Genomic DNA, 53405 nt, shown 5'->3' on the forward strand with positions numbered 1-53405 from the left:
TACTCCACCAAACCCAGGGCTCCAGTATATAAAGGCCTCACCCCCCAGGGCGAGAAGAGGTGAAGGTAATATCAGCCCTCTAGCTCTCCCATTCTCTAATATCATCTTCAGCTCACAACTAAATGCTGACTTAGCCATCGGAGTGACCTTGCCAAGTAAACCCCCCCGAGTTCTCTGATTCATCTCTTGTAGGTTCCTTAGTTCCCGTCGTTGCTGGTAACCAGATCACCTCCATACTCAACCATTACAAACTAATATCAATTGTTACAAACCAATATATACATGCCTATTTCAAATTTGAACTACCCTATTAGCTAAAACTCTCTGAACTATTTCTATCGACCTTTTCTTATTAATATAACATTAACAAAAAATAAAAAAATAAAATAGTTAAATGATTGTAGAAATTAATAGTTATTCTTGATTTAAGCATTTTTTTAATTCTTCTACTATTTCCCAACGTTTCCTTGATGCATTCTGGTAGTCCACACTTCACATAACCTATTGAAACATATGTTTCTTATTTATAGTTATTCAAAACGAGGGCATTTATCAAAAAATAAAAAAAAAGAAAGAAAACTCAGGTTCAATTTTATTAATATAATTTTTAGGTTTGAGTTTCCCTAGGGTATATCCAAAACAAAGCTCAACATGTTTCTTAAATCCATCCTACTGATACTCTTTGCATTTCAGCTACTTTTGAACCTTGCCTAAGACAAATTTCCTAATATTATCTGACATTTTAAGAACAAAACAAGCAGTGCCAAATCAAATATACAAATACTTAAACTTCACAGAATGGAAAATTCCCTTCCAATCAGCTATATAGTTTCTACATCTTAAACTTCCAATCAGCTTGTAGAGGATTTCCATTGCCTTTGGCTTCAGATTCATGTTACTTCTCACGATAATATTAATACCCAATGAAGTCAATCCCTAGTTTCCACTTACATACCATTTCGTCTTGAATAATGCCCAACTTTACTTCCATTGCAATGAATCTAAAGCCTGTTGGTGAATCTTTTCATCTCCTGCTGCCACCACGTTAAAACCTAAGAGAAAAACAAGAGCAGAAGGCCAAAGCAAACTTACATATTAGAGCTTGTATAAGGCATGTCTATCATCGGTTCCCACTGCAATACATATGCAAATGAAGTGATTCGGAAATTAGAAAAGGACTTGGATAGCAATACTTGTTGCACGTGAATGAGTAGAGGCCTCCCAATAAAGATGATGTCCTTTCCAATCAGTTATTACTCCACCAGCGCCTTCGATGACGGGAACCAGTGAAAGGAAATCATATGGCTGAAAAAGCAAAATATTTACCATCTCAATAGATCTACTAGACTCAGAAGTATATCTTCCAGATGAACGGAAAATGAACAATCAAAACTAATACACATTGTGTACTGGAGGATCATCCAATTACAAGGTAGTATGAAGGCCAACCAGTGTCCAATTACATGGGTCTTTTCCATAAAACTGGATTGCAGCACCATTTTCCACTCCTTTCTGGTAAGCGCCAGGGCCCATGGCCACAAAATGTGGCCCCAAAGTTTTGACCATTTATGTGACCATCCATGCCTAACTCCTCAACCAGACAGACTCATAGAATCACAGTAAAGCCATATAACTAACAGAGACAGCTAGCTAGCTCTGAAAGCAAGCACACCCAGGAGAGTACTTTGTTTAATACGAGTAACAGAGATAATATGGCAAACATCTTACCTTGAGACCAGACTCAACAACAAGATCCACATAACCAGATGCCAAGAGAGCGTAGGCATAACAGTCACAGCCATACAGTGGCACTTTCACCTTTACACCATTACAAATGACACAGAAACATTATCAGTATAAGTAGGCACTTTTAATGTTGTAAGAATTCAGATAATTATAACATTCAGGATAGCAACCACATTACCACGATAATCACTGTGGACGGATTATCTATTTCAAACTAAGAAACTAACCTTGCTTCTAACACGAGCAAATGCCTCTTCAGCATCTCCAATGAACAGATGAGGACTTGTTGTGTACCTGAAAAGCAAAGCGAGGAGAGAGATGAACATCCTGTGGTCCTGGGACTTTGTATTTAACTGAAAAAATAGAGTACTTGCAGAAAAGCAGGTCACTTTTTCTATGATACAGGAAGCACAGAGAAGAAAACATACAAATAGGCTTGAGAAAGGTTTGCACAGGCACGTGTCGATATTTCTTGTCCATTCAGTGTAGTTCTCCTCCCGCTTATCCCAATCCACCTTTCTCTTAAAACAGGCTGATCAATAATGCCAACAATCTGAAAATAAATGATTGTTGGAATTAGACCATGTCCAAATACTCGGGCCGAAACCAACAATGGAATTTGTGTATCACTTAATACAGCTACCAATTTTAGTTGACATACAACTACTCAAAAGGCTGCATAAAGAATATACCTTGGTCCAATATAGATTTCTCATAACATATACATGGCATCAAAAGAAGAAAGACCACAAAAATGAACCTTTCTCTAAGATCCCCAGAACAGAAGGAGACGGAATGATAGAAAAGAGTTAGGCTTCCCCACCTACACTAAATTATCATTACTTAATTAATAATGTTATAAATTTCTGCTTCCGTACTTAAGTTTAATTATCTACAAGTCGGATGCTTGGTGCCTCAGAAGTGCAGCCATTATTAGTACAGTAATTTTGATCCTACTACCTCACTAACACCTGGTTCCCGCGTCTCAACCTTCTTGACGGGACATTACTTGATACTACTAAGAGATTTTTTTTTCCCTGCCAATCTTCTCCAAGAACATAATCACAGTAAACAAGGAATCTAAATTTGCAAGCATGTTAAATGATCAATGTTCTATGCTTTCAATCGAACATCGATATCTTAAATGAAACAAATACGGCCCTTCAATTTTAGTTTACAGAGACAAAAGCTTGTGATGGTGAAGCATACCGGTTTTCCCTTATGCACAAAAGCAATGAGAGTCCCAAATAAAGGTTTTCCTGGAAATAGTAGAACGATGGGAGTAACCTTATCTGATAATCTCCAAAATTCCATAAGACTATAACCCAGTTAAGCTAATTCAAAACAGAGTGGGAAGAAAAAAGAACCTGTAATGAAACTCTTTGTCCCATCTATCGGATCTAAGACCCAAACATAATCTGCAGTTTTCTCTTGACACCTCCAACCATTCTCCTCTCCGTAACTGCAATTCTATTCTTTACAAAGTTCAACATATGGATGTAATGCAAGATTCTACGTCTTCGTTAGGACGACCTACTTACATTGCATGAGATGGAAAGTTCTCTAAGATGATGGAAACCATGGATTCCTCGGCAGCTCGATCAGCAATCGTTACAGGACCTATTACAATTTCATTTCGGAGAAATACCAAACCATAACTTTTAGAAACGGGGGAAAACTTCAGAAGCGGAGAAAAACAAATCCTAGTTATGATGATTCAATCTCTATAACTTACTCAAGTCTTCCTTGTCGAGAACCTCGAAGCTCTTACGGAAATATCTCCGGATCACTTCTCCAGCGGCGTCAGCAACCTTATTGCCGACCTTGAGGAAGCGATCTATATCCTCCTCTTTAAACCCTAAGGGAACACTTTCTACCTGACTCGAGAGCTTCGAATTCAAGCTCATTTCGGTAGAAAATCTGTTCTGCCTAGATACGATAATATCTAGGGCAGAGTTCGAGAGATTCTTCGAGAATGGAAGGCCTCGACTGTTGGGGAAAAGTTTCGATGAACTCGAACAGAAAGGGAGAACCGTCGGGTTTTGAGTGAGAAAATGAGAATGCGTATACATTTGCAGTGGCGGCCGGCGAAGAAAGGGCCGAAAGGCTTTTAAATAGGCGGGAAAAAGAAAAGCAGAGAGATAAGAGGAGATGGCTTCAGGAGTACGGTGGATGTTGACTCCTTGCGCACTGTCACAGGCTCACGGTGATATATGCACCGGATTATGACTTTAGGCGTCACCATGTACGTACACGTGGCACAACTGCTTTGTCTAATTGGACCTCCAAGTTGTACTGTTGTAGGTCTCGTCTCGTGATACGATGTTGCAAAAAGAATCTCGTGTGAATCTGCCAGCTGGCGGTTGTAGGAGGAAGGGGTCGGTTATGATGGACTTATGGGTTGGGCTCCCCACGCTTATATAGCCCATGGACCCAGAAAAGAAAATACTTCTCTCGACTCTCGACTCTCGAGCTAGCTTTAAAGCATCTTATTTCCCAGTTTTGACGTATCAAATCAAGGTTTAAAATATTAGAAATGATAAATGTATTATAAAGTAATTTTAAAAGATGTATTGGGATATGTCTTAAATATGCATGTATATCGAAAAAAAATTAAGATACGTATAAAAATATTATAATCATAAAATACAACAATAACACTTAATATAAGAATATATTAAATTAATATATTTTAATAGTTTTTATGAAAAAATATATTATAGTTAATTATAATTTTATTAAAAAAATTAATGTTTATAAATTATAATTCTTAAGTTTTATAGGATGGCGAAGACCCAACTCTCTTATCCAACCATAAAATATACATTGGCACAATTTTTAAGTGAAAATATAATTAATAATTATTTTTTATTTTTTTTATTTTAAAAATATAAAAATAAATAATAAATAAACATTATATAATATATTCAAAATACAGTTATTAAAAAAAATTTCAATTGTTTTATGGATATGGTAGATCATCTATACACTTATAATATATTCAATCAAATGATAAAATATAATTAATTATTAATTATTTTTAATTTTTAAAAACAAAAAAATAAAAAATAATTATTAAAGAAAATATTTCAATTAATATGTGGATGTGATATCCATTGGTGATGATGCGCAATCTGGCTGGTCCTAGCTGTCAACGACCTTGCCTCTGAACGAAGCTACAGGGAGTCTGAAACAAAGAAGATGGGGAAGCTCCAAGGGGAACCCAGTATGAATGCTTCGAAGCTCAAGTTAGAATTCTTAGGCAAGATAAAACCAGATGGCGCAAAGTTCACGTACCTTGTTCTTGGGGGTAGGGAGCCTTTTATAGCCACCTCGTGCACTCACTCCTAAGCTTCTGTCAAGTCGGGTACGATTACCTCAGGTCTCCTGCCAATTCGGGTGTCATCCCCTCTGCTGGATAGAACCGCCATTGCACCCTTTTGTCGGAGCCGTCTCTGCGACTGGCGATGACGGTGGCAGGTGACCGTTGAAGTGCGGCTGTCAAGCGTCAGATCCCAAGTCAGTCAGGTGCGCCGCCCTTGGATACGGACCTCCTCGGTGTCAGGTATGGTACGTTTGTTCAGTTCGGCGTCTCGGAGGCGAAGTGCTGGAGTGGCGAACGAGGTGAAGTCTTGAGTTCGGATAGGGGAGTGTCCGGAACTGCCATGAGGCGGGCCAGTTCGGGTCACTGCCTTGTGTGGCTCGGGGCCTAAGGGAGAGTTCGGGCTCCTCGTAGGGAGGTCGGGCTCCTCGTAGGGAGTTTGAGCTCTTAGTAGGGAGGTCGGGCTCCTTGTAGGGAGGTCGGGCTCCTCGTAGGGAGTTCAGGCTCCTAGAAGGGAGTTCGGATTGTTGGTTTCTTCCCTTTGGTGCTTGCGCCATGGGTGCGCTGTTGTGCCAAGCTGTTTGCCTTTGCCACGTGGAGTGATTACGAGGTCGGGCCAAATCTTCCTTCATCAATTGCCCCCCACTCCTCGTGCTAAGGGTCTTGCCTTGGCACGGGGAGTTCGCAAGGTGGCAGGTGGATTTGTCCCGTACTTTGAATCTCGGTTGACTAATAGCGCGAGGTGCGTTGTCAGGGTTAGTTTCTTCGAGTGCCCAGAAGATGGAAGACGCGCCGACCTGCCTATAAATGCTGCCAGACGTGACAGCGCGTGCTTTATTTTAAAATCAAAAAGGCACGCCACTGGGAGACGTGACAGCAGGCGTCCTTTCAAATTTTGAAAACGTGTCACTGCCGCTTTTAATGTGAGGAGACGTGTGCTGTCGTTCTGTCAGTTTCAGAAAGACGTGCGCTGGCGCTTTGTCAGTTTCAGAAAGACGTGCGCCGGCGCTCGGTCTCAGGGGATGTGCGGTCAGCGCGACTGCGGGCCGTTGGATTGGTTTTAATCTATGTCGTTGCTTCTTGGTCACTGTGGGTATAAATAGTGGGGGACCCTAGTCGCTTTCACTTCTGTGCTGCCTCTTGAGCTCGCGTCCAAGTTTCAGCTCGCGCCCAGGCTTTCAGTTCGCATTTCCAGGTTTTCGCTCGTTCAAGTTCCCGGTCTTGTTGAAGCTTTTTTCCGGGTGAGTAACTCTCTGGAATCCACCTTCTCTCCTCGATGTCTAGCTCGGAATGCTCAGACGGTCATTCAAGTGGGTCAGATGCAGGTTCTACGAACTGAGTCGCATCCCCTGATAGTCCTAGCGAGCCGGAGGTGGAGATCGAGGAAGAGTTCGAACCCGTAGGTCGAGTCGCCTTGGGTAGTTTGGCGTCCACCTCTCGTCGGGGTCGGACATTAGACAAGTTTGGCCCCTCGACCATGACGCCTGAGGGACTCCAATCCCTTATTACCTATTACAATTTGCCTGGGGAGTACGCTTATTTTATACCTTCGGGTAGCTTTCCTTGGGAACACGGTCCTGATGAGATCGTGATATTCCGTGAGCAGTTCATTGCGGGGCTGCGATTGCCTTCCCATCCCCTCTTTGTCGAGGTTTTAAATCACTTCGGCGTTACGATTGGCTAGCTTCACCCGAACTCCATTCGTAATTTGGTGGGGACAATCTCCCTATTTAGCGAACATGGCTTTCCTTTAGACTTGGAGATCTTCTCTTCCATCTTAATGCTTAAGAAGCAAGCGGGTCTCCTCCCCGGGCGTAGGCGGGCGTATTACCTGTTTCCTCGCCCAGGTTTTAAGCTTTTACACGATCTTCCTAACAAGGTCCCGGCGTGGAAGCGGGACTACTTTGGGGTGCGAAGTGTGCTGGGTGGCCGTTTCAGACCGGGTGGGGGTGGCCGCCCCTGACTCTGGTGTTACGCTTGACAAAGAGACGGTGAAGGGCCTCTGGCAATGGGCGCGGCTTGGGCTAAAGTGCTAACAGTATCTGACGAAGGCCAAGCTCATTGCGGCCGGCCTGAGTTCGGGTAGGTTCCTTACTTGGAGGTCCTATTTTGCTCCGTCTGGCTTTTTTTTGAAGCCGAACTCTTTTTTTTTTTTTGCAGGTGTGATGGACTCAAGAGGGACTCATGGTGGGCGCTTGTTTCAAGGCATGAAGAGGAGGAAGCGAGTTGCCAAGCGAACTCGCGCCGAGCTGCCCCAGGATGCGGAGCCCGAGGTACCGGACTACCCGTTGGGGGATTCGCCCAGGGAGCCCGAGATGGCTCCTCCAATGCAAGAAGCGGCAGGGGGACCGTATGCTGAGACAACTTACACGGGGGCTCCCACCTACTCTGGTGCTCCTGCTTACTTTGGGTCTGCTCATACGCGAGCTGGGCCCTCGGGCTCGGGGGCCCCAGGGGAATTCAGGAGTGTGTTGTAGCCGACCTACGCTCTTCAGAAGAGTAAGGAGGCCATCTTCCCCGAGGAGGTCGCGGCGTGGACTGATCTCCCTCTGCACCAGGTGGCCTACCGTGCTGTTACTCATGACTTGGTGGTAAGTCAGACTTTTTATCGAGCTCTTTTGCTTTTATCCTTCTTGTCGTGTTGTTACTCACTCGTTCTTTTTGGTAGGTAAACTCTTCTATTCACGCCTTGGCGGCCTAGGTGGAAAGGAGCTCGAGGCAGGCGCGAGCTGCTGAAGAGGCTCTTCGTGCTACTGAGACGGCTTCCCGAGCTGCTGAGGCGGCTTCCCGAACTGCTGAGGCGGCTGCTCGTGCTGCAGAGGCCAGGCAGGCGAGGTCTCAGAGAGATGTTGAGGCCATGGGAGTCGTAGTGAAGCACATGGCGGACCTGAGGCTGGATTTGCAGCATCAGGTCGAATACCTTCAGGAGGACATTAAGGAGAGGACGCATATCTTTTCTCAAGGTATTGAAGATGCCAAGAAAAAGGCTGTCGATGAGTACATCGCCTCATCGAGCTTTGACGGCCTAATGGTGGATTCGTACCGAAGGGGTTTCAAGCTAAGCTAGTGGATGATCTGGAATACGTACCTCGAGCTCGATATTAGTGCCATATCCACTTCGCGCATAACTCAGGAGATGGCCAATGCTGCTGATGGTGAGCCAGACTCCGAGGGCGAGGCAGGGCCTTCGGGTATCATTGAAGTGCCTTCTGATAATGAAGAAGTAGCTCCGGGCTTGTAATTTTTTTTTTTAAAAAGTACTACCTTACATTGAAATGGAATGACTTTTCTTTTGGTTAAGTGTTGGTTGTTCTTTCTCCCGAACTGAACGTATTTGTCGAACTGACCATACGTCCGATCTGTTTCCTGCCCAGTTTACCGCACTCGCGCGGCCTGTTTTGGTGGTGATTTTATCCACTTCGCTTGGTGGTCTATAGGTAGTATCGCCTTAGGTTGACGATGTTCCATGCTCGGGGTACTTGCTTACCCTCTAAGGTTTCGAGCTCGTATGCCCCCCCGAGTGCTTTCTTTACTTTGTAGGGTCCTTCCCAATTTGGTCAGAGTTTGCCCACGCCGGGTTCGGGTACCATGATCTTACGGAGAACCAGGTCGCCGATGCGGAAGCTCCTCTTCTTTACTCTGGCGTTATAGTATCGAGTTACTTTTTGCTGGTAGTCCGCTGTTCGGATGGGCGCGGGGTCTCTTACCCCATCTAGTAGGTCGAGATTGGTGCGTAACTCGTCTCTGTTTGTCTGGTCGTCATATGCTTCTAGTCGCAGTGTAGGTATTTCGATTTCTACTGGGATTACCGCTTCAGTGCCGTAGGTGAGGTTAAAGGGGGTCTCTCTCGTGGTGGTTTTTTCTGTAGTTCGGTGAGCCCACAGAACACTTGGTAGCTCGTCCACCCACAACCCTTTAGCTCGGTCTAGTTGTGCTTTCAGTCTGCGGAGGATGGCTCTGTTCATTACTTCTGTCTGACTGTTTGCCTGCGGGTGTGCGACCAACGTGAAGTTCTGACGAATTCCCATATTTTGGCACCATTCTTGGAACTTGATATCCTCGAACTGTTTGCCATTGTCGGATATCAGTACCCGAGGTAGCCCGAAGCGACATACTATGTTCTTCCAAAAGAAGTTCTGTATGTTTTGGGATGTAACTGTTGCCAGAGGTTCAGCTTCTATCCACTTTAGTAATCTACTGCCACCACTAGGAGCTTTCTCCCACCTGTTGCTGGCGGGAATGGCCCCAGAAGGTCGATGCCCCATTGTGCAAAGGGCCATGGATTGGTGAGGTACTTGAGGTTGGCAACAGGCTGATGGTGGATATTGGCATGCTTCTGACACTTGTCGCATTTTCTGACGAGCTCGACGGCTTCTATCTTCATTGTTGGCCAGTAGTATCCTTGTCAAAGTGCCTTTTGGGCGAGGGCTCTGCCCCCCAGGCGTCCGCCGCACAGACCTTCATGAGTGTCGCGGAGTACGAGCTCGACTTTGGCAGGTCGCAAGCAACGCAGGTAGGGGAGCGTGTAGGATCGTCGGTACAACCGTTCGTCTATTATGACGTATTTGGCTGCCTGGCGCTGCACCCTCTTGGCTGCATTGCGGTTTGCAGGGAGGGTTCCATCTAGCAGGAAACTCGCGAGTGGGTCGATCCAGCTCGGGCCGCGTAGCACTATTCCAGCCCCGCTGCCCTGCTGGTTCGAGGAGCCATCTACGTGAAGGATTCAAGGCTCCTCATCACAGTTCGCGTTTGGCCTAACTAGGAGAGATGCTACACTGGCTGCTACTTCATGGGGTTCAGACTCTATCGGCTTGGGAGCTCCGAGCTCGCCCGAGCTGGGGATCTCGGGCTCGACCGGCTCAGGGGCTTCGAGGCTAAACGTGCAATCGACGATAAAATCTGCCAAGGCTTGGGCCTTAATAGCAGTTCTTGGCTTGTACTGGAGGTTGTACTCGCTGAGTTCGATGGCCCATTTCGTCAGTCAACCGGAAACCTCGGGCTTGAGTAAAACTTGCCTCAGAGGTTTGTCAGTCAGGACGATGACGGTGTGAGCCTGGAAGTACGGGCAGAGTTTCCGAGCTGTTATCACCAGTGCGTATGCTAGCTTTTCTATCTACAGGTACCTTGTCTCCGCTCCCTACAAAATTTTACTAACATAATAGATGGGTCGTTGGACCCGGTCTACTTCTTTTATTAGTACCGAACGGACCACCTCGTCGCTTGCCGAGAGGTACAGTTCTAAGACCTCGCCCTCCTCGGGCCGGGCTAAGGTTGGCACACTAGCGAGGTAGCTTTTTAGCTCGTCGAACGCGAGCTGGCAGTCTCGGGTCCACTCGAACCCTTTGCCCTTGACTGCTTTGAAGAAGGGCAGGCAGCGGTCTGCTGATTTGGACATGAAGCGGCTTAGAGCGGCTATGCGGCTGTTTAGCCTCTGAACTTCCTTTACTTTCCGGGGTGGTCTCATATCTAGGATGGCTTTTATCTTGTCCGGGTTGGCCTCAATACCGCGCCAGTTGACAATGTACCCTAGGAACTTGCCCAAAGTGACACCGAAGACACATTTGTTAGGGTTCAGTTTCATGCTAAATTGACGCAGGATTTGGAAGACAGAATCTAAGTCTTGTATTAATTCCTGTGAAAACTGCGTCTTGACGACCATGTCGTCAACATAACATTCTATCTTCGTGCCAATCAAGGGCCAAAACAACCTATTTACAAGTCTTTGGAAGGTTGCTCCGACATTTTTTAATCCGAAGGGCATGACCTTGTATCAGTACAGGCCGAACTCGGTTATGAAGCTGGTTTTTTCCTCATCGGACTGGTCCATCCTGATTTGGTTGTAGCCCGAATGGGCGTCCAGGAAGCTTAGCAACTCATGTCCCGAGGTCGCATCCACTTGGCGGTCAATTATGGGGAGGGGGAAGCAATCTTTTGGGCAAGCTCGGTTCAGGTCGGTGTAGTCGACGCACATGTGCCACTTGCCGTTTGCCTTTTTCACCAGCATTGGGTTGGCTACCCAGCTCGGGTAATGGACTTTCCTTATGAAATCTGCTGCGAGGAGCTTTTCGACCTCCTCATCGACCGCCCTCCAACGCTCTGGGGCTAAGTTGCGTTTCTTCTGTCTAACGGGTCTAACAGTTCGGTTCGTAGTGGTTCCTCGATGGAAGCACCGATCTGTAGTGTACGAGCTGAGTCTGTAGCCGAAGTCGGGACTGCAACTGTTTCCTCTATGGGCGAAGCTCGTTCCTCACCTTGCTCTGTAGGCCGTTCCAGTTCAAGGTCGTCAGCCACCTTGGTTTTTCCCTTCAGGGCGGCAACATAACACTTGCGGGACTCGAGCTGGTCGCCCCGCGCTACCCTCACACTGAAGTCTGTAGGGAACTTCATTGCCAAATAGTATGTGGAGACCACTGCTTGCAAGATATGCGTAATTGGCCGCCCTATTATGGCATTGTATGGGGAGGGGGTCGCGACCACCAGGAAACCATGGTTGAGTCTGACCGCACAAGGCCATGTGCCGACTTCCACAGGTACTGTTATTTTTTCGAGGGGCCTAACTTCCTCTCCGCTGAAACCCACCAGAGGAGTGTTCGCGGGCTTCAGCTCGCTCCTCTATAACTGTAGTTGGTCAAATGCTGACTTGAAGAGGATGTCCGCCGAGCTGCCCGAATCTACGAGTACGCGCCTGACCTCGAAGTCGCTGATCCTTAGTTTAATGACAAGCGCGTCATCGTGGGGGTAGTGGAGCCCTCGCGCATCGTCTTCCGTGAAGAAGATCGGCTCTTCAGTCTTTGGTCTTTTTGGGGGGTTCTGTTCCTCTTGGGCCGCTTCGCGAACTGACGTCCGGGCTGCTGCTGAAGTACACCCTGCTACCACCCAACCTCCCACAATTACACGGATGGTTCCCCAAACTGGCCTCTCTTCCAGAGGCTGTCGCTGCAACGGTTCGGCTGGTATGCTGCTAGATTTGGGGGCATCATTTCCATGCTCCCCTTGCCGACCTGCCTTATTGTTATTATTATCATGTTGTACAAAATTCCTTAAGTATCCGCGACGAATGAGTCCCTCTACCTCGTCCCGGAGATTATTACACTGTTCGGTACTATGACCGTGGTCTCTATGGAAACTACAGTACAAATTTTTATTTCTCTCGTTCGGATTTCCCTTTAGGCAAGGTGGCCACTTTACGTATGGGGCGTCCTTGATCATCATTTGGATGTCGGTCTGCCTCGTGTTTAATGGCGTGTAATCTGTCCGAACTGCTAAGGGAGCTCGGAACGACTGGTTCGGCTTTGGCTCCTGGCCCGGGTTTTTTCTGTTGACTGGGTTGGAGGGCTCGCCTTCCCTCTTTCTTTTCTCGTTCCCGCTTTCGGTTCGTTGGTTGATTTATTCCCCTGTTCTCATGAACTTATCCGCGAGCTTGAGGAATTCGGCCACGGTTGTGGGCTGGTTAGCTACCATGTGCCATTTGAACTCTTTGTGCATTACTCCTTTCTTGGCCGCCGCGAGCTGCACTGCGGGGTCTAACCGCGATATCTGTAAGCATGCTTCATTGAACCGCATGATGTAGCCCCGGATGGATTCTCCTTCTCTTTGGACTACTCCGAAGATGCTTTCTTCTATTCTGGGGCACCGCTTGCTGGTGACAAAGTGTGCGATGAAGATCTACACGAACTGGGCCCAACATCTTATCGACCCGGGGGCCAGGTTCCTGTACCAAGTGCAGGGTACCCCCCTGAAAGTGGTGGTGAAGGCCACGCACATGCACGATTTACTGGCCCTGGCGAGGTGCATTTGGGACTGAAAAGCGTCAATGTGGTCGTTGGGGTCGAAGGACCCATCATACTTGTCCAAAGGTGGGAGCTTGAAATCTCTGGGCAGGGGACCGCTAGGAGTTCTGATGCGAGGGGGGAAGGAACTGAGAGAATCGGGGCAGCTCTTACCTCGTCCGAGCTCGTCTCTTCCTTACCTCTGAGCTCAGGCAGGACACGGGTGGCAGTTCGGCGACTTCGCCGGTGCCTTCGCTGTTGAGTGGACCTGGTATTGGCGCTGCTGGCCTTTGTGTTGCCGAGCTCGATGGTCCCGAAATGCTGGTAGCCTGTTGCCAGGGCGCCGAATTGGTTTTCCGTGAGCGGGAACTCGGGCCTGGAGCGTCGAGGTGCTGACCTTGCGGGCGAGGTTCCTGACCCGCCTGCGAGCTGCGTGGCGGGGGTGATTTTTCTCTCTCTTCGGCTCGAGGACGAGGCCTGGCTGTTAGGGGGGTTCTGGGGCCGGGAGGCTTTTCCCTGGTGGGGGCGTCCATCCTGTGGGGAGGCCTTAACCGGCCTCGGAGCAGGGTGCCGAGGTGGAAGTAGTGGTTGGTTCAGCGGCAGTTGGGGAAACTGCTGTTGATAGTGATACTGGAAGATGTTGTGCAGTACTTGGTGCTGCTGGAGCTGGTGTTGTTGGAATTGTTGCATTTGGGCTTGCATTGCCCGTATGCATTGCATCAGGTCATCCAACCGGTTTTGGCTGGTTGCCAGGGGGACGACAGTTGGTTCAGTAAACGTTGTCTCGATAGGGAGAGAAAAGGGGATGCTCATGGCAGGAAGGTTTACGGGCGCCACTGCTTGTGGCGCATTCAAGCTGGGGATCCCATCCACCGAAAGGGGGATGGTGAACTGTCCGGCGCACACCACGGGGACTTGAAGTTGTTCCCCGGTGATGTTTGTCTCCGTGCGGCGTTGCTGGAAGAAGCCGTGAGTGTTTGGGTTTTTGAAGAAAAGAGGTTATGAGTGTTTAGAGGGAGGCTTTTAGAAGCGTTCCCACAGACAACACCAATTGATGGTGCACAATCCGACTGGTCTTAGCTGTCAACGACCTTGCCTCTGAACGGAGCTACAGGGAGCCTGAAACAGAGAAGATGGGGAAGCACCAGGAGGAACCCGGTATGAATGCTCCGAAGCTCAAGTTAGAATTCTTAGGCAAGATAAAACCAAATGGCGCAAAGTTCACGTACCTTGTTCTTGGGGGTAGGGAGCCTTTTATAGCCACCTCGTGCACTCACTCCTAAGCTTCTGTCAGATCGGGTATGATTACCTCTGGTCTCCTGCCAGTTCGGGTGTCATCCCCTCTACTGGACAGAACCACCACTACTCCCTTTTGTCGGAGCCATCTCTGCGACTGGCGATGATGGTGGCAGGTGGCGGTGGTAGGTGACCGTTGAAGTGCGGCTGTCAAGCGTCAGATCCCAAGTCAGTCAGGTGCGCCACTCTTGGATACGGACTTCTTCGGTGTCAGGTATGGTACGTTTGTTCAGTTCGGCGTCTCGGAGGCGAAGTGCTAGAGTGGCGAACGAGGTGAAGTCTTGAGTTCGGATATGGGAGTGTCCCAAACTGCCATGAGGCGGGCCAGTTTGGGTCACTGCCTTGTGTGACTCGGGGCCTAAGGGAAAGTTCAGGCTCCTCGTAGTTAGTAGGGAGGTCGGGCTCCTCGTAGGGAGTTCAGACTACTGGTTTCTTCCCTTTGGTGCTTGCGCCCTAGGTGTGCTGTTGTGCTGTGCTGTTTGCCTGGCCAAATCTTCCTTCATCAATTGGATTATAATATTATTCAATTGTTATAATCAAATGATAAAATATAATTAATTATTATTTATTTTTAAATTCTAAAAATCAAAAAGTCAAAAAACTTAAAAAAGAAATTTCATTTACTCTATAAATATAATAGTCTTTGTAAACAAGAAAAAATATTTTTATTTAAATTTTTTTTGTTAATTTATATTTTCCCCTATAAAAAAAATTATGATTTTAAATGTAAAAAATGTAGATCAATATGATATTATAAAAAATTAAAAAAACTACCTATTTTTTGCCATATTAGGTTTGAAGTTTTAAAATTATTGCATTTAAGGATGAAAAAAAGTTTATTTCAAAGAAAAAATATTTTCCCCCTTTATTTTTTTTTCCAATTTTTAACATCAATCGATACACCCAATATACCCCCTAGTACACCCTTCATACGCCCTCATGAAAAATACCTGACCTTTAAAGATACGATACATATCCAATCCAACTTATTTTGTTCTGTATATTTAAGATGTTCTTTTAGTCATAATAACTATTTTGTTTTGTATAATTAAGGTGTTCTTTTAGTCATAATAATTTGTATACTGTAACCAATCACAACTAGTAACTGACTAGAGCCAAGAACAAGAACAAATGGTATGATAGATAAAAGAGATAGAATGCTAATATTGGGGGAAAATCTATGACGCGGAAAAGACATGGTATAATATGAAAAACACTGAACGTGAAATTTTAAAATAGATAAGAGAGATAGAATGCGAATATTGGGGGAAAAATGATGGTATTGAAGAATGAAGCAAATAAACATTCAGAAGCGTCATTGTCGTGTAAAGGAAAACAATGGAGTTGATTCTCGGTTTTTGTTGATCGGTATCTTAAACGGGTTAATCTTTATTGTCAAAAATAAGTGTAAAAAAATGATTTTGAAAAATGAAAAAGAGATGTCATGGTGATTGAAATTTGTGCTGATTAGTGGTATTGTTTCTTCCCTTTTACTCTTGATTCATTTTAGAATTTAAATAAGGGAAGATAGTGAAACCATGATAAATCGTGATTTGTGTATTTTCCATCTGAAGAATTGATCTTGAGAAACAAGAATAAGATGAATGTCCCAAATGCATCTAGTGATTTTCTGGATGAGAATTCTTAGAATTCCTTCTAAAAATAAGAATTCTCAGAATTGATGCCAAACGGGACTAAGAACCCTATATTTCTCATTTTCATTCTAATAAGCATTTTTAGACAGTGTAAAATTAGACCCAAAGGCCAAAACCCAACTTGTGATCAGGTCTAACTACCGACTTAACCGATGGATGGCCGGTGGTCAATGCCCATCAGCATAAGTTTAACCACCGACTTTACCGATGGATGGAATACACCAATAAACATGTATAGTGGTAAATGGTAATTTTAAAGACCTCACCTAAGACAGCAACCGGCACTTCCATGCATATGACAAACCAAACAGGCCTAACTGCCCCGGTCTGGAGAGTTTAACCACGTAACCAGATGAGAAAATGCCGAATTGAATGTTCTTGTTGCTGTTTCCTTTCATCCATTTTTTATGGGTTGAAAGATGGATGTCTCCAATCCATGATGTTGATTTCTACAACATCCAAGTATGAAGTATTCACTTGGGCTGATCCCCATCAATATTGTCCTCAATCCTCATGGCTAATTAGTTAGTTATAGCATGATAATGGGCCGGTATTACCCACGCAACCCAGATTTAAGCCAGTCGCGAGGACTCAACCCGGTGAGGATTGTCAGCCCGGCCGGTCCTCCAAACCAGTCCGGTTTATTAAAACTTTTAGTGACTACTGACTTGTCCACAACTCAGGTATGTACGTAGTAGTAGTAGCAGCAGAGTGCTAGAAAAATTAAAAAAGAGAAAAAAGTACAGTATTCCTTCATCCATCTTTTTCTATATATAAATATATATAATTTGTACTGATAAGAACAATAACAAGCAAGAAGTCAACGACAGTCCGGTTTATTACTTACATATACAGTCACAGACACACGTAGACATCATATGTAGTATAGGCTTTAAAAGTCTTTTGGTGATAATAAGACTAAACAGCAAACGCCGAGCTTCAGCTACGAGCCTACCACTACTAACAACAAAGTAGAAAGTAGGAAAAGGCAGCCTAAGCCCACACCGGCCCATTCCATAGTCTCTATCGCCATCTAGCGGTTGCCGCCGGGTAGCTTCTCCTTGATCTTGTCCATCATTCCCTTCTTCTCCTGGGTCTGCTGCCCCGTCCCTGCGTCGTGCCGCTGCTCTTCCTTGCGCCCTCCCGGCAACTTCTCCTTTATTTTATCCTTCAATCCTTTCTTCCTCCTTCCACCTTGTCCATCATCCTCCGACTGCATCCATCCATCCATCGTAATAATTAAGATTCATATATAACAAATTACAGTTATCCACAAAATCAGCAGTAATTAATAAACTAAGAAACTACATTCAGTGGAGACGTCATCGGGATCAGGGTGGTCACTTACCGAACTAGAGCTCGAGCTGCCGGAGCGATGAAGCTGCTTCTGCCCACCACCGATGCCGGCTTGGGCACCCATCCCGTGGCCCGTGCCATAGGCACCCCCAGTGCCCATCCCGGAGCCAGTGTCATGATGAGCGCCCCCTGTGCCCATCCCGTGGCCCGTGCCATAGGCACCCCCAGTGCCCATCCCGGAGCCAGTGTCATGATGAGCGCCCCCTGTGCCCGATTGGTGAACGGGATTGCCGTACTGGTCTCGCAAATCCGCCATTTTTTCTTTTACAGAGAAGGACGTAAACTAGAACACTGAATACCACCGTGAAGGAGGTAGCTGGAGAAACTGTGAATGTGAATTAAAAGCAACAGAAACAGTTTGACTGATCAATGTTTGGTTTCCCTGACAGACGGGTTGTCGTTTAAATAGGCAAAGAGGTCGTGTAGGAATGTGTAGAGAATGCCATGGGGATTGATACACGTGCCTTGTTAACAAAATATGGGCTAAAGATGATGCCACGCAAGGATTAATTGCAGGGTACGTGGCGACGAACAAAAGTAAAACGTGACCCCTGTTGTCGGTTTAAGATAAGAAGAAAACTTCAGTATTCAGCTCCATGTACGTACAGACATGCCACGCAAGGATTAATTGCAGGGTACGTGGCGACGAACAAAAGTAAAACGTGTCCCCTGTTGTCGGTTTAAGATAAGAAGAAAACTTCAGTATTCAGCTCCATGTACGTACAGACATGCCACGCAAGGATTAATTGCAGGGTAGGTGGCGACGAACAAAAGTAAAACGTGTCCCCTGTTGTCGGTTTAAGATAAGAAGAAAACTTCAGTATTCAGCTCCATGTACGTACAGACATGCCACCTAGGGAAACTGGAGCTAATAGCCACGTTTCAAAGATACATTCAATTGAGGAAGCTGAATTAAACGAATGAAGTGATTTTATAATTTCGAAGTAAGTATAGTCGGTCGGATTTATGTCTCTGGTTGTGTGCGTGGCCGTGTGGGTCGGTGTGGCACTGGCACACCTCAACCGCTCAACGTAATGATCTCAGCTCGACCCTAAAGTCATAAAGGGGAAAATTCTCGATTAGTATTGTAATTTGAGTCAGTGCCATTTTAGTTTTGAATTTTAAAATATTATAATTTAGTATTTAAATTTCATTTAAATTTTTTTATCAATCATTCAAACATTCACATAAAATTAATAGTCTTAGATCCTTGTCTCTTTTATTTAAAAAAGATTAGGTCATCAAAATATTCATTCAAACGTGATTCTAACTTTCTTGAATGGAAGTGATAAAGATTTTTTATTGTTAATTTTTTGTCAACATTTAGATGGTTTATAAAGAAAAATTAAATCACACTTGAAGGATATTTGTATTTTTTTCAATTGTCATTTAACAACAAATTAACATTTGATTAATAGTAGGTACTAGATTATCAATATTTGAAAGTTTGGATAATAAATTGTCGCATTTTAAAATTCGATGACCAAAGTGTCACTAGGCCCAAAGTATAGGATATTTATTGGGAATTTTCCATCCCACAAAATTTGTCCTAACACCCATTTGGCCCTTTTTGAAGTTGTGTATTAAAAATATCTTCATAAATAAAAAGAGTAAAATATAAAAACCTTAAGTTTCTGACCATCATAAAAATCTCTCTTATAGTTTTACTTTAATAAATACATTTTCTGAATTTTTGAGAAATTTGACAAAAACCTCTCTTGTCACCTTTCTATACGAAAAATGTTAAATTGATGACCAGTTTTTTAAATACCCATTCCACCCCTTTATAAATTACTTTACATGCAAAATAACTAAAATAACCCTATTTTAACTTGATAAAAACATTTGAAGATAACTGTTAAAGGAGGTTTTTGTTAAAATAAAATATGGTTATTTTAGTAATTTTGTATATAAAATAATTAATAAAAGGGTAGAATGGGCATTTAGAAAAAAATGGTGTATCAGTTTAACATTTCCCATTTGGGAAGGTGATAGAAGGAAGGTTTTTGTCAAGTTTCTCAAAAGTTCATGGGAGGTATTTATTAAAATGAAATTATAGATGAGGTTTTTATGATTGTTAGAAATTATAGGAGAGGTTTTTGTATTTTACCCTTAGGCCCCGTTCGCTTTTTGATAAGTTACTTACTCAGGTAAATACACTTACCCTACTCATGTTCTTTTATTTTCCATATAAATAAGGCAAAGACTATTTTAATCATAAAAATCCATTATTACAAGAGGCATTTTTGTCCTATTCAAGTGTTGGCAACTTCCCCCAAGGTGAGAAAGTTATTTACCCACATAGGAGATAAGAGTAAGTGATACTAAGAAAAATAAATTTTTCCTAATCCTCACATTAACCTGAAAAAAGAATATGGGGTTCTTGGTCAATGTGAATTAAAATCCCATTGACCAATTTACCCCCTCTCAAAATCTAGAAAAAAATGCCCCCAATAAAAACATGAATAAAGATATTGTTGATGTACAGTTACAAAAATTGTAAGATTGATTTGAGGACCCACTTTTTGAGAAATAAATCCAAATTCCAACATTTTATGTTTGAACTAGTTCCACCAATGCCAAGTGAGTAGCTGAAAATTATAACAAAAAGAAAGAGAAAGAAAAAGAAAGCCAAAAGGTCCTAAACCATAATAGACAGGGCATGAGCTAGAGTATTGATGGATATGAAATAATACAAAGATTGCAGATATAGAAGACCAAGTCCATAATATCGTCAAGTATAGAAAGACTATCGACGGTTTACATCACCATTGAATTAACTGTGAATCAACCTTGACTTTCTACTAAGACTCTGTCTCGTTTGAAGGAAAAAGTAGAGAAAAGAATGAAGGGGAAAGTTTTCCCACCTTTTCCTTCCTTTCTTTTATCTTTTCCTTCAAATCAAACATAACATAAAAGAATGGACAAGGGCAGCATCCAAATAAATAACATGGTGAATTATGCCTGCATCACATCTGCGTCCTACAGAGGGCGCTCGACATATACATCTCAGCGTGTATTAAAAATATCTTCTAAAATTTGTCAGTGAGAGATGTTCTCAATACACAATTAAGATATACTGTGGGGCACCCTTTATAGGGCACAGATGTGATAACAGATTAGAGCAATATTTGGCTGGAAGATTTCTAAATCGTCTAGATGTCTTTCTCCAATCTCCCTAACAACGAATGGAGTAATTTCCATTTGCGCTTTCCGACATGAGAAAGAGAAGTGCCTTTCGTTCTCTTGTCTGCGTTAAACATTGTTTTCCATCATAAAATTTCCACAAAATAGACTAGTACTGTGTCATCCATGGATAAGGGTTGTTTGTATTACCTGTAGATATCAATCTGAACCGCCCAAACAACTAATTAATCAATCTGGAAATCCTCTTTGAATACGATTTCAACCATCGAATCGGCATATCTGTTTAAAAGCAACTTTCATCTTCACCTTATCTATGTCGACCGAAAAAAAAAAGAGAAATCCAATTTGATCGTGGTTAAGGTTTATCCACTTGGATAATTTGGATTTACATCTAATATAAGCAAAACCCAGGAAACTGCCATTGTCATATTTATAGGGGTGTCAATTGGTGATGCGGTCCAACAACACGAGTCCATTACAGATGAACCAGGTAATCTAATCCTATGAATATTTTGGAGAATTTTGGACCACTCAAATCTAATGTCTGAACCATCCAATCTATTTCAAATTAGCTTTAGTGTAGATCAGTTTCAATTCAAACCTGGTCCATTGATATCTATATTTTTATCTTCTATCAATGGATTAGATATTGGTTCAATCCGATCCAATCCAATATAAATCCATGTCCAATCCAATGTATTAAATACTTTGGACCATTAAGTCTGGACTAATCCAATTCAATATGTCTGATTTATCTGTCCAAATTAATTTTGATTTAAAATGGGGTTCAACCCAAAATGGATCCGTTGACACTCCTGATTGCTACTACTTAGGTTGTGTTTAGTATCATTGCCAATTCTACTTGCAATGTTTTGTTTAGGCCAATACAAATTTTTAAGAAATTGTCTTGTCACATTACATCAAACAATTAATTCTACTGAAAAAATATAAGCATTGGATTAGGTGTTGACATTTATATTAGCAACACCAAATTTAATGTTTCTTAAAAAAGCAACAATGGTACCCAATGTTGTGTTTGATAACTCAAAGCATTTGTGGTAGAAAAAAATCTAAGTAGGTGCTGGAACATCGCACCGTTTTCTTATAAAAATGGTGTTGGGCATGTAGAGTTGTAAGCACCGTTTTTTGAGAAAATAGTGCTTATTTTTTGTTTGGAACCAGTGCTGCCACATAGGTTGTCTTCTAAGAAAACACCAATGATTTTGTTTGATACCAGTGGTGACAATAATGTTTTCAATATCCAATGTCCAAGATGATATCACATTGATGCCACATCATTGCACTATTGACAACAATGCATCGTTTTATCAGAAAACATTGAATCTAGCATTACTCTAGACCACACTTTCCCGATTTTCAAGGCATGGCCTAGAGCAATATTTTTTTCTGTAAAAATGGTACCAAGCGAGAGGGTATTATTTGAAGCACCGCTTTCTCTAATATGATACCTATGTGACGCCTTTTTCTCATAAAATGATATCAATGCCAAATATAACCTAAGTCAACAATGGAAATAACAAAATTTGCCTATGAAAACATTAACATGTTAGGTACTATGGATTGCTTAGTTTTAACTTTTGAAACACACAATACTCATAGACATCATCTATCGATGGTTTTAAAACATAAAATATCACAATTTCTTTTTTACATCAAAATCTCAGGAATTGATCCACGTTACGGTAAATTAAATGATTATCGTAATAAATAATTGAAATATTAAATTTTATTAACAATACATCCACACAATAGTGCAGAATACTTTATGGAATGTGGTGTGGTTGAATCCATTTTACGTTCAACAACACCACTAGGAGTGTAATTTGGGTAGACTTGACCCAAAACACTCGGGGCCGCCTCTGTACACCACACCTTTTAGATTTCACACTACCAAACATCTCCCTAAGAATCTATTCATTGGTTTCACATCTCTGCCCCACAAGGGGCCGCCCCACAACACCTCCACAGCACATCCCCACCATGTATTTAGAACATCTCTCGATAATGACATTATAAGTTTCGGTATTATCATCGGGAGATATTTTCAATACAAGGCGGGAGATGTGCTGTGGGGCAGAAATGTGAACTATTTATTTGTTGATAAGTTGGAGGCATTGTTTTGCTGGAAAGTTTAGGCCCATAGGAAGTAAATTTTTCTTTCCAGTGAAATTTTGGATCAATTTCTTGGGCAAGTTTTATTTTCTCCGGTGGAAAATTACTTACCCATAAAGGGAGAAAATGGATAAACCATGTAACAATGTTTTCAAAATCGGATTAGACCAGAAAAACCGGGAACCTACCACCTGACTGGTTCCATTTTATCCCAAAACCGTTTTTTGGCCAAAAACCATTGATTTGGTCAACAAACTATTGACCCGGGTGGTCGAACCGTTCAAACAGTTTTTAGTCGTTTTTTTAATTTTTTAGTTTTTGTCACAAAAAATGGGCCATTCATTTGGTTCAAACAGCCAGACCATTCAACCCAAGAACTAGACCCCTGAACAGTTCGTTTTTAAAAACCTTGCCATGTGGAGTAAAATGCCTCTACCAACACACAAAAGTTAAAGGTCTTTTGAAAATTTGTCTCACTTATATAACTAACGTTTCTTAATAAAATTAACATTTCTTAATAGAAATAACACAGGTAATATATTTATTGAGGTAATACTTCTCAAATAAATACAAAAGAACCAATGGGTAAGTGAAATTGACATATCAATTATCATTAGTGCAAACATGAGATTTATGGCTTGGTACTTGACAAAGTGAAGAAAAATGTATGATTTTATTGGTAGGTAGTGGCTAAGATAATCCATTATATTAACTAATAAAAAGAGATAAAGAATTAAAGTTTAAGGTAAATTACATACTCCATGTCAACATGTATTTAGGACTTAGGAGGTGGTAAAGCGTACCGGATCTCTTATCCTAACTTACCCACAAGACATTACAGCTGCTGAGAACATCTCCCATGCATGCTAATATGTAAATATGTGTAAATGCGAAGATATTTTCAATATACAGCTGTAATGTCTTGTGGATAGGATTGTGTAAAAGAGATCCGACCTCAAGCGTAGCAATCTAAGCATTGATTTTCAACCAAGACCCCTTGAACTTCTAGAAATTAAAATTTGATTAATTATAAAATGCCACCTTATACTTAGGAAGTGGGAACACTTAGCAGGCTAGCACCATAACTTTGTTTTGTGACAAAGACTCATAGAACTTCTGGATTTCAGCACTTTGCCCTTTATGTTATTAGTAGGATTGATAATAAAAGTAAAATTATTAAATTGCCCATTTAAGATTCAATGAGCTAAGAGAAAAAATATCAAAATGACAAAAACGGGCATGCTAAAGCACAACAGGTCTTTTGGGCTGGGCTAGCTACTGTTTCCAAACCCATGCTAGAAAAGAAATAGAGGCCATGCTTCCAAGATAAAATTCCAATAAGATGAGAAAAGTGGCAGAATAGGTAAGGGATAGGACTTTTAGAAAACAAACTAAGTTAAAAAAGGCAAAATAGTACCATAAAATAACACAGGCAATTTAGAGTTTTAGAAATGTATAAAAACAGGCATGGACAGTCACGTAGGAATGTTAAGGGTGCAACTTGGGGCAGGTTAGTTTAAGCCCAATCCTAACCCAACCCGAAGTAAAGTCAGGTTGGACTGAGTCGTGTTGATGCTCGGGTTAGGTTAGGGTTGACCCCTTGGGCAACCCAACCCAACCCAATTGAAAATACTAAAACCTTGATAACATGAATTATTCTGTCTCCTGTCTGTTGTTTGTCACCCATAGCTTGCTATCCATAAAAGATCTATTATAAATCATCATAATAAGCTATAGTCATTTCAAACATTTTTTTTCTAAATTTTTTACTTAACGAACCAATAAAAACATCAACAAGCAAATACTAATAAAACTATGATTAATATATGTAACGAAAGTTGAGTTAAGATTTAAGATTAAGAAGTTCTACGAGATTTTAAGGGATGGGAAGAAGGTTGGGTTGGGCCCAACTTTGGGTTGGGTTAGGGTTGAAGGAATTTAGTTAGGGTTGGGCTAGGGTTAGCCTCAATCTGACCTAACCCAGCCCGACTTGCAGCCCTAGGGAATCTTCTATAAAATTTTACTAGTAGGGGCAAAGTGCTAGAATCAAGGTGTAGGGGGTCTCTGTCAAAAAAAGAAGTTTAGGGGGCAACCCCCCAAGTTCAGGGCGCCTGCCTGTAAACCCTGAAAGTTAAAATGGAGGACTTATTGAACCTGTTTGGAAAGGCGAAAACTTGGGTTGATCTGCTTTCATTCAAGGCCCGTTTGGGGTAGCTGAATCTTTAGTTGAATTGCTTTAACGAGCTGTTTTGGAGAGGCCACTAGAAGAAGATTTAATGGAAAGCTATATTTTAGGCTTTAACTTTAAGATGGTTATTTTAGGCTTTCCATGATTTTCACGAGTTCAAATCAGCCCCCCACGAGACTGCCCCCCACAACGTCCCACACCACATCCCCGCCATATATTGGGAACATCTCCTGATGATGATACCAAGAATGATGATGCCATCATCGGAAGATGTTCCCAATACATGAAAGGGATGTGGTGTGAGATGTTGTGGGGGGCTGATTCGGTCTCGATTTTCACTAAACATGGCTTATAGATTGTCTAGATGGGGCTCACTAACCTTGCAAAGCTAATGCCGCTGCATAAAATCCCTCCCAAGTCCCAAATGGGCACTCAGTTGCTTTGGAGAAACTATGAAAAGGAACTTCATGAAAAAGGCTTTTTCTTTTTTCTGTTCTTTTTTTTTTTTGGGGGGGGGGGGGGGGGGGGGGGGGGGGGGCGGGGGGTTGGGTGTTAAAAGATATCAATTTTGGAATTTACGGCATTTTCACCAAACATTGATTAAAGGCTGTCTCCAACGGGTATTTAATGGTAATAAAAAATGGAGTTTCACTTCCAAATGTCAGGGGGGATTGCAAAATCTGGGGACCATGCATAATGATGCACCATTGGGTACCCAGCCTCCCTGAATACAATCAGGTGAGGTCGGGTATAGAGACTGCTCTGGTGGGGATGGGAACGGGGAGAGCCGTTTCTAATGAGGAGTATTGTCCCGATCCATTGCCATTTCTAATGAGGAGAGCCGGAGAGCTAAAGAAAAATGGAAATAAGACGGTAATAAAAGTGAAACACCAGACACCTCAACCACGAAAAAGCTCACCAAAGTGTCATTTGCTATTGCCATAGAAGACCACAAGCTGACAAGCTGATTAAAAAGAAAAGACCACAAGCTCAAGAAGATTGCTTATCTCAGAGCTCTGGCTCAAATGACATTATGCTAATGGTAGATATGGAGTTCATATCTCCGCCCCACATCACATCCTCGCCATGTATTAGGAACTCTTGGATATGATGTGGGGTGAAGATGTAAACTCTTGGATATGACCGTGCTTGATGGATATTAGTATCGAAAATACATCATCAGAAGATGTTTCTAATACACAGCAGGGATGTACTGTAGGGCGTTGTGGGGCGGAGATGTGAACTGTTGGATATGACCTTGCTTGATGGATACTAGCATCGGAAAAGATTTGATTTTATATATTACTTGGAGTATACAAAACAAACAACAATCATTTTAGAAATCATACTTGATATGGCAAATCTTATCCACATCAACCCACGTCTGACACGTGGTTACATTGGAGGGTAATCTCATTAGAGGATATTTCCAATATTTCACCCCAGCCTTAATGACAGGGCCTGTGCTAAGGCACAAACACTCGAGCTCAAACCCACATGCTTGGTCATGTGGTCTGACTGGTCTCAATCTTAATGAAGTCTGCCATCAACGTGACCCAACGTGCAAAGTTGTTACAAGTTGACCATAAGAGACCACTAATATCTCTTATGCACTTTTGCTCTTTTTTCTCTCACCTAGTTCACCTCAGCACTTGGCTTTCTCATCACCTCGCTAACCTAATCCTCAGAGAGTCAGAGTCACCATTGCCGGGCCTCTGACATCCTTCTCTACTTGCAGGTGGGACCATTGGCCAGGACACCTCGGAAATTCCTCAAGTCACCCTTGCTACCATCAATGGTAACATCAGTACTGTATCTCACATTTCTACAATTGCTCGTTTTAACGGTCTGTTGCAAGAGTTAGCAGAGATTGAAGCCTTAGCCATCAATCACCAACGATCACCTGATCCTCAAAGAAAAGATATATTTTTGTGCGCCCCAACATAGGTTTTGCAAGAGATAGAATTTAGAACAGAAGGTAAAGTTATCAAAAATTTGAAAACAGGATATGAGGTGCTTCTAGTTGATTCACATGTCTCTTCTTTTGACTGCCATTTCTAAATCTGATGTTCCCAGGTGGGTTTGAAGCCTTGGGGGTTTTGTTTAGCTTGAGACTTGCAAAATCCTAAAACCTGGATTTCATTTGTGTTTGATTGTGACCACCTTTTTTGTTTCCTTTTCTTTCTTTTTAATTTGTTTTGAGAATCGCCATGGTACACCTCAGAGCAATGTTTAGTTCTTATTTGAATACATACACACTGAGCTCTCTGGTTTTGCCAGCATGCTACGACATCAGTGAATGTTAACACCACCTTGGTAGTCCTGCTTACTGTAATGGGAATGGCATTTCCATTTAGAAATTGTACATGGTAACTGCCTGAAAGGACTCCACTGTTCCGTTTTTATTTGAGAAATGATTTTACATTGTTTACCAAAACACAAATTCCAGGTGGGTCAGGACATTTTTACCAAACAAACGCTCAAGTCTCACCAAGAAATTACAACATTTTTTATCTCTGTAAATCCTTTCAAGCAGCAACTTTGCAGTATGTAAATAGAACTCACAATGTACGGACTCATCTTCTAACACACAGGGCCTGTATCCAAGGAATATAATGTAAAATACCATACTGAATATATCCAGCATAGGAACTATTGATGTATTTATCTTTCAGTTAATAAATCTTATTTACCTACCCCATAAAATAAGGTCTCACCAAGAAACTCGTCAGAACCTCTTGGTCGGTCGGGCTGCCACACCACTTTATTGGGACCTCCAATAAAACAAGGACACGCAGTGTTGGCCTTAAATTCCAAATATTCAAAATAGTGGACTACTTATGTGATAGGTAGCGTGGTCGTGTCCTATTGAGAGTTGAAACACAAATTCAGACCCCCCCCTCCTATTGTTGCTTCATTGATTTCTCGGTAAACATCCATATCTTATGTCTTGAATCCCGTTTAAGTCCGCCCGCCAGAGTTGACTCGAGGAGCTCCTAACCCCTTTGTTCGGTCTGAGCGCTTAAAACAGTCCAAATGAGTATTCCACTGCAGCTTCAAGTCAATCCCCATGGATGGATGATTAGATTTTTTTATCAGTCGCATTTTTTTTGTCCAAATGCGTGGAGATAAACCATAGTCTCTTCTCTTGTCGGTCCATAGGAGCATAGCAAAAGAGAAATGCACTCTAAGGTTTTCATTTCCATTGACCTCCACATTTCACAAACCAATCCACTCCTGTCTGATATTTCACAAGTGTGAATTAATGCGGCCCTACTTGAATGTCGAACGAGAGGGTAGAGAAACCACATGATTGTCGAAATATGCAGAGATTCTCTGGTGAGTCCAAAGGAGTGAAATGAACTACGAGACGTGGGATATGGTGCATACCCAATAGGTGTGGTAGTAAGCAACGGTTTTACTTTGTCTTGCAGCTGTGAGGAGTAACTCCAGATCCAAACCATTCACAGGAGAAGATAATTGCAACAAGGGATGAAAAATACTGAATTTATTTGGCAATGGAAAAGAAGGAAGAATTTTCCAATAACACTAGTATCAACAAAAAAGCAACATATATAGAAAATGAAGCTGCTAACTTTACCGGTGGGGAGAGCTTACTCCTTGCGGTATCTTGCCCAGAACCCCTTCTTTCTTGCAGAATCGCTTTCTGATAAGGATCTACTTGTTTTTGACCCAAGTGTAAAGTGTCGCCTGAGGAAAGGCCTGCCGAAGGAGCTCTTCATGCTGGAACTGGTTCCCATTTTGGGACCTTTTCCCTCCCGCCTGCCACTTTTCCTTTGGTCAGACACAATGGAATCATCATCTAAATCACTATCCACCACTTGGTTCCTAGATATCTTGTAGCTTTTTGATTTCAAATCCGCTTCCCTCCTCAATGCTTTTCTAGCCATCTTCAAGATCTGCTTCTCCCCAACAGTACAACATTCAGGGCAAGAAGGGTCATACTTATCAGTTTCAGGTGTAATGCTCTCCAAACACTCTGCGTGGTACACATGTCCACAGACAAGAACAGCAACCACAGAGATCTCATTTGTGGCTATGATTTTCTGGGTGCTCAATGAAGATCTCTCCGCCAAAAGCTTCGAGCATACCCCACATGTTTGCAGATCAATGGAAGGAGAAGCAGATAGCTGGCTGTTGGATCTAGTTATCCTACCACGGCCAGACATCAAGGTCTCACTGTCGAAAGACCATCTTTCTCTTTGGGAAGAGGCCACGAGTTCTGAAAAGGTGCGCATAGACCAACCATCTGAAGACCCACCATAGGAACCCATAGTTAGGTCATTGCTGCACATTGAGAACACAAATGATTGTCTTCCTTCAGAAACTGAGTTGTTTGGTGACTTCAATCCTAGGATTCGGCTATCAGAAACCTGCCTAAAAAGCTGATGCCCTGGTGATCGGCGGGCTCGCCTTAACCGCATTGACTCAGCATGGCTCTGAGACACCAGATCCCCTTTAGTTGAAGAGGAAGTTGAAGGTACAGAAAATGAAAGCTTAGGCGGTGAAGGATCATCAGCTGCTGACAATTCTCTAGAATGTTTTACCTATTAACAAGCACGAAAATGCAAGATGTCAGAAAACTCGAAAAACAGATGAGATGAATGACATACCAGAAATACCCTTCCATTATTCCCAACTTTTTCTCACTAACCTCAGTAGACAAATTGCTTCCCACGGATAAATCTGTTCCAAACATAAATGAAGGCATCAGATGCAACAGAAAAACATGGCATTTTACAAAACATTGCAAGTTGCAATGCAAAATATTACCAACAGAGTACAAAGTAGATTATGCAGGAAGGACGTTGACTAACATAACTAGAGTAGATCACATTCATAGTATAACCACTATTTTGAGTTTCAGAAGAAAATGCAAGCCAAAACATTGACCATTCTCAGAAAAGTTAGAGCAAAATGTTCCTGACAAAGAACAAAGTAGATTATGCAAGAAAGGAGGGATGTTACGTAACATGACTAGTGCTCATTTATGGTATAATCAATATTTTGAGTTTCAGATGATGATGCAAACCAACTAATGTAAACCCACCAATAGAACTGATAATGCAGCAAAGGCAGTCTATCTATATTTGTGAATGAACACCTGTGTGCACATGTGTACAAAAAAATGTGGCCATTAGACCTTTTCTTCAGTTGAAAATGATATTATTTCCTCTTTTGATAGGCACCTAAATGTTGCCTTCCAAACATTGAAATATGCATGCATAAGAGTTGTTTGCATGCATCTATTGTTTTTTCACTAAAATCTGCCAATGGTTTTGGAATGCTAAGATTTTTATAGCAACCACCACAGGAATATTTTTAAGGTTTCATCAGTTAGCTCCTTTGCTTGAAGGAGCTAACTATATTGGTGAATGAATACCTGTGTGCACACATGTGTACAAAGATATGTGGCCATTAAACCTTTTCTTCAGTTGAAAATGAGGTTATTTCCTCTACCAATAGGCACCTAAATGTTGCCTGCCAAATCATGAGAGGATACCAAAACGAGAAATATGCATGCATAAAAGTTGTTTGCATGCATCTATTGCTTTTTCACTAAAATCTGCGTATGGTTTAGGAATGCTAATATTTTTATAGCAACCTCCACAGGAATATTTTTCAGCTTTCATCAGTTAGCTCCTTTGCTTGAAGGATACTAAATAACTTAGGGGAGTAATCTATGAACATCCAACTTTTTATGAAGGGGATACATCCCTAATCATTACTCAGGGTACATATCTTAAAAGACAAAAATGACCCCATGTTTTGACTTAAGTAGCCTTTTCATCAGGGATGTGCTCTAATCTCTCCCAAATAACTTATCCAGAGTGAATATGCATGTGATCTCAAGGAAAGTGCCATATTCTCTTCCACTGCAATCACATAATGATGTAAGGAGAAGAGGCACATTTACCAGATATTTCTGTTATTTTGATCAGGATGCCTGAGGCTTCAAGGTGAAGCCATCAGCAAGTTGGGGTAAACCTTTCCAAAGATGCACTCATAGAAAATAGGATACCTAGTGACTCCCACATTAAAATCTATCTTTAAAACATGATAAATGCTTAGTCAAAAAATGTTAGAGAATTGAAGATAAGGAGTTTATTGAATTGGGGGAAAACCCAAATAAGATTAAAAGGAGTTAAGATTTCTTTTCTGCTTTACTGGTTGTCTTCCTAGTGCCATTGGTTGGTGTAGTGGTAAAATTTTGGGCTGCCAAGCATGAGAATGCAGGTTCAAGTCTGAGAACTGCCACTTTGTGCAAAAAAAAGCCAAAGGTAAGGCCTATATCCAGTGCAGCCCTCCCAGGACCCTAGATAGCAGGGACCAGGGTAGTGGCATTTTTTCGGTCGTCTTGTTTTATTTGAGAAGTCCTAATTAATGAACAAAATTTATAAAATTTGACAAAAGGAGATGCTGTCAAATTATGGAAAGAAGTTTTTAATTATTCTTGTGTATACGAAGTGCTAACCTTTTCTTATCCCTATTGACAAAATGAGATAGTCTTGTTTTTTTTTTTATTCTTAAGTATACTTGAGAATTAACACACTAGATAAGTACCTAGTGAGAAGTCCAATGGGAGATAAACACTTGAATTAATTGATCATGGAGCTATTTACCATCACAAGACATACAAAGAAAAATCATATACCAAATTGTCAAAATAAGCAGAAAAAGTGGAAAGAAAAAGACTAGCCTAATGGAGGGGAACTGATATTAATATCTACCCAAAAGACAGCTGCTTAACATTTCAATTATAGTAACAAATTAACAAAATAATCTGAAATACATGGAACAGACTAACATCTTGTGGACATCTACAATAATAGAGATGACAAAGCTAACCAGTAAGAAACTACAACATATTAAAAAGTTCCACCATTAAACCAAACAGGACAGGAGAAATATACAAAGAATTACACATTTCATCCTCATAAAAGAAGAGAGAATATGGCTTAGTGGAAAGAGAGAATGAAAGGCTAAAAGATAAATCTTTGCAAACACACATTTTGCCAGATATATTATTTTAGATTTTAGAGTAACATTATTACTCAACCCCTTTTAAACACATCCTCACCAATGTTTAATGATCAGCATTAATTTATATACTCTTGATAATATAAGACCATCCAATGAGAGAAATATGAGAAATTAATTGAGTGCAGCACACCTTAGCATTGTATAACTCACATGGCAACTACTTGCAAAATGAATATAATACTGTAACATTTATTTGTACTTTTGGAAACTAAGTTCTTGTGCCCAAGAGCTCACTTTGAAAAATAAGGAGAATCCAACTAAAGGCTTGAACAATGAGAATAAAAGGTTGTCCTCTAATACTTTAGCATCTAAATAAAATGTACAAAGCATGGATAAATGAAATTACTTTCAAGAAACAGCTAAGCCCATCTTTTTACAATAAATCATTGATCTTACGTCCAAAATATAAAGAAAAAGAAAAGGATAATCAGTTGATCCTACAAAAAATCATTGATCTTATGTCCAAAAATAAAAGGGAAAAAAAGGATAATCAATTGAACCTACAGCATAAACAATGAATGGATGTAATTAAGTTTTAGGAGAAGATATTTTAAGTTAGAAGTAAGCAAAGGAGAAATCAATATAGTGTAAGGAAACAAAATGTTCACCTGAAGTAGGAGTCCTCAAACTTCCAAAAGTTCCTTCATGGACTGGGGACTTTTGCCACATGGGTGTTTGAAAGTTCTCAGCTGGACTTCCACCACCAGAAACGTATTCTGTTTCCACATGTCTTTGCTCCTTAAACTCCAAGCCCAAATTCCCATGAACTCCATGGGAAAACTGATTTACAGGATTTTCCACTTCACCTGCTACACGCCCTCGACTATCCCATCGAAAGCTCCATGATGGTGAATACCTAATATTATTATGCAAAGCTTCACTACCAGTTCTGTTTGATAGGGTTCTATCCCTTGCAGCAACACAGCAGGCCGATCCCATTCTCAGTCATATATGAAAATCTACACAGATGTTTTGAAATCCACAAGAAGACAAGATTGCATGATTCTCTTAAAAAACCTCGCTTAAGAAGTTTAGGAAGGGATTAAAACCCCACTTGTTCTTTTTTGTGATAAGAATGCCAATTTTCCCTGTAAAAAGCGAAAGTAAACTATATTACCAGAGCAGTCAATCATTTAAGTGTAAAATACCGAAAAACAGTTCTATGCATGAATTACTTAATTGTTCACAGAAAAAAAAAAGAAATATAAAGGATGAAAATGGAACCCTAGTAATCGAAATCGAGGAAGAGACCTATTGAACTTATATTAAGTAAAAACAACAAAGATTTAACCAAATAAACAATCAAACATCTCATGTGAAATTGGAAAAGCAATAAAATGCAGCAAAAGGACCAAAATCATGAGATGATAAAAAATAACAAATTTCGACTCGCTTCAAATACGAGGAAATTCGTCTACTTGGCAAAATATCTCTTAGAGTTTTGGGATCTAAACTTCAAAATCCTAAATAGAATAATCAGGGCAACTATGCCTCACCCAATAAGTGAGTCTGGGGATTCTAATGCGGTTCTGATTTATAAAAGAACACCTCCAAAGCATATAAAAAAAATATTCCAAAATTAGAGATAAAAGTAACGAAACCAATTGCTAATATTAGTAAAGAAACCAAAACACAACGAAATCAGTTCTTAAAAAGAAGCTTCTCGATGGATGAGAAACTATTATTAGCTTCCGAAAACAAAAAGGGAAACCTGTTTGTAGGTCGAATTTCATCCGCGCATGTTTGTCAGCTGCATAATTTCGTCGTAGCGAACCCAATTAGAAACGAAAAAGCCAAAATATTGACAATTAAAATAACGAGCCTAGGTCAAAAACACTAACAATAGTCAAATAAGCCATTACAGTTCACAAAGCCAGGTCGATGAATTGCACTGAAGATTCTGTGATACCAAAACTCATTAAGAGAAAGTTGAATAAAGAATAAGATTACCAATATCAGCAACTGAATCATTAAATCTCTTCCATCGTCAACGTACGTAGAACAGTCCAACAAAAGAATAAACAAATGGAACACCGATCAACTGTTTACAAAATCAGAGCAAGAACAAAATCGAAGAGCTTTATCTAAACTCTAATTTCGTCAGTTACTTCTCAAAGATCTTAAAGTGAGTTTCAATCAAAACCCCCAAAAATGAAGAATTTTACTAGTCTTGGGTCAACACCAAACAAAATTCGTGGCAAAAAACACCGCAAATAATAGTCAAATCAGACAAAAAAACGAAGACTTTCAAATTCGATAGTCGAATTTCTGCCTGGTTTGCATTTTGCAACACTCCGAAAGAAAATTGCGTAAAGTACATAACCAGACTCCTATACTACAAAGAAAACCCGATAATTGAAGTGAGCATGTCGTACATCTTAGTGTTTCCAAATTCCGAACGAGCAAGCTACAGGCTGAGAGATAGACTGATAGATGCCGTTCTTCTTCTTCTTCTTCGTCGTCGTCGTGGTGCGGAGGGGAGGAGGGAAAGAGGAGAGAGAGAGAGGGAGTGAAGGAGTTTTAAACGGAGCAACAACTCCGTCAGAGACTGTTCATTTCCACTCAGTCCGGGTACTGTTAGTTTTGACGGAGTTGAGGAGCCGTGCGTGGCACGCTTGGAGAATTTTCCACGTCGGATATTCTGCTCCCTAGTCCTTTCTACCATGCGTTTTTTTTACTTTTTTTTTTTGGATGGATGGAATAGGAGTAGGAAACAGTAAAAACTAAAAAGGGAAATCAAAAGTGCTGCCTTCTGCAACACGCGGAGTGCGTATTACGCATTCGCTCCTTTTGGCGCTGTTCTTTCCCGGGATCCCCTTCTTGCGAGCTGAGACTGAAGAGAAGCAGTGAAAAGTGAAAAAAAAAAACTGCAAAGAGACCGGCGGTGCCCACCAACTCGCCAAGACTCTCTCTCTCTCCCTCCATCTTCCACGTCACCAGTTCGCCACTTGAGTCAGTTGAGTGGGCCCTAACAAGAGAAATACGCCACGAAATTCGTGTAAGGAGAGCACGTTCTTCGGCAAATAAATATCAAGGTCCAGTTACGTTGTGTACGCGACACGTGGTATGCAAAATTAACAGTTGTGGGGGCCACCCTTGATGTCCTGTTCAGCCGATGAAATTCTAATCTCGTAGACTGTGCTATATTTAGGTCTTTACCAAACCTAACCTGATGTCTATGTTCACATTAATCCGATCTACATCCAAGACAAATGTACGGCTTCCCAAAGTCATACGGAGATTCATGTGACGCGATAAGCAGGATGAGGCCCGTCATTCCCGCTCCAAGCCTCCAACTGTGGACATCCGTTGTATGCACTGATCATCCACCGTCTCCATGATATTCGACACAAATTCGCTGTTCGTTTCGAGACCGGATCTGCTCCTCACACCTGGCGCCTCACAGGCGATTTACACGCACATCCTATATACATTGAAAATATCTCCCGTATTTATTAATTATTACTCATGGGAGATATTTTCAATGCACGATGGATGTGCTGTGAGACGCCCATTTGTGAGAAGCAGACTCCGCTTCGTTCGTTCCTGGGTAAAGTTCCGACTCGGAAGATGTCCAAGGTGCGGGAGATTACAGGGTGCGTTGTGTACGAGGACGTAGAAGAGCCATTTGCAACCCACCAGAGGGACAGACAATAGTCACGATTCAAGTCTTTTTCATTTCGTCTGATGCTTAGCCTGTTTACCAAAATATTAATATAAAAAGACAGAAAGAAGAGATCTAAGGATTTCGCCATTGTAAAACTAGTGAGGTAATATAATAACGTCAGTAGGTCGCGAGAAGGGCAAGAAGAGAGAAAGAAACAAGGACGGTGGTAGTGCTGTTAGGCTGATATTGTTAGCATCCAAAGTAAATGATTGTAAGCAAATTATGGTTGAAATGAGTAGATGACTTGCAAACCACAAGACATTGATTGTATGTTTTTAAAAGAATGGTTGTAGCATCATTCATCCCAAGGAAAATGGTTGTTGAGATAATTTGCAGACTTGAAGACACCAGAGTGGACCTTGTATTATTAAGCAATCTTTATGAGCTCACAGTATTTGACCAATATAAAATCCACTTTTCTGGATCTCTCTATCTGGTCTCTAGCTAACACAACCTTTTTGTTTTGTTCCGTGTAAGCCTAAGTTAGAGCATATATTATTTGAGGGTCATTTTTCCGTGTATTAAAACCTTAATTCAAATTTCAAAGTAGGTGAGTCTGCAGTTCTTCCATTTTGTGTTTTTTTTTTTTCTCATTTAACTAGGTATCTTCAAAATGACTTCTCATGATTTGACTTAAAACTTACATGGTTCATGCCAAAATGCCTAAGAAAGATTGCTTTTGATATTTCAAGTAGTAAACCACGAGTTTCTATACAACTCGATCTGAGGAATTTAACCATAGATATGGTATGACCCGTTGTGAGACGCGCTAAAAAGTTGGATATTTCTTTTCATGGATCTCACCTTACCCGTAAGGTTCAAAATATCGATATAGGGAGATATGTCGATTGGGTGTATTGGCCTGTATTGATATGGCGTATTATCACGTTTCGGTATTATTTTTTATTTTATTTTTCGAAACTGGTTCAGAGTGAACCACTTGTCGACCCGAAACATCTTTTGTAGGGACATATGAAGAAGACTCTAATATAATACGTATCAGCCAATATGATCTGTTTGAAGAAAATGTATGAAGTTTCTACACCAAATCAAATGTGTATGGAATTTACGATAGCTGTATTTTATACTATATTGATATTGGGGTCATTGCTAGTTTACACGCCCTCACTCCTCACCAGTTTTCCACATTATCAGGGTAGAGGTCAGATTTCTGTTTTTCTAGGATAAAATTTGATGTATAAGCACCACAAAAAAGTTTATTTTTGTTATGAAAATCATGGCCTAAAATGTATTTGCAATGGCCCACCAAAAAGTCATTTCATCTAATTTAAGGTGGGATTATGACAATACATCAAAGGTTTTGATTTAGTTGTTTTGGAGCAGCCCAACAACACTGTCATAGCAAATGTTAGTGAAATTTACATCACAAATCGTCAAAACCAATGCCGACCCCCTTGGTGCTCTGTGTAATTTATGGGATTGAATACGCATGAAAATCGAATTAAAACAGCAAACGATTTACGAATCGTTGAGTTATATAGGCTCACTTTGGAAAGAGTATAAATACAGATATGTACAGTATAAATATATACAAAATGATATAAAATACAAGATTTTGAACTCTATTTTTACTCCTTCCAAAGAGAACCATATGTGAGTGAAATAACTAAGTTAATTCGGTTCAAATGTTTCAGACAAACAGAAATCATCTGGCCTTCACTCTTCTCATTTTTGACATCCTGTATTTGACATACAAATTCCAAAGTTGTAATCATTCAGGAATAAGTCGAGTTTTCTGGAAAGAAGAAAGTGCTATATGATGGAACCAGGAGTGAGTAGATGCGTGACGGTTTTATCCTTCACAATTTGTTTGTTAATTTTCCAAGTTTGCTGCCCGCACCATAACATCATCTATGTGAATACAGATTACAAATCAAGGTTAGAAAAGTAAATTTAATTTTTACAAATCAAATCAATGCAATCGTTATCAATTCAAGAAACTAGTTTTAATTTATTTCTCCTAACATGTCCAATGGTTTCTCTTTCGTGTATGTCATAATAAGTATTATCATTTTTGGACAGTCCTCAAATACGACATCTTGGCCGATGACGGATCAGTTGAAATGGTCATTTGGCAGGAACCCCTAATGATAGAAGGCGATCATCATTCTTTAATTTTCTGATACAGTTGCATTAGACCCTCTCAGTTACAATATTTATTTTCCAAATTTTTTCTTCATACTTATTTTCCAACTTTTTTCTTCGTGATTGTATCAATCACTATCCCAAGCGTCTCCAACCTTTTTTTCAAAATTGATTTGTTTTTCAAAATTCAAATTTGCCTTTCGTATCAATTGCTCAAAGATAAAATTACAACTCTAAATTCTTTATTTTTTTTTACGTTTATAAAGTTTATATTATTTTTTCTGTAAAAATCAACGTCATTAATAACTTTACAGATATTTTGGACATTTTCATTTCTCTTATTAGAGGATTTTAACAGGGGGTCTAATTGCAACTATGTCAGAAAGTTTAGGAGAGGTGATTGTGATTGCAATTACCAAACTTTAAGGAAAGTCTCAGCAACGGTCAAAAACTTTATGGGAGGTTTCAGAAAATTTACCCTAAAAATTGTATCACATCTTCATATGCATATCTTTCTATTTTTCCTATTCTTCAAAATAGTTAGCATATACCAATCTTTCATTAAAATAACACTCTGGCTATCGTTTCTTTTTTACTTTAAGGAGCAGTTTGGAAGGAGTACAAATGCAAATGTGTAGAGTGCAAAACTTTCTATTTTGTATTTAGGGGTGTCAATAGCATTCCAAAATCCAATTTTGAATTCGAGATTCGACATAATCGAATCAAATTTGAATATGACCTTATTAGATTCAATAAATATTCAAATTTCACCGGTTATCTGATTCTTATATATAATACATGAAACATTTACTTCTATATATAATAATTAAATTATATAAATAACTTATATATTTATATACTTAGATAAATAAAATAATTATTTCATAAATTTATTAATTACCTAAAATAATTAATTAGTCAAATTCAAATCAAATTGAATATTTGAATATTTAATCGAATTCAAACATTGGTTTTCAATATCCAATATCGAATCGAATTTGGATATTGAATTTTCTAATCAGATTTAAATTCAAATACTACCTAATTCAATTCGAATTCAATCCGTTTATACCCCTATTTGTGTTATTTTGTATATATTTGTACTTTACATATTTATATTTGTACTCTTTTTGAGCAGAGTCTTAGGCTCAATTTGAAAGGAGTACAAATACAAATATTTAAAGTGCAAAGCCTTGTATTTTGTATTATTTTGTATATATTTACATTGTACATATTTGTATTTTATATTATTTTGTATATATTTGTACTGTACATATTTGTATTTGTATTCTTTCCAAACGGAGCCTTTGAATAAGTTTGAAAGTAGTACAAATATAAATATGTAGATTGCAAAACCCTGTATTTTGTATCGTTTTACATGCATTTGAACTGTACATATTTATATTTGTATTATTTCCAAACTGAGCCTTGATGTTTAATGACGTTGGGTGAAAATGGTTATATTTAAATATAGATAAGCATCTAATAGTACAAATCAAGGATTTATAGATTTAAACAAAACACACATCACTTTGTAAGGAAAACAAAATGCAACAAAAAAGTTTGTATTTGTACCTTAAAAAGGAATAACTGTTAGTCATGACTCAGAATTTATTACGTTGTATCCACATTCATACTCATAAAACACCACCATTGTATTGAGAACATCTCCCTATAAATGATACGATGTATGAAATGATTTGAGGGCTATATATGACACTAAATACAACAAAATAAAATAGAATTTATGTAGCGGATCTATTGAGTTGAGTATAAAGTTCAGATAAGACGAAATGATTTCATTGTCGTTTTCCTTTAATCAAACTCAACCATCTAAAATTTATCCAAATTGTATAACAAAATATTGGGATGAGGTTGCTTTTAACAACCAAAGAAGGCGATGTCATTCTTGCATCTAAATGCAGGGATTACTTTGGGGATAGTGGTTCTTTTTAGGGTATAGACTTTGGGAAAGTGTTTGGAATCTTTATATTTTCGACACAAGTTTATGATGGTGTGACGCGTGAGAGATTGGAGCCAAGTTGTAGCTATTATACCTTCAGTCACAAGGTTTTTAAAATCAAACCGGATAGGGTACTGTTATGGGTTCGTTTCTGGGTTGAATGGTCTGAAAGGATAGTTTGTTTTGACAGAAAAATAAAAAATAAAAAATGGCCAAAAACCATTGTTCGGGTCAATGTTCTAAATATCGATACATCCGATACGTTAGTAGGGCTGATGAGGGGTGATTTGGCCCGACCAGCTAAACAGTGGACACGTGGATGCGACATGCTGATTGGACCGTGACTTAGCATCTTCTGCCACATCAGCATTCCCTGTCACTTCGGTGAGTTAGGCCACCTCGGGTGTCCTGGGCACCTCGGCAAGGATCGAGGTCTGAGTAGCTCAGGATGGTCCGACCGACTAAGGAGACACGTAGTAGACTTCCAGAAGCATGCCAACTGTCTCCAAGCTCTACGAGATCACGCCACATGATCGTAGGCCTTATCCTCATTCTGCCCAGATCGAACGGACCTGATAAGCCTTATCGGCTAGCACGTTATCCACCTCCCAGGGCAGAATGGACTCCTAACGGTGCGGGCCGAAAATCTCGAAGGTGTTTTCGTGAGACCCACAGCAATTCATCAAGGGCACCAACTCCTGAGACCCAAGTACATGCGATTTAGTGCATTCTAACTCTCCTATTGTCAAATTATTAGCTAGCAACATCATAGTTACTAACTTACTAACTTAAGCATTGGAGTGACCACGCCGGGTTAACCACCCCGGGCTCTCTGATCCTACTTCTCTTGCAGTTCGACTAGCCACCTGAGCAACCGACGTCCGAGCTGCCATCCAGCTAGGAGCTCTACCAGATCGCATACCATTCAGCTAGGAGCTTTATTTTTTTACATTTTTTTTTCAAATCCGGTTCAGGGGGCCGGTTTAAGGTTCCTCCACTCCCTAAATCGGTCAAAACCCCAATACAGCTTTCGTAAGGGCGTATCAGGGTGCTCTTGATACGATATGTATCGACCAATACATAATGATTTTTTGAAACTTGATCCAGGTTGATGGTTCGACCACTCAAGTCAGTAGTTCATTGACCAAATCAATGATTTTTGACCAAAAAGTGATTTTAGGGTAAAATAAAACTAGTCAGATGACCGGCTCCCAATTTTTTCAGTCTGTTATGAAAACCATGATCAGTCATGCTTTGGGAAATCTGGGTGCAGAGATATTGAAGAACTTTTGAGGGAGGGCCATTACCGCTAGCCAAGTTATTCTCAAAATTGAACTATGGATTCATGATTTTAATGGGTCTTCTCGTTTTGAAGATTAGAACAGAAGATGGGCTATTAAGTTTCAAAAAATTCCTAAATCTATTGCTTCAAGGTGAGTCAATGGTTGCCACTGAAACAAGGGGCGCAAGCCGCTTAACTCGAATTGACTCGAGTTAACATGTTACATTATTTCGGGCTCAGACTTTTGGGCCAGGTCTATTCAAATGTTCAAAATCCCAACCTAACCCGCTCAACTTGCATCCCCTGCTGACCATGGAGTTTGTCAAATTAAACATGGAGGGCAACCCAAGTCTGGTGGGTGGAGGTGCATGGTTTTAGTAGAGACTCCAATGGTGTTTTTGTAGCTAGCTTTTCAAATTATGGAACCACCACGTCCATTAATGAAGCTGAATTTCTTAAGATTATGTTTGGTTTGAAGGAAAAGATAGGGAAAAGAAGATAAAGATAACGAATAATCTTTGTATAGGTTTTTTTACCTTTTCCTTCATTTCGCTGCTTTTTCTTTTAAACCAAACACAGCATAAAAGTTCATGATGGTATTGAAGTCCAACCATGTATGAACGATATATATCATAGTTAAGAGTGACAACCAAGTGTTTGTTGAAGTCATGAATGGCAACTTCCCCTCGTCCTAGATTGTCCATTATTTTTTTTTTATTAGAGACTAGAGATTAACGACCTTTGTAGCTCCCTAAATATCACATTTACTCATACATTCAGGGAAGTTAATAGACTAGCTGATTCCTTGCAAAAGTTGGCGTAGAGGAAGGAATTATGCATATCCATAATAATCAGTCTGAGCTGATGGATTACACTAAACAATATTGGTTAGGCTTGCTTGGTATTAGAATAAGATGGTAATAAGAAAGGTTGAAAGTATCGATACATTTGATATACAAAATGTGTGTAAGACAAATCAGTTATCCTGAAATATAATATCATACACCTTATATTTAAGTATGGTATCAATATTTTGAACCTTGGTAATGAGTTTTTTTTTTTTCTCTTTGTTTATTTTCTGGTCTATAATGGATTGGGCTGAGTTTGAAAGGGTGATATTTCATATTAGTATCTCATGGATTTAGGATAAAGATGGCTATGTCCTCTTCCCTTATCTTCTTTCTCCCTTTTCATAATGATTAATACAATTTCTAAGTGCCCCTTACGCCTAGGGAAAAGTTTGAGATTAAAAGAAAAACAAAATAAAGGTTACCACACCTTAGATTTGTATTTTATGCAGAATAAACTCCAAATATTCTTAGTTCTTTCCACTCCACATCTCCTACCCACAATCTGTTCCCACATCTATCCCCACTAAACACTACTGTGGTGCATTGAAAACACCTCCTTATGAAATGACAAGGGAGCTTTTGCCACTGGACCCCTTTAGTATTATGTGGGTATGGATGTGAGAATAATTTGTGGGTAAGAGATCCAAACTTAGTTTTTTCTAGCATCTGAATGGCACATAAATACATACAAATAGATAACTGATTATCCATAAATTTGGACCTTCCCCGTCCTTCCATGCTAGTAAGGATTTCTCTTATCATCATCATCTAGGCTTTGTCCCAACTATATGGAATCGGTTGTATGAATTCTATTTTGCTATTTCAATCTTTTCTGCATCACAAAGAATCTGTTTGGTACAAAAACTAATAAACCGTAGGTCGGTAGGTGTACTTCTTTGCTACTGAATTAACAAGATTAATTTTCAAGTTTAAGTTGTTTAACAATGTGCAGTATTGGTAAATATGGAAATTAATCTCGTTGCATCATTGTATTGTATGTAGCTTTGTGATTAGTTGAATGAAAGCAACATTAGGGCCTTATGAAAATGTGGTTGATGTGTTTACTTTTGAAATTAAGTATCTATTTTTCGGGCATCACTTTATTTCACTGAACAAAATGTTGAAGATAAAGCTTGAATGTTTGAAAAAGAAAAAAAAAAACGTTTTTAAGTTTCATGTGCATACTATAGCATTGGGAGTAGGTTAAGACTTAAGAAGGTAAATAAAGAACTAATGGAGAAAACTTTGGCCGTTGAGAACTTCTTAGCCTGCGGTTTTAGGACTGCCGGCTTTAACCGTTTTTTTCTAATAGTGCCTGCTTGTCTTAAAAGTTAAAAGAATGTTGAGGTAATTACTCTTTTACCCCACACCCATGGTTATGTCACGTCTATAAACATTTGCAACAGTCTAGTCCATGGTTTTCAAAACAGGACCAGACTGGATGGTCGGACCGGAAAACCGGGAATTAGTCACCTGACCGGTTCAGTTTCCCAAAAAACTGGATTTCCCCCTAAAATCATTGATTTTGGTCAGCGAACTGCTGAACCGAGCGGGTAACCATTCAAACGGTTTTGACCATTTTTTTTTAAATTTTTTTATTTTTCTGTCAGAACGGGTCGAGTGTTCTGTTTGAATGATCGGACCGTTCAACTCAGTAACCGGACCCCTGACCGGTTTGGTTTTAAAAACCATGGTCTAGTCTATTGACTCCCATCAACCAAAGCTTTTCCAAACGAAGGGGGTGGGGGAATTGGGATCTCCTCCCAACAAAACTGTCCCAGCATGCTTCCAACATAATCTGTTGCTTCATATCACATCATGTATGAAATGTGTGGACACAAATCATGTTAGAATGTGTTGGAGCATGTTTTTGTTGGGAGGATACCTGGATTCCTGATGAGGCGATGCATCAAGTGCAGGAAGCTTCAAAACACACTCAGGCTGTTTCATTTTCCAAATAGCAAAACTTATCTTGAATGTTGTAGACTTGTAGCGAATCGTGATTGACTGGTGTTGGTTGTTTGCTAGGTTGGGCCAAGCATGAGCCAGTGTATTAGGGTATCTTGGCAGGCCGGGGTCCATTTACATTTTGTACCCAGATAAATGGAATCTGGATTTCCCCCTCACACACCACCTCACACCGGACTGAGAACATCTCTAACAAAACAGAATTTATATCCACTCGCTCTCTAATAATGCTTCACATCTACTTAAAGGTCTTATTTATTTTGGGGATTTTGAAGGGGAAAAGTTGGTCAATGGGAATCACATTCCCCACCAACTTAGGCATGTTCTTATTTTAGAAACATGTTGTGGATCCACGGTAAAATTGATTTTCCAGGTATAACTACCCAGGTAAGTGATACCCTTCTTATACTTGGGTAAGTTGAGTTTTCCAATTAGAGGGTAAATGAAAAAAATAAATAAAATGGTTAAAACTGCCCCCACAAGATACATTTACCGGGATAAATTAAACAAAAGAACATGGATAATAACACTTATCTGGACAAGTTTTTTTCTGGGTAAATAGGTTCCCAGAAAACGAACAGAGCCTAAAAATTAATTGATAGTTATAGTGAAAGGTATAAAAAAATAGCAAAAATCCTATCCAAATAGATGGGTGAATGGAAAAACAACACTACTTATAGTTAACTGCATGAATATATATAAACATACATATACACACACATATATGTGCAATATCTGAAACTCCTGAACACGCAAGTCAGTTCATGTATTTCATTATTATATCAACATTGTATCATTCATTCTCCATGAGATATCAATACATACATACAAATTGCTTATTATAATAAGAGTGTGATCACACTCGTACTTTCACTACTTATTAGTAATATATATGTATAGGCATGCAATATATATATATATATAACATATTTATAAGCTTAATTATTATTTCGTTATAATATGAAAGTCAGTTGGGTATGGATTTAAAGGGAGGCTTAACAAGGGATGGTGCAGGATCATATATGCCATAGTCTCTGGTGTTAACTCGAAGAATCCTCTCATGAACGTCAGCTGCTGCTTCCTATCAAGCACACCAAGGAAATTTTGTATTAAAAAGAGATGTAACTAGAGAGGAAAATAGAAACCTTATATATATAAAAACTCTGCAAATATTTATATTTATGGAGGAGCTCTAGATCATTCCATTCTCTGATGTTAATTTGCTCTGAGATATAGAATGGTTGGTAATTATTTAGGGTGTACAAAACTTGATAAGGATGATGATAGTGGGATGAGAATAAGATGGAAATGGTATCTGCAATTCATCTTAATAGTACTACAGTATAAAGCTAAGTTAAAAAGGTATTCTTGTTTTTAATACCGAGTGTTATTTGATAGAAATTAATTTTTATGTTAGTTACTATATACAAGAAAAAGAAATATAAATCAAAATTAGCTATATCTTGCTCTTGTCTCCTTGGAGTCGAGCACACCTTATTACTTGCATTCACTTCGGCAATAGGTTTACCCATTAACTGTCGACCTGCAACAATCAAACCAGCGCACAAATGAAAAGTTTCAGAAACATCCCTCAGAAGGTTCAGCTTTGGATAATATATATGATTCATTAGTTATATATACTTAACCAATAAAAGAAAAACGAAAGATTCAATGCTACTAAGAAAACATCTCCCAATGAGTGAATCAGTGAAATGGAGGAATTTTGTTCTATACTAATTAAGGTGCATGCAAGAGATTCAGACAAACCAACCTGCAAATGCAACTGAAAGAAGTGATGCCGAGACAAGGAGGAAGAGGAAAGCAAACTTCTTGAGAAGCATGATACCCATATTAAGTGATTTGGAATCAAAGAGAGGTAGAGTTAAAGAGAAGATGGTATTTATTCTGGAAGGACAGTCTTAGAAATTGAATTGAAAATTGTTGGTAGTTTATGAGAAACGATCGATGCAATCGTCAATATTGCTTTATAGTTTAAAATTCAAAATGGAAAGGTGAATGAGAGCACTTCTCCTTTTGTTGGGGCACTAGGTCCAAGTTAGTGGATTGATATACATATTTAACTAAATTAACACTTTAACTGGCCGGCTTACTCCTCGTGTCGATCCTGGTAGAAATTATGCAACTACCCCCTAGGGTTTTTCTTAGGGCTGCAAACGGTATCCAAGGAATTCAAATTCGACCTGATCCGAATTCGATGCGTTTGTAATTGGATCCAATATGGATCCACCCTATCCTATCCAATACAATTTTGTATCTATTACTAAAATTTATTTGAATATTGTGTTTTTATTAAATTTTCATAAGTTGAAGTTTTATATAAATAATTTTTAAGTAATTTTGTTCATAAAATATAATATCAAAATTATTTTTAATTCATTACATTAATATTATATACTATTAGTGTTTTATATGGCATCGATAGAATCCAACTCAAATTTGAATACAAACGAATTAAACTTGATCGATCCACTTATATCCAAAATCTGATCCCATCCGTTTGGAACTAGCCCTCAGTTTTCTTCAGTTCAGATCTTCTACCTATAAGAATCCTACCCATTCCTAGACGACATTTAGCAAGTTATGGGCGTTTTTATCCTTCATTTATAAGGGCCTAATAACTAAAAGGTGGAACTTCCAAACCATCACTTCATTTCGACTCAGAGTTATAGGATCATAACTTGAGACTGCAAGTGGAACTCCAACTGAAGCAAGCTGAACTGGATTACTGTTCCAGGTTTCCATATCAATTCCAGCTTGAGTTTGGCTAAAGACAGTATCTTCAGACGTGACTTGCACCCCTACAAATAGCTAGATATTCAGTAGCTTAGTTCGACTCGAATTCACTCGTAATTATACCTGACCAACGTTATTTTCCCCCAGTCAGTTTCACTGAGTTTGCTATTGGGTTATAGACAAATTCGTTCCCAGGATACAACAGAGCCTTGGGCGAGAATCTGCAATCAGCAAAGTTGAAGAGTCTCCAGAGAAACCTTCTGTGAGACTGTAGCAGACCGGACTGAGAGAGAGAGAGAGAGAATTTCGAAATTGTGTGATTTGGAGTCTGATTCATGCTCCTTAAATAATTTGTGAAGAGGTATGAAGAAAAGGTAGGTGCTGGTTTAGAGAAGGCACCTTGAACAGTCACAATTTTAAACATTGTGGCTGTTTAAAAAGTAGTTAATAGTTGGTGACTGTTAACTTTGAATTGTGCCTCTTGATCACACCCGATCGAATCGTGACCGTTGATCTCATCAATGGTGATCAACGGTCATCAATGCACCAAAACCAAAGCCGTCCATCGCGAGCCACGCGGGTGCGAGCAAAGTGCGCCTCTAAAGCGCCTCATTGCACATGCACACACGCGTGCGCGCGCGTTGCGCGGTATCGAATCCCCATACTCTCCTCTACTAATTCTAAGAAGTGTAAATCAGCTCTTCTTGAAATATTGAAAACAAAACTTATAATTTTTCAATGTGGGACAAATTCAAAACTGGGTTTTTTGTAAGAGAAAAACTAATTTTTCATCCAAGTGTGCAGGTGCAATTTCTCATGTAATTGACCAATCAAACCCATTGGATTTAATCTCTTATGAGATTAAAATCCAACAAGGCTTAGGCTTCGGATTGGGCCTATTGAAATTTTGACAAAATCTCAACTCTAACCAGGAAATGTTGCACTCCTAGTTATTTGAGTTCAACTCTCACAAGAATACTGAGGCTCAAGCTCGATTGTGAGCTAAATTTCCTATAAAAATAAAAAGTAATACATATAAATTTTTTATTTTATATATAAAAAATTAAGAATCATAAAAACTAGTTATTATTATAATACATATAAAAAATAAAAATATTATATATTGGGCTCATGAGCCTCATGAACTGAGTATTATTAGGCTCGAGCTCAGCTCGATTAGCAAATGAATCTATACATTGGGCTCGAGTTTGGCTCAAAACTCAATTAAGAATGCACTGAATTGAATTTTTTATGAACCGAACTCGAATAACTCGTGAAAAGCTCAACTCATATCCACCCCTAAGTACAATGCAAGCAACCCAGTTGAAACCTACCTGCGTACGTAATTCTTTATATCATGGTTTTAAAAATTGGACTGAACAGTTGGACCAATTGACATGGGAACTGGTCATGGCTCCAGATCTAGTTTTGGACCCAAAAATTAATTGTTTGATAAAATTTGGATCGAAAAGTCGAACCATTTGACCCAATAACCAATGGTTAAAGTGGTTCCATTGCTGATCCGATTTTCAAAACCATGCTTTATATGCTTTAACTACAGAGCCTGGCCATGGAACTAGGGTTTCATAGATTAAACTCTGTTGGTTCTCTTGTTAGCAAGGTTGTCATGATCCTTTATATATTGCCTTCCTCAAGTCTAGCTAAAATGGGTTGATATGCTGAGGGAAAGAAAAAGACGGTTGAGATTAATCAAAACTAATCCAAAAATTTTGGTCTGGTTAATTTACGTTATTCTGAACTAGAAGGAAAAAGAAAATGTTGGACCAGGAGCCAGAATAGTCAATAAAACCTAGAAAAAAGATGGACCAGTTGGTTGGTAATTTGGTGTAGGGGTGTCCATGGTTCGATGGCCCTTTTTGTAAACCGAACCAGTGGTACCAGTTTTTTCATTTTGCCAAATTGAAACCGAACTAGTATTATTGGTTTCGGTTTTTGACCAGTTCCGTTCTTCTGTTTTTTAGTTTTTTATATTTATAATATATATTATATAAATATATGTACAATATTATATTATAAATAATAAATGATATATAATATATTATAAATATTTTAAAAATATATAATATATATAAAATATACATATAAATATATATACCGATTGATTCGATTAACAGTCGATTTTTTTGTAGGTTAACTAAAAATCGAATCAATCCTTTGATTTTTCAAAAATTCCAAACTGAAATCAAACCGATTGATTCAATTAACCACAATTCGATGTTCTCGATTCAATTCAGTTTTTCGGTTTTTCATGAACAGCCCTAATTTGGTGTACTTAACAGTAGCAGTCTCACGTAAACCGATTACACTAACCATTAAAAGGTTATTGACCTTCTCAAATATTCTAAATACCAAAGAAATAAATTAAACTAGCTAGACAGTAGACAACGTACGCGGATCCAGATAGGCCTCGCTGATTTAGGAATTAGGAGACACATAGATGACATGACAGGACAGGAAAAGGTTTGTTTGGTCATTGCACTGAACTGTAGAAGTATAGAGTGACTCTTCTTATATAATAGAGACTAGTTTTATACTTTAGGGTCTTTACCTACTTAGCTTTGCCGTGTCAACCATATATATATAGAGAGAGAGGGAGAGAAGCTAAAAAGTAAAAAGTGGTGGTATAATAGCATGCATGACAGATGACACGTTAAAAAAATAAAAGATATTGAGATGGAGCGCATGGTTAGTGAATCGGGCATTTGTTCAAGCTTATAGTTATAGATAATTTTGATAGGCAAAAAATAAAAAAAAAAAAGGATTTCAGATGGGTAGTGGCGTAGTGCTTCCAATTATCCATAAAGACAAGGCCAACGCACCAAACACCACTGAAAAGACAGTGGTGGAGAATAAAGAGAGACAGTCACTACCAGGTTTACGGTTTAAACAACTCAATTTTGTTGCCCGTCTCCTATTTAAATTAATATGGTTTGAGAGTTGAGACAGCCCCCCTGATGTAGGTAATGACTGTAATTTTACAGAATCCAATGGTCAGTTGGTATATATGATTTTCGAAAATGGCCTATTGGATTGGATGTAGGTATGCAAATGGAATTAGTTTTTTTTTTTTTTTTACACTGCATTTGGATATCTATTTGGATATTAAGACAAAGATATGATCTAATTGTACTCGTGGGCCTGAGCTTAGAAACTGATAGGTGGAGCTACTGACTTGTTGAGTTGAGTGTGGTCGGTGCTTTTCGTTCTGATTGGTGCTTATATATTTTTCAATAACAATATTGTGGAGTGTACTTTGAAACTAATAGTTGAGATCATTTGACGTCGGTTTGGCGTTGGATGCCAATAAAGCTATGGCAAAAAAGCCAAAAACATTGTAAGGAGTTCTGCATTTTTTTTTTAATGTTATTGCCAAACATGAATGAATAGAATATTGCCAGTTTACAGGAATAAGACGTCTCTCATACCAGCCACTGGACAACACCAGATTGAAGTCTTTGCGTGATTGCAGACCCCCCTCGATCTCGACAAGGAGAGATCGAAATCTGGTTTCTAAACTTCAAGCTCAAAAGAAAAAAATTCTTATAAATTAGATTATTGAGATTGTGTGTCAACATCCATTTTCCAAAAGGCTTAAGAGGGTGACGTATGGCGATTTGTTTCCGGATCTACTTCTCACATTGGCCTCACAGTATGAAACATCTCTCGTACAAATTATCATTCATGGGAGATATTCCCATTACACTGGGATATGGGCCCAAGGGGTGTCAATTGGACTGGATTTGGTCCAATCTGATTCAGTCCAATGTGAGTCTATTATAAATGGACCAAGTCTAATCTAATTCAGTTAATGTTTTAGACCAATTTGGATTGGTCCAATTCAATGTTTGGACCATCCAATCTGTTTAAATTCATTTTGATTTAGATTGATTTCAATCCAAACCCGATTCATTGACACATATATTTTTATCTTATATCAATGAATCAGATATTGACTTAATCTAGCCCGACCCAATATAAATTTATTACAGACACACTAGGTCCAATCTAATCTAATATATATTTTGGACCAAATTAATCCAATCCAATATGTCTTGTTGGTCCGTTCAATCCATCCAAATTGATTTTGGACTGGACGAGGCCAATCCAAAACCAGTCCATTGACACCCTTAGATATGGCTGTGAGGTCGATGTGAAAAGCGCTCTATGAGAAGTGAAGAGTAATCTCACTGCACATCTGAAGTACCTAAACTGAATTGACTGATGAATAAGCTATTAAATCTGTTGTGAGTTCCTTAATGGCTAAACTGCATGTTGGGTTGATTATTATACCCCTGTACATTATTTTCTTTATATCATCTATAAAAAGACAAAAGCAATAATTCATCCAATTCAGCAGGTCACTTCAACTGTTATAAAATAGAACAGCCCCTTGGAATCTGATTGCCCAGAAATCCTAGAATTAGAGCAGATTATATAATTGCTTTATAGAATCAACCAATAAATAGAAAATCCGAACCAAATGTATTGGACTACTACAATTTGATATTCAACATTGTTAAAAATCTAGGGTGATGTATGTTCAAATACAGAGAGGATTATAGTCACTGAAACGAATTGAGAAATCCTGATACCATAGTTTTTGTCCATCCTATTCCTATGTACAAAACCCGATGCATCTTATCAAATTACAATCACATCTCTTGAACTTTTTTGATACAGTTGCAAGTGGATTCTTTTTGTTAAAATCTTCTAATAAGAGCTATAAAAATGTCCAAAATATCCATGCAATTACTATTGAGATTGATTTATATAAAAAAAAACAGTACAAATTTTATGAACAACAAAAAAGAGAGAATTTAAAGTTGCAGTTTTACCTTTGAGCCATTGATATGAAGGGCAAGTTTGGAAAATAAATCAATTTCAAAAAATAGATTAGAAAGATTTGGGGTAGTGATTCATATGAAGAGATCATTTAGAAAATAAACAATTGTTTTGTCAAAATTAACTGCATGAATATTTTATATATTTTCATGCCTCTTTTTAAAAGATTCTAATGTAGGGGTCTACTTGGTAAAATTGTCATCAATTGGAGTTCTAATTGGTGATCTGTCCACTTTGAATGAGACACCAAAATTATTAGTACTTATCTTGATCTACTCCTCACAAAATAATTCAGTCCTCACACCAACATCACAGCATGTTTCATTCACACATTAAGAACGTTTATCATATTTGTATGTTATCATTCATACGAGACATTCCTAATGCATGGCTACAATGCTTCTGAGGTTGGTGTGTGCGGAGAACTCTGTGTAGGAACAAATCTCGATTCACTGCGGCTGTGGAGTGCCTGTAGATCGCAAGCCTCCATGAAGTGGTACTTGATGTATCTATTATTGTTAGAATAGTTGAGTTAGTTATCTGATAGCTGTCTACTGGCCACATGCACATTTATGTTATAAATAATATAAACCTGTAACTATACGTGTGTGTGTGTTAAGTTAGCACACAACTTTTCTTACTTCTATTAATAGATATATTTGTCTTGATGGTATCAGAGCGGTGATCCACTATTTTGTTCTATTGTATGTTCTTCGAGTTTCTCGCCGAAGAACCAATTTCTGTTTACTCTAAGAGCATTCTTCTTCAAGTCTTTCCTCGGAGATCTTGGTCGTTCGAATGGAGATCAGAGCAAATTCTCCATACTTCTTGTATCCGTTCAAATAGCCTAGGAGTAGACCTGGCAAAAAGTTGATCCAATCCGCAAACACAACCTGACCTGACCCAACTCAAAAAAATAGGGTTAGGGTCTCATATTTAGCTACCTGAATGCGAGAATGACCCGACCCAACCCGGAAAAAACTGGATTGGGTTGGGTTTGAGTCATGGGTCAACCCGCTGACTCGATTGTTAGAAATTTTCACTTTTTAATTTTTTTTTATTTAGCATTTACTCTTTATTATTTGCTCTTTAAATTGTTAAATGTTCAAGTCTTTTTATTTTATATTTAAAATTTTAAGGTTAATTCTTTTAACTTTGGCATTTTTCATGTAGTTTTTTTTTTTAATTTCAATTATTTTTTGGGATGACCCAAATTGCTCATGAGTCAGTTCTAACCCAAACATTTAAGGTTAAGGTCTAACATTTGACAATCCAACCCAAAATTCAACCCGACTCAAAATCAATCCGAAGGGTCTTGACCCAACCTGAACCCAAACCACCCAACCCAATTGCCAGGTCTACCCAGGAGTAGTGTTGGTCTCATGTCTATTCACTGGTGACAATTTTCTATTGTGGGAGCGTGGTATGATGATCTGATCTCCATTGGAACGACCAAGATCTCTGAGGAAATACTCGAATAAGAATATGCTTGCGGTAAACAAAAGCTGGATCTCCGGGGTGGGGAGCATAAAAAAGAACACGCAGCGGAAGCAAAGCAAGAACGGGTTAACTTTGGCTGTTGGGGCCAACAGTCTTTCCTGTTGAGAATTTCTGGGTTGGGCACGTTACCATTAGTAGTGGTGCCCAACCCAGAAACTCTCTGTTAGCCCCCAACAGCCAAAGTTTTTCCCGTATTAGTTATAACAGAAATGCACACGTGGCATGTAGACAGCTGCCAGATAATTGAGTTAATTATCTGGTAGCTGTCTACTTGCCATATGTACATTTCTGTTATAACTGATTCGAGTCTGTAACCATACGCACGTGTTTCTCCAAAGTTAAAGCAGCGCCTGGGTCAACAGATTCTGGATCCAATAATAGTTTTGGTCCAATTCAAGTCGTGAAGTTTTTTAAGACCGCATAAGAATTGAGTCCAACTCTAGACCCGCCTAGCACTTTAGACTTACAGTTCGAGTCTTACAAATAAATGACCAAAAAAAAACACGTCATATGAACCCTAAAAATGAAAAAAAAAAGAAAACGAAAAAAAAAAAACAAGGATTTCTTAGCCTCAGACCTTGCACTCATATAACATCCAAAACAACTTAGCTTCCATCTCGTTTTTCTTAGGCTATGTTGGGACTATGTTTGGTTTGATAGAAAAATAAGAGAAATAGAAAGTTGAGGGAGAACTTTCTGTTCACAATTTCCTTTCAAGAACTTTTCCTACTTTCTCTTTCTCTCTTATCTTTTTGTGAAACTAACCACAGCCTC

At 39.6% G+C, this 53405-nt stretch overlaps 4 protein-coding genes and 1 long non-coding RNA gene across 10 annotated transcripts; all 5 read right to left on the reverse strand.

The window, feature by feature from the left end:
• Positions 1–560: 560 nt before the first annotated feature.
• On the reverse strand, positions 561–3926 carry IMPL2 (inositol monophosphatase family protein). The gene is made up of 9 exons (XM_010256410.3): positions 3482–3926; positions 3288–3366; positions 3114–3208; positions 2956–3005; positions 2175–2299; positions 1974–2040; positions 1729–1818; positions 1194–1305; positions 561–1052 (listed from the first exon to the last, which is right to left on the reverse strand). Exons 1-9 carry the CDS (start codon positions 3816–3818, stop codon positions 982–984), a joined length of 1026 nt encoding a protein of 341 aa, XP_010254712.1. The 5' UTR covers positions 3819–3926; the 3' UTR covers positions 561–981.
• A 4427-nt stretch (positions 3927–8353) lies between these two features.
• On the reverse strand, positions 8354–14616 carry LOC148791272 (uncharacterized). The gene is made up of 2 exons (XR_016076741.1): positions 14067–14616; positions 8354–13956 (listed from the first exon to the last, which is right to left on the reverse strand). It is a non-coding gene; the product is annotated as an uncharacterized LOC148791272 (long non-coding RNA).
• A 1899-nt stretch (positions 14617–16515) lies between these two features.
• Positions 16516–17530, reverse strand: LOC104595614 (dehydrin DHN4-like). Its single transcript, XM_010256411.3, has 2 exons — positions 17137–17530; positions 16516–17001 (listed from the first exon to the last, which is right to left on the reverse strand). Exons 1-2 carry the CDS (start codon positions 17398–17400, stop codon positions 16822–16824), a joined length of 444 nt encoding a protein of 147 aa, XP_010254713.1. The 5' UTR covers positions 17401–17530; the 3' UTR covers positions 16516–16821.
• A 10575-nt stretch (positions 17531–28105) lies between these two features.
• Positions 28106–34234, reverse strand: LOC104595615 (uncharacterized). Of its 6 annotated transcripts, XM_010256415.2 has the most exons (6): positions 34053–34208; positions 33519–33577; positions 33389–33427; positions 32286–32765; positions 29288–29319; positions 28106–29180 (listed from the first exon to the last, which is right to left on the reverse strand). In XM_010256415.2, the coding sequence occupies exons 4-6, from the start codon at positions 32614–32616 to the stop codon at positions 28227–28229; spliced, it is 1317 nt and encodes a 438-aa protein (XP_010254717.1). In that variant the 5' UTR covers positions 32617–32765; positions 33389–33427; positions 33519–33577; positions 34053–34208; the 3' UTR covers positions 28106–28226. The 6 variants fall into 6 exon arrangements, with proteins under 6 accessions (XP_010254717.1, XP_010254719.1, XP_010254716.1 ...); XM_010256417.3 differs by lacking the exons at positions 33389–33427; positions 33519–33577 and having other exon boundaries at positions 28106–28920; positions 29011–29180; positions 34053–34229; XM_010256414.2 differs by lacking the exon at positions 33519–33577.
• Positions 34235–44259: 10025 nt separating this feature from the next.
• LOC104595617 (protein CASPARIAN STRIP INTEGRITY FACTOR 1-like) lies at positions 44260–45462 on the reverse strand. Its single transcript, XM_010256418.3, has 3 exons — positions 45286–45462; positions 45008–45057; positions 44260–44595 (listed from the first exon to the last, which is right to left on the reverse strand). The coding sequence occupies exons 1-3, from the start codon at positions 45362–45364 to the stop codon at positions 44482–44484; spliced, it is 243 nt and encodes an 80-aa protein (XP_010254720.1). The 5' UTR covers positions 45365–45462; the 3' UTR covers positions 44260–44481.
• Between the last annotated feature and the right edge of the window lie 7943 nt (positions 45463–53405).

The sequence above is a fragment of the Nelumbo nucifera genome, chromosome 5 (genome assembly GCF_055504915.1).
Source record: "Nelumbo nucifera cultivar China Antique chromosome 5, China Antique-T2T, whole genome shotgun sequence".
Lineage (NCBI taxonomy): Eukaryota > Viridiplantae > Streptophyta > Magnoliopsida > Proteales > Nelumbonaceae > Nelumbo > Nelumbo nucifera.

Excerpts from the sequence above, each read along its gene's own strand:
- IMPL2 (XM_010256410.3), bottom strand. The coding sequence starts at position 3,818 with ATGTATACGCATTCTCATTTTCTCACTCAAAACCCGACGGTTCTCCCT. Across the intron at positions 3,006-3,113 it reads GACAAAGAGTTTCATTACAG|GAAAACCTTTATTTGGGACT; the intron begins GTTCTTTTTTCT and ends TACTATTTCCAG. Across the intron at positions 1,306-1,728 it reads TTGTTGAGTCTGGTCTCAAG|CCATATGATTTCCTTTCACT; the intron begins GTAAGATGTTTG and ends TTGCTTTTTCAG.
- LOC104595614 (XM_010256411.3), bottom strand. The coding sequence starts at position 17,400 with ATGGCGGATTTGCGAGACCAGTACGGCAATCCCGTTCACCAATCGGGC. Across the intron at positions 17,002-17,136 it reads GCAGCTCGAGCTCTAGTTCG|TCGGAGGATGATGGACAAGG; the intron begins GTAAGTGACCAC and ends GGATGGATGCAG.
- LOC104595615 (XM_010256413.3), bottom strand. The coding sequence starts at position 32,616 with ATGGGATCGGCCTGCTGTGTTGCTGCAAGGGATAGAACCCTATCAAAC. Across the intron at positions 29,320-32,285 it reads TTTGAGGACTCCTACTTCAG|ATTTATCCGTGGGAAGCAAT; the intron begins GTGAACATTTTG and ends TGTTTGGAACAG. Across the intron at positions 29,181-29,287 it reads GAAGCAATTTGTCTACTGAG|GTAAAACATTCTAGAGAATT; the intron begins GTTAGTGAGAAA and ends GCTTGTTAATAG.
- LOC104595617 (XM_010256418.3), bottom strand. The coding sequence starts at position 45,364 with ATGGGTATCATGCTTCTCAAGAAGTTTGCTTTCCTCTTCCTCCTTGTC. Across the intron at positions 45,058-45,285 it reads TCTTTCAGTTGCATTTGCAG|GTCGACAGTTAATGGGTAAA; the intron begins GTTGGTTTGTCT and ends TGATTGTTGCAG. Across the intron at positions 44,596-45,007 it reads AAGTGAATGCAAGTAATAAG|GAAGCAGCAGCTGACGTTCA; the intron begins GTGTGCTCGACT and ends TGTGCTTGATAG.